Source organism: Medicago sativa, chromosome 2 (assembly GCF_051527215.1).
Source record: "Medicago sativa cultivar Bolivia chromosome 2, Bolivia_mono, whole genome shotgun sequence".
Classification (NCBI taxonomy): domain Eukaryota; kingdom Viridiplantae; phylum Streptophyta; class Magnoliopsida; order Fabales; family Fabaceae; genus Medicago; species Medicago sativa.
The window spans coordinates 79,497,146-79,569,234 of record NC_140750.1 but is presented as its reverse complement, the minus strand read 5'-3'; the positions used below and the strand labels follow the sequence as shown (position 1 = coordinate 79,569,234).

Here is a 72,089-nt window from a genome sequence, read left to right as displayed (position 1 = left end):
GAATCAATATAATTATTTGAATCAAAATATTTCCAAAAAAAAATAGTATCTTAATGCTATTGAAAGAATAAAATTTGACTTAGGATTTACTACAAAACCATTGACTTCGTGATAAAAAAAAAAAAAAAAGAAAGAAAGAAAATTCATCTTAGATTTTATGTCTCTTAATGGCTCTTAATCATTAGCCTTAATTATATATAACAGCCTAAAAAATTCAAACCTGGCAGTGGATTTTCTTATTTATACATAACAGCCCAAAAAATTCTCAATTGATCTCTCATTCAAGATATCTCTATCTCCCCCGTACGGTCTATACTCGCTCTACCTGAAATCTCTCAATTTTTCGAACTTTTTTTTTTCTTCTTCTCCTTGATAAAATGCTCAAGAGTGATCCATACACACACACACACACATTGTCATATGTATTTGTGTTTAGATTCAAGTTTTGATTGTCGATTATTTAATGCTTAGTTGAGAAGCTACTGCTTATATCAATTTATTTATTTTTAACGTGAAAGTACCGCATGAAAAGTACTCCCTTTGTCCTATAAAACTTTTTTTTACAGAAAACACAAAAAACTATACTCCAAATTCTTATGATTTAGTTTTCTTAATAAGTGTAATTTTTTTTTTCCTTATAATTTGGGATGGAGGGAGTATACACTATGATAAATATAAATCTGCCCTCGATTTCCTAATACATTATTTCGTTTACATTTTTGGTGCTTATATAAATTATTTGCTGTTCAAGAAAATTGTAAACTTTGTTTCTCTTAATTTTCAAATTTTATGGTTTGTAAAGTGATTATATAATTATAATTCATTTGAAATGAAATGATTGATAGTTTTGCTCAAATTGATGACAGATAAACAAAAAAATATGAATACTTTTTCTGAACACAAGATTGACGATAAGAAATACAAAGAAGTGTTTCTTACGATGGGCGACAAAGGAACAAAAAAATTCATTCTCCGTGATAAAGTAAGTCATGCAACTCCTTAAACCTGTGATATACTACTTGTTGTTTATTTTTAGGAAGGTATTACTGCTCATTATCTTAATGGTATGCACTACTTATGAAACAAGGTTACAATGACTCGTAATTTTATCAAACAAGATGTGCATAGTTCACCAGTTCTATCAACCGATAAAAAATGCATAAATTGTTACTATCGCCGTTTTGTCTATCTAGAAAAAACGAGTTGTGCATAATCACTAAACATTTGGTTGGTTTCATTCATAACTTCTCAATCATTAAAGTTTATATTTCTTTCCCTTCACATTAAGATCAATTGTACAATGTTTTTTTGACAGAATCAATAGTATTATGAGAGGTCTTTAGTTTTCTACCAAAAATAAAATAAATTAAAATATAATCATGTAATAATTACTACTTGTGAAGGAAAACAAAAAAAAGAAATAAAAGAAAAAATTGATGTAGAAAAGATCAATTTTTAAAAATACACTACTTCAAAGATTATATTTCTACATTTAAATCCTATAATGTTAAAACAAGTGTCATTGTGAACATAATTCGATTGGTAGAGACATTGCATGTAATATACATAGGTTGATGATGTTTGAACTTCAAATTTCTCATATTTGCAACGTATCACTTTAAACCATTCCACATCTCCTTAATTTTGCAAGAGAGACCAAACCGTACACACCTGTACACACAAACACAAACAAAATAAATAGTATTTCCTAATGGAAAAACCACACCACTACTCACTCCATGAACATTGTATGTGTTGCTTTAAAAAACCATGCAGTTTAGCCAGTAAAAAATCTAATGATAAACACTAAGGAAAAACGTTGACAACTATGATATCGAACTCCAATTTCCATATTACAGCCATCAGTACAACAAAGGAAATTATGAATATCATCAGCCATGCAAAGGTAGGAAAAGGCATCAAAATCGCCTAACCCCAGGATATTCGTATGATCTTTGGCTCATGAAATGGCTCCCTATAAGACTTGACACCAATTACTCCCCAATGTAACTTTGCACTCATTTTATCAGGTCTGAAGTACGCTATGAACTGCTGAAAAACTCCAATGCATTCCTTAAACCACTCTATGAAGTCTGAACCATGAAAATTAAAAAATGATACGAATTAACACCAATAAAATACAATGTGTGCCACAAGGTAAGTTGGTTATAATTCATATCATTTTTTAATTTTCATGGTTCATACTTCATATGGTGGTTTTAGGAATGCACTGGAGTTTTTTCAACAATTCATAGTGTGCTTATGTCCTGACAAAATGAGTGCAAAGTTTCGTTGTGAAATAGTTAGTATCACAACTACAGTGATGATATCACTAGTTCCTCTTATATGGGTCCATTTCATGAACCTATGAATATACCAATATCTTGAGGTTGTGCCATTTTGATGCTTTTTCCTATCATTGTGTGGCTGATGATATTCATAATTACCTTTGCAAAATCGATGGCTATAATATGTCAATTGAAGTTGGATATCAAAGTCATCAGCATTTTCGCCTTAACGTTAATCATTGGGTTTTTTTTATTGGATTACCTACATGAGTTTTTAGAGAAGCAACATACAATGTTCGTGGATTTTTCCAATAAGAAGTACTGTTTTTTCTTTTTTGATTTGTGTTTGTGAGTACATGTGTGTATGGTATGGTCTTGTCTCCAGAATTAGGAGGTGTGGAATGGTTTAAAAGGATAGTATGGGAAATTTGAAGTTCTAACATCATCAACCCAGATATATTACGTGCAATGACTCTATCAATCGAATTATGTTCACAATGACACTTAATTTAACATTATAAGAACTAAATGTAAAAATATAATCTTTGAAGTAGTGTATTTTTAAAAAAAAAATCCACATCAATTTTTTCATTTATTTGTTTTTTGTTTTTCTTTCATTTATTTCTTTTTTTGTTTTTCTTCCCTACTTACTATTAGCATTATCACCTAACATTATATTTTATTTTATTTTTGGTACAAAACTAAAGACCTAATATTATAATATTGATTCCGTAAAAAAAAATCATACTATTGATCTTAATGTGAAGGGAAAGAAATGATTGACAATTATAGTTAAAAAGGAAACCAACCAAATATCAGGGAAGTAAACCGGGAAACTGGAGCAAAAAGAAAATGGGGCAGATCTGTACTCCTAACTTTGAGTTGCACGTGATTTATGTTGTTTTTACATTGAGTACTTTATTTAGACATTTCTTCCCATTAACTCTTTTTTTAGGGATTCTTCCCATTAACATTGACTCTGATTTTTTTTTACCAACTGAAAATTGAATTTATTAATCTTTTTTAATGGCAATATTTTATCATTTAAACCATAATCATTACCATTAAACAATAAAAAAATTAATTAACTACTGCGTACAGATAATGTTAGATCATGATTCCAAAAAAAAAACATGCTAATTCTTGATAAAAAAAAAATCAGTCGTCATTAAAAAACGTATACATCTTAGATTATTAATTTTTTAAAGAAAATATAAGTGTTAGATTTTATTGATTGAGAATTTATTTATTTATTTTTTTACCAGAATTAATGGGGTTTGTGGCGTTTTATTATTAATTATATTATATGGCTTTTTTCTTAGAGGGTTATTAATCATGGCTCTTGCTCTAAATATATATATATATATATATATATATATATATATATATATATATATATATATGTGGCTCTTAATAATCAGCTTTAATTATATAACAGACCCAAAAATTTATCATTTTATTATTAATGGCCCGTTTTATTTTATTTTTTGAAAGAGTTAATGGCCCGTTTTATTGTTAATTATGCTTTTTTTTTTTTTTGAGCGGGACATCCTGAAATTTTCCTTATTTATAGTACATGATGATAGTAACATAGCCAAAAAAAAATAAAAATACTCATTCAACTCTCTCGATCTTATTCTCCCCATCTCCCTCCGTATGTCTACTCTCTCTATTTCCTCATGTATTGCTCACTACTTTGAGCATTTTTTTTTTTTTTTGTGTATTACGTTGTACATCTTATTGCAAGATTGGTTCCTACACACTTTGTCATATGTATTTGTGTTTAGATTCAAGTTCTGATTGTTGATTATTTTTGTTGCTGAGTTGAGAAGCTACTGTTTATAACAATTGATTTATTTTTAACATTTGTACTCGTGATCCTTTTCACTCTTAATTTTTCCAATTTTTATGGTTTGTAATTTTACTATATAATTATAATGTTCATTTGAAATGGCTGACAATTTTAGGCAAATTCAGGTAATGGAAAAAGAGACTTGGAAGACATTTATAAAGTTTTGTTCTTCAAAATTGTTTCCCACGAAGGAATATTGTGCAGAGGTGGTAATTGTTTCATGTATAATTCAAGTAGCACTGATACTTGTTGTGGGCTATGCTGCTTATCAAAAAGAGACCGTAATACCAAGCTTAGGGCAAGCCTCTTTTTTGCTCTTACCAGAAATTCTATGGAATGTTATGTTCACAGTAACCTTTGTCTATGCATTAATCTACACTGTGCCATTGGTTCAGTCATTGCCCTTTTACTTACGGGTGCTCTATATCTTAATGGTATGCACTACTTATCTATGTGGAGTATTTAAGTGGATGGTTAAAGCATCAAGGTTGGTTGTCCTCTTCAACTCATTTAGAATGAATGGTATATTGTTTGTGTCTCTTGGGGTTATTGGTGTTATGTTGTTTTCTTTGATTTTAGTCATGCTTGTGCTTTTTGCTTCATGGAGATGTCGAATCAAAGTAGAGGTGCAAGGTGAATAAGTTGTATGAGAGTTATTTATTATGACAAAAAAAAGGTGTGATATGTATCAATAAACAAGCTTTTCCTACAATTCAAGGAACCCACATTTACCAACATTGCGTTCTTTGTATCTCTAAATCTAAGTACTCTATATGTTACTAGTATGGACACCCGTGCCAAGCACGGGCTAGAATTTCATTATAGTTGAGAGAGACAATATTACGATGTATCGAGTGTCAGTTAAAGTCAAATATTGGATAAAATAGTGGAGGTTGATTAACTAATAAGTGAAGAAAAAAAAAACTATTACTTTTTTGAAAGAAGATGTAGCATCATTCTCACTTGTGTGGTTGTTCCTTCTCTAATGTGTCGATCGACACCGGTGTTGGCTCTTCCAAAAGGTCCAACTATGGTATGATATCCCAGGTCAACATTATGGGGGAGAAGTTCTTGATGGTGAAACACAAATATTGTGTCAAGTGTGAATAAAATGCTTACATTGTATGAAATAGTTTATGTTGAGAAATCTATAAGTGAGGTAACCCACATATCTAATGCCTTAAGACTTTTGGTGAAGATGTGATATCAATTTCACTTGTGTAGTGGTTTTTAGCTCAATGTGATGATACAATCCATTGGAGACTCCCATAGAAGTCTCAATATTATTATAATTTACATTGTTAGTTTTTCGGTGTCATTGAATTTTTTTAGCTTGAATTTTAGTTTTTGGATGTCCCATTCACTTTCATGCCATTTCTTTTATTCAATCTCTCTTATTTGTAATTCTTTTCACTTTTGGTCTTTGGTGAGAGCAGACAATGAAAAATATAGATGTCTTATGCTTAGTTTACAAAATACATGCTTATTAGACATTTTAAATTGATGTGGTATTTTTTAATGACTCTAATACTTTGATAGCATAATTACTCAATAATCCAAAAAATTACCTACAACTCACCCTATTTTCTATACCAACACCGATAAAACACACACTCATTAGTTTTTCCCTTATCTTTTCTTCTATGTTCAAATTCCTTTTTCATCTTCTTTCTTTTTCTAATTTACTTCATATCTTCTCATGAAAGAAACAAACAAAAACAGTCATCTATGAAACCGCCACCAACCTATATTTTTACCATGTTGTGCCTCCGACCTCATTTGACTATCTCACCATATCATATATACATATAGTCATACATTTAAGGGATAGATGTTAGTGTATCATGTGTGAGTTAAAATTATAAATTGGATGAAATAGTATATATTGAGCAACATATAAGTGAGAAGACTAATATTTCTGTTGTCTTAAGATTTTGGGTCAAGATATGGTGTCAATCTAAATTTTAGGGTTTTTTGTAGTGATGATCAACCCCATTATAGGCTCTCTCAGAACTCCAAACATTATAATGAACTTCTTTTTAGTCTTTTAATTGCATACTTTTGTATATTAAATATTAAATATAAGTTTTTGGATGTCGTTCGCTTTCATGCAATTCTTTTATCCAACCTCTATATTTCAAATACTTTCACTTTTGGTCTTTGGTGTGATCTGACAATGAAAAAACACATATGTGTTATGCTGAGTTGTAGTACATATTTATTAGAAATCTTTAATCATTGTGACATTTTTTTTATTGGTGAAATAATTACTCATAAATTTCTAACTTATACAACCAACCCAAAAAATTACCACTAACTCACTTTATCCCCAATATTTTCACGGACAAAACACACTATTTTTTTCACTTATCATTTCTCTCATGCTCAATTTATTTTTCATATTCTTTCTTTTTCTAATTTTCTTTCTCTTTTATTGAAAGATGGGAACAATCTCCATCCAAGAAATCACAGTCAACCCACCTTTTCTACAATGTTGTGCCTACGTGTGACCTTATTTGACTATGTCGCCAGATCACAAACACAAAGAGCCTCACACATAAGGAAAATATGTTAATGTGTCTCTTTTGACTTCAAGTTCCACATTAGATGCAAGAGTAGATGTTAAGAAACATATAAGTGAACGACCGATCTACCTAGTACATTAAGATTTTGGATGATGATGTGGTGTCAATTAAATTGCATGGTTGATCTTGACCTAATGTGATGACACAACTCATTGTAGCCTCCATCATAACTCTGAACATTACGATGGACTGTTTTGTTAATTTTTGAATGTCATTTATTTAATTTTAATATTAAATTGAAGTTTTTGGATTTGTTCGCTTTCATATAATATTTTTTAATCAACCCGTATTATTTTAAATTCCTTTATTTTTTGTGTTTGGATGGATTTAACTATAAAAAAATGTTGATTGTTATGTCGGAGTTAACAAAATTCGTTCTTATTAAAAGTTTTTAAATGTCATGGTGTTTTGTACTCCCTTCAATTCCTATTATAAGAAAAAAATAATTTTTAGATTCATTTAATACTTTAGGTGTATTCTCATTCTCTTTTGTTTCTAATATTTTCTAAAACACATAATCAACTATTTTTTGTCCCTCAAGTTACATGATTTGTCTTTTGTAAGTTGCTTTGTTGTTGCTTTTTCATTTGTGTTTGTGAAGTGTTTTATATATTCCTTCTTGTTGAGTAAGCACCTAGTCACGTATGACATCTGACAGAGTCAAATAAAAAAATCACCCGGCTAAAAATTGGTAAAAGACCAATGTTTATAACATTTAAGAGACTAAAATGGAATGATCAACTTTATAGAAAACCAAAATGTATAACATTTATAACTTAAGGGACCAAAATGGAATGAAAGAAAACTAAAAATAACTTCATAGAAATCATTGCGTATAACATTTATAACGTTTGTTCTCAAATATATGTTGGCTTCTTAATATTTTGATAATATAGTTGAGATGTGCAATATTTTTCTAATATTTGTGAGAGAAACTATGAATTTTTATGGGATACATTTTTATTCTTTAATGTAAATATAAATAAATTAGGTTGACAATATTAATGCTCACATAAAATCTTCACGTTTCAATTAAGTGTTTGTATTCAAGTTGTTAATTAGCTATAATTGAGAATGAATTTTTAAGATGAGCCCGAGTTTCCATTCTAGCTAGAATAATTTTTTTTTTAAGGAAGCTAGAATAATTCTTATATACACTTTAATTATCAGTCACCGAAACATCTTATTAGTGGAGTTCTCTTCCTTTGAGAACCAAAGTGTTAAAAACACTAAAATATTGTATGGGATGGGATCAATTGATACCATGGTGTCAAACTTAATTATATAACATATCATTTGATAAAAATATATGGAATTAATAAAAAATTATTTGATATGTCAATTAGATACATCAGAATCAACTTGTTTTTTAATAGTTCATAAGATGTTAATTTTGATCTATCTTTGTTGCCATGTCAAATGACGTTAGTTTTTGATCTGTCCTATATGAGCAATTTAAATTTGTGACATGTATCCTTGTTTTTAATGTCGAATTGATTATGAATGATTTTAGTGAGGATTAATTTGGTAATACTTGAGATTTGACTTTTACCTAATTTCATGTGAAATAAAGATGACCGATTTGATGAGGTTATCTATTAAGACCGAGTTGATGGGGCTGCATAAATATAATAGAGGTGTTCACCAAATGATAAAAGCATATGTTTGAAAGAAAAATTGTCATGTGTACTCTACAATATAAAGGTTTGATTTGTTTATATGGTATATAAAGATTTCCAAGACAAAGACAAAATAAGAAATGATTATTGTTTTTATCAATTAAATATAGTCAACCAACTTTCTTAAAGGGTGCACATTTTATTTTGTTGCTTAAATATGATATCAGAGGGAGTATCAATTAGAATTAATTGCATTTATGTTAATTACATTGACTACAGACAATTTTAAAAATGAAGGTTTGTTGGAGATAATTTCCATTTAGTTTTAAAATATTAAAATGAAACAATTACATTAAATTGTATTTACGTTCCATCAAGAAAATTAAACGAATAGTATTAAAAATGGATCATTTTACCAAAAAATATGGATTGTATTGAAATGGAAAGATTGAAATAGCAACATTAAAACTACAAACTAAAAGAATCAAATTTCTGAGAATGACCACATAAAAAAAAAAAAATCTGGCCTCGGCAATTACATCAAAATATAACATTCTTTAAAATAAAAATCAAGATTTAAATAAATTAAACTTGATTTCTTATATTTCAAAAAGATAGTAAATTATAATAAAAGAGTATTGCTTGTGTTCCCATTAAATTGGAGAATACCACATATTCTTGATGATCATTCTCTACTTCTAAGGAGTTATCTATTAAGAGGTTCATACACCAATCTTCTCATTACTTTTGCCACAAAGCGTGATGTATGTTGATGTATTCAGTTGGTCGATCAAGATTGTATTTTCTGGTATGTGAAGTATTAGTAGAAAGAATGCTATGTAACCTATAGCATAATGCACTAATATCAGAGAGATGAGGATGCTCATTAAGGAAATAAATTTGAAATACATGTTATAAGACATTTTTTCAAATTTCATCAAAATCATTAACCCATCACCATCAAGTTTAATTCAAATCATTCTTTTCTTAACACCTTTTCCTTTATAATACTCTTGCATAGAACTCCATTAAGCATTTCCATAACATTTGAAAATAAAATGTAACAAATGATTAAATCAAAGCAATACTATCAAATTACACAAATCAAACTCAATGTTTGAAAATTTATGTATACTGATAAATCAAAAAGATATAAATAAATATAGATATAGTATTTATAAGTAAAAAATTTCTATAATAATAATATAAATATTACAAATGCATAAAAATGCATGTCCTTATCATGAACAAATACATCAAGAATAAACCAAATGTGAACAATACAAACCACACTCCAAGAATCTTTCATAGGATTAATCTCATAAATTAAACCAGTTTTGGTTTTGGAGCTTTTGAAAAAAATGAGAACAATGAAAATTAAAGTTGTTGAAAAACACGAAGAAGAAAAAAATTGAAAGAACTGTGAAGTCTTTGACATAATGGTAAAATGGGAACCAACATTTATAGAAAAAAAATTCAAGCAAATCACCACTATTAATGTAAAGATGTGAAATTTTCAGCATAATTTATATAATTTTTTTACATCATGTACAAAATAAAAAAATGGTTAAGTAATGACAACATTATAAGAAAGTATATGAATAAATTAAAAATATATGAGTAATTAAGAATGAATTTTTTTTCCCTAAAAAAAATTTCATTCTCATTGTAACCAAAAAAAAGTTCATTCTTATCACTTCATTCGGAAAAAAAATAAAATCATTCCGATCACAATTGTTTTAACCTTTTTTGTGATAAATAATATGAACTTTTTTGAAGCATCAAATAAATTTTTTTTGACCAATTGAAGCACTAAATAATATGAACTTTTTTTTTTTAGGGAAAATAATAATATGAACTTAATTAGTTCCTTTTATGCGCCATTAAATCATTCTTTATACCACCACAAAAAAAATCATTCTTTATACCACCACAAAAAAAAAATCATTCCTTATATATAAAAAAAAGGTCTTGTTTTGACCAATATGTATAAATGATAGTGTAAATTGAAGATACTGCAAATCAGATATGCATACATGATGCATTTCATTGAAAATAATTAATGCTAATTCGCAAATAAACATGCCACGTGTACTATAAGCTTTAGATGTATGCTTTTGTATTATATAAAGATTTGTGGTCTCTGTATCTTTCAGCTCAAATAGTAAGTTCGATGCTTTAAATTTTCGGTCTTGGATTTAAATATAATTAACTATGATTAAGGGGCTCTTGAAGACTGAATTAATTAAATAAGTCAACGACGTTTCACTATTTACTTTTGAATTTTAGTTTTTGAAAAGAGAAAAAAATACGGAGAATAAGGGGTTTTATGCATTAAGAGTTTAATATCAACGCTCTTAATATATCGTTTGTATAAAATGATTTTATATCAACATTCATTTTTTTTTTTTATATAGCATGTAAGATCAATTTGTAATCACAATATTAAAAAAAAAAAAACACAAATTAAGGATTTGAGGATAACACAGAAGATATATTAGTCTAAATTTAAATAACCCCATTTAACGTGGTTTTTTCCCCCTTTTCAAATTGTCCTCATAAAGATTATTGATTGAGCACTCATTATACGACCAAAACTTCTCCCATATTTACACCCTCGCATAATATTTTAAATTTTGAATTATTTTAAAATTTAACATGGGAAATGATTCGTTTTTTTAAAGAAAAAAAAATGAAATGCGTATGAGAGTGGTACATAGGATTGGGGTGCTATGAAATGTGTATAAAAGTGTGAATAAATGGTATGTGTAGTGGTCTATCTGAGATTAACTCAATTGTGAAAGATAATTTATTATATATGCAGGGATAAGAGTTCGAACATCAAACACCTCATTTAATCACATTAAAAAAAAATGAATTTCTATCTATTATGCTACATGACAAAAAATATATGACCCGTAGTAATGAATTCAAACGTTAAACCTCGTTGTTGTGTGTGTATACGTTTTAGATGATATTTGTCACTTCAGCTACGTGAAAAGGTGAAAATAAATGAAATGTCTATATGCAATAATTATTTACGTTTTTTATTGTTTGTTGTTTAATTTTTGTTGGTTATGATTATGGTTTTAATGATAAAAAAATTGCCATCGAAAAAAAAAATTCAATTTTTCAGAGTTACGAAGGTTAACGGGTAAGAGCTGCTTGAAGAAGTCAATTGTTGGTAATGTTTGTTGTTTGATCAGTCATTGCATGCATGCATGCTTATGTCTACCAGGGTCAGTTTGGCTACCCCCATTTTTTCTAATTTATTTAATTTTTATAATATTTAACTAAAATATTGATTTAGCTATCTCAAATAAATTTATATGTAAAAAATTAGTAGAAATAGAAAAGGAGTAAATATATTGGATAAAAACTAATTTTCATACCACACTATATATTAAACCATTAATATATAAAACATGTGCAGTAATTGTAACCTTCCCCTTCGTTCTTTCGTGTGCTCATACATTTGCAGCCAAACTAGGCTTTCCCTTTAAACCATTCCACACCTCGCTAAATTTGAAGCAGAGACCAAACCGTACACACATGTACACACTGATACCAATTAAAATAGAAAAAATAGTACTTCCTAATGGAAAGACCACACCACCACTCACTCCATTAACATTGTATGTCGCTGCTTTAAAAAACCATGCAGTTAAGCCAATAAAAAATCCAATGATAAACACCAAAGCAACAACCCTGACAACTTTGATATCAAACTCCAATTGACATACTACAGCCATCAATACAACAAAAGAAATTGTGAACATTATCAGCCATGCAAAAGTAGGAAAGAAAAAGCATCAAAATGGCCCAACCCCAAGATATTGGTATGATCTTGGGCTCAGGAAATGGACCCCCTATAAGAGCAACTAGTGATGCCATTATTGTGGCCTTGATTGATACCAAGTAATCCCCAACGAAACTTTGAACTCATCTTGTCTGGACCGAAGAACATAATGAATTGTTTAAAAAACTCCAATGCATTCCTAAAACCACCCTATGAAGTATGAACCATGAAAATTAAAAAATGATATGAATTAGCACCAATAAAACACAAAGTGTGCCACAATGCAATATAATACAACAATCAAGAGATTACACAGAGAATGTCTCATTGTTAATAAAACACCATTGTCACAAATACAATCATAGATCAAATAAAATATAACTAATTAATCTGTACTGTCACTTACATTGTGGCCTGACGGGGTGGAAGTAATTTGCTCAATATCACTCATTGATAATCAATAGAAATTAAACAATAAAACTTAGAGAGTATTTGATATCCTTGATGAAGAAATTAGAAAGTTATACAATAATAAGACTAGCTAGTGTAATCAGTTTTAAAAGTTTGACTAACTAAGTAACTCGCAATCATATGTGTTAACACTAATACTAATAAAAAATAAAAAAGATTTGGTCACTATCATAAGGAATTTGTTTGAGAGTAACGGTTTTAATAAAAAAGATTTTACCGGCCTCATCATCCAATTATTTTTAATTGGAAATTTGTTTGAGAGTTTGGAATTGTATGTGTTTACTCAAGTTTTGAATTGCATTTGTTTATAAGTTTCATTGAATTTTACGGATTTCTTCCTCAAAATTCAGAAACGGTAAAGAGTAAGGGATGGAGAGAGAAGATTTCATGGAATACACAGATTCTTTTTTTAAATGTTTTTATACACTTAAAATTAAATATATTAAAAAGTTGTTGATCGACGATTACAAATTGTGGGATTTGTAAGCGTCGAGCGTTATATTGGATACGAGACATGTTATAATTCTACAATGAATCTGGTATTCTGGTGTCTCCAAAATACTATGAGCATTTTAAGGTGAAAAGACCGAGTACATGTATAAACTATTTAAATTATAGTATATATATATATAAAAAAAAGATATTGATCCTAAAGTTAGTGGGAAGAAATGTCTAAATAAGTCAAAGTAAATGAAGATATAAATGTTTTATATTTTGGGAAATGTTAGGCACATGTTAATATATAAAGATATACTCCCTCCGGTCACTATTATAAGCAAAAGTTGACTTTTTAGGTTCATTCAATAAAAGATGTATGTAGTCTATATAGACTACATAAATCATTTATTGAATGAATCTAAAAAGTGAATTTTTGCTTATAATAGTGATCGGAGGGAGTAAATTATTAAAAATTGTGGAATTAAAATCTGTTTCTCAAAATTATAAAATTATTTTTCTTAATAAATATTACTAGATTGTGGAATTCATAACATATACTCCCTCCGTTTCGAAATGAGTGTCGCTTTAGGCTTTGACACACAGATTAAGAAATAGAATGAAATAATCATTGGATATAACGCTTTTACTAAACTGCCCTTACTTTATAAGAAAAAGACAAAATTAAAGTTGCATTCAAAATTGTGTAAGAGAAAAGTTGGAGTATTTATTGAGGGTAAAGTTGGAAGAAAAAAATTAAAGTTGTATTGGAAATGTAAAGTGACATTCATTTTGAAACAAATTTTTTTGGCTAAAGTGACATTCATTTTGAAACGGAGGGAGTACACGTTAGTGTTGGGTTTTGATTGTCAAATTTCTTAAATAAAGGAGGTTAAAAATATAGGAAATGCTAACCGGTGCACCCGAGGCACCATATAAGAAATTATAAAAGGAAATCTTTTATTGGACGAAATTGTGTATTCTAATTTTTAAAAGTTAAACAATTGCTTTTTTCAATGCAAATCATGTCTTTTCTTTCTACTTTTAATTTCTTAACCAGTGCCCCGGGACACCGGTTAGCAAGACTATAAAAATATTATCTATTGGAGAAGTCTCACATCGCTTAATGTGGTGAAGCAAGGGAAAGACCAATGTTATATGCTGGAGCTATGTTCTTTGTTTTTAGATGCACCCGTCAGTAGCACTATAAGCTTTAGTTTAAATATTTGCTTTGTGAGAGTGTGGTTGTATTGGGGCATTAGGGTGAGAGTGAGAGAAGTATATGTGTTGTAAAATAATTCGCATGGCAATAATTCTTTGCTTGTCGGTTTAAACAACGATCATGGTTTTTTCTTCCATTTTTGGAGTTTCCACGTTATATTCTTGCGTTGTGATTGACATAGAGAAGTTTGATGGAAGAATCGACTTTGGCTTGTGGAAAGTACAAGTCAATGATGTGTTGATACAATTAAGATTACACAAGGCGCTGAAGTGTGAAATGTCTGTGCATTTAAAGAGAAATTGTCCAGGAGGAGCAGTATCTAAAAAAGACTCTTGAGGCAAGTGCTAACAATGTCTCCCTTGTTTTTGAAAGATGATGGTGATCTTATCTAGAAGATAAAGTGTGTCCTTATGGTATTTTCGCTATATATACCATGCAAAAGGACAAGTTATTGCTAGCGAATTCAGAATAACACACGGGCATTGGTTGGCATTGATGCAAGGTGTGTGGTGAGATGTGTCGATGGCTGAAGAACTTCCTGAAAGCCAACATGAGAGTTGCACCATAATCTTTCAGCAAAGTTTTGACGTAAAGAAATTCTTGGAATGATTCAGTTTCAAGTGAAGTAATCTCTTTATGATGGAGTATGATTGTCGGTATAGACAATGGAAGCGGAATGTGAAAACATATATAGTTGATTTGGTAGAATATAAGTGTTGTGTTCTCTTCATTCTTTTGAGTTTTCAAAGAGGGCTGTAAATCTCTACACTAAGTATAATAGACTTTAATACCAACATTTTGAGTAAACTTTCAAGAATATAATTTAAACCCAACATTATGATGATACCACATATTTAGGGAGAATGTAATGCAATGTAACATTTGTTTAAAAGTAAATAAATTTGTCGTATGAATTGAATTTATCTTGTTTAAAATGTATTGATAACGATTGAATGTGATAAATCAAATTAAAATGCACCAAAAGATGTCCAAAATGCAAACGAAATAAGAAAGGAATGGACCGGTAGTTAACTACCGCTGGATTTAGCGATAGTTAACTGCTGCCGGTTTGTGTCAGCGGTAGTTAACTATCGTTGGGGGTAGTTGTGTAATTTCCATGTGATTTTAGGAAGTTTTTGATGTCAAAAAAGCAATTTTCACTAACGACAAAAATATCTTCCTCTTCCAAATATCCATTCTTCAATTCATTCATTCATTGCGCTAAAGCGGAAGAAGCAGAACGAAATTTATCATCATGCAAGGTTTATCATCTTCACTAGTGTAGTGACCCGTGCCAAGCACGGGGAAATAAAAAACTTTTTTGATCAAATGTATAGATTTTATATTATGTTATCTTAAAGTTATAAGTGTGGTTATAATTTAAATTTGATATGGAAAAAATATCATCTTAATTTTGTATATATTTTGAAATATCTAAACATTGCACATAATGATTAAAGTATTGGGATTTATAATTATAAAATATAGTTGTAGTTTAAGGGTTGTTCATTGTTAAACTTAGCATATGTAATATTTTTGCAAAAAATACGCCGACGTACTATATATTATTATTTGTTGACATAATGTATTATATTAATCATAAAAACTAAAATATTTGTATTTTTTTTTATAAAATAGTCAGTGTCAGATGTAGAGATCCAGTATGTGAATGCAAATGTTAAATTTTTTTTACGGGTATGTATAAACATAGTTTGCGCTACACAAATGTTGATTGTTCTTTGTTTTTATTTTTTACAAAAACAATGGTCTAATGTAAATATTGTATTTTAGGGTAACAACGATGTAAAATAAAAAGTCCAATGGTTGTTATACTTGAAAAATGCATCATTTAAAAGTCAATTGCAGGAGGATCTGCTTATATAGAAATTGCATGTCCTGTAATGACCAGTACGCCTTACAACGAAATAAAAAGAAAATACGACTTACAAACAATACGCAACTTTAGTTTTCTCAATTATAGCAACAACAATTCTAAAACATAATCAATGATCATAGTTTTTGAAAAACTTCACGATACACAACATTTGTGGTCCCCTTGCAAACATTATTATCTTCGTCCAATATGAGCAGCTTAAAACCTTTTCTAGAAGTAACTCGAGAGACAACGACATAGAGGTGTCCATGCGTGATCACGGGCCTAAGAAGATAAACTCCCACTCGAGATAAAGATTGACCCTGACTTTTATTTATCGTCACTGCAAAACAAAGCGTCAATGGAAATTGTCTGCATCTGGATTTGAAGGGTAGTCCTGGATCACTCGGAATAAGATTCATCTTGGGAATGGATATCCTGGTACCTGCCCTTTTTCATGTAATGACGGTAGCAACTATCGTGCTCTTCCCTAGATGAGTAACTGTCAGCCTCGTACCATTACATAGTCCATTGGCCTGATCAATGTTTCTCATCAGCATAACAGGACATCCTACCCTTAGTTTCAACCGGTGATTTGGAATTCCAGGGCTCTTAATACCATTAAGAAATTCCGTTGTGAACCACTCGCTCTGGACATCAGAATTTTCGCTCGATCGACAAACAGAATCAGAGCTTAAATACTATTTCTCTTCACTTGGAATCAGTGACATCATATATTAGTTAACATGCTCAACTGAATCAAGCGTTGGTGCGAGTATTCCCCTTTCTTGGAAAAAGAGTGGGTCACCAATTTTATCATTCAAATCGGGATATACAAAGTCTATTAGTGACATCAACGAATTTGTTGTGTCGGATATGAGCAAATCTTTGGGAATTTCTTCCTTCATTTCACCATTCTCATCCAAAGCGTCATTGTCGTCTCCAATTGAGAGTATCCACTTGCCAAAATTAGCAATTTCTTCCTGCTCTGCAGGTACCGAAGATGCACCCAATCTCATATTAACAGTGAGCCTCAACACATTACAATAAGCACATATCTTTGATGAATTGATTGATGCATCAACAATATCCTGCATCAATCCTTTTCGGACAATAGGCAAAGTTTGCCTGAAATCACCACCTAAAACTACCGTCATTCCACCAAAAGGTCTAAACTCGTTAACGGGATCATTCTTGGACATGATCTCACGTATCGATTGGTCAACTGCATCAAAACACCGTCGGTGCATCATTAGCAGCACGCACCGGGTCTGCCCTAGGATTATTCTTATCCATGGTCAGAGATGACGCCTCATTAATCTCAACAGGGACTGTCAGCGTTGAGTGTGCGGTTCTTCCACCTGGTAATAGAAGAGCCGCTATACCGCTGGATGCAACATTCAAAACAATTAACCCATTCGATCTAACAACAGTCGACAATGTTTTCCATATAAAGGTTTTTCCAGTACCATCGTAACCATATAAGAAAAAGAAACCACCGTCGTCAGAACCAACGGAGTCCATGATCTTGTCATGCACACATCTTTGTTCATCAGTCAGCATCAATAACATGTCAGCGTGTGTCTTTGCCAGTTCATCATTGTTGTAATTTAGCTCATCAACGATAAGCTTGTTTGTGAAGGTTGGCATGTCTGCTGCATTTGGACTTGGCATAGATTTGAATTCAGTAAGCGACCGTCCATTTTCCTGAAGCAACATTTCAATTTGAATCAAACACAGGTTCTTTAAGTCATCTTCACTGATACATAGATCTGCATATTAAATGTAAAGTTACAAAATTAATATTAACATCTTTGCATGCATTTGTGTGCATGTTGAAGAGAAAGAAAAATATTAGCTTTATATGAGAATCCTTTATATTTAAACGTATCATTATATGTTGAAACATTCCTATTTTCCCTTCTGTCTTTGACATAAAAACTAAAAATGATAGGGTAAATTGTAGCCTCTTGTGGGTAGACAGCATAAGTTCTTAAAATTATATGCAATGCAATGAAAAAAATGATATTGAAGTTACAACTCAACTCTTAATCGATAAAAGCTTCTTTCAGCTTAACTCAAACTAAAAAAAATAAGCTTATTTGTAAAGGATTTCCCAAGTCATTAGTTACTAAATGTACAGAAGAAATAGATATATGAACTTCTACAAAATGATGTCATGAGTGGAAAGCTATATACCTACTTTCTTAGGTAGCCTGAAATTTATCTCTGTTTTACTTAAGCTTATGTTTTCTTACGTGCATACACTCGTATTTAACTTCTTTCTTTCTATTCTATATATATATATATATATATATATATATAGTTGTATAAACTTATTCTCATCAAATCAAATATATTTAATAGTGTATTTGTTTATTTTTTTTGAAAGACTATTGGGTTTGTTTATTATTACTACTTATATAGATAAATATATTTATGGAGATAGGCATACAATACTTTGAGCATGAGTATGTTGACCATTTTTCTAAACTGTGTCTTTTTAGCCCGAGAAAAAAATGCAAAAATCAGATCTTACACAAAACAAAATGGTACATATATTTCGAAATAAATATTAACCGGGACATTCAGATGCCTCCTACATTCAAATAAGATAGCATCGGACAGCAACTGCCATGTCACATCCCATACAATATTAAGGCTCATCATTGTGCTAGTGGTTAAGAGATGCACAAACAACCAACGTAGTTGTTGACCCGAACCTAACTCACCATTTTCCGTTATACAATCTATAAACTTTCTGTCGTCATCAGGTAATCCCAAAGCAGAGTATGCTTCCTAGAACGTGTCATAGGTATGTTCATTAACTGTTTTTATGCAACTATATCCCATGCAACCCTTCTGAATGGTTAACATTATCCTCATGTAGTACAGCTCCCCTATACCAGGCGGCGTGCAATGAAGCCTTCCAATGCAAGCCGTATAAACACTCTAAAAACTCTCCTTACATGACCATTTGGATCCCTTCTTAAAATCTTTTCTCCTAATGGTATATCCTGCACTAAGTATTATAAATCCTCCCAAAACTTTACTCTAAGGTTTTCTTCTAACCCTACACGAGGTGCATAAGCACTAATGCACTTAAAGGTATCTTATTCCACTACAAAATTTAGGCCTATGATCCTATCTCCCAACCTTTTTATATCAATATCCTTATTCCACTCTTTACCCACAATAATGCTTTCCCAATTTCTCGTTCCAACTTTGCAGTATACCAAAAGTTAAATTCTGAAATATCTAATTTGTTCTCCTTTCCACACACCCATATATTTTTATGTAGACACATAAAATTATTCATCCTCCTAGCGAGCGTGCACTATTTTCATAATTTTTTTTGTTAAGAGTTTCTATATTCCACGTTTCAAAATGAGAATCCTACTCTCATGAACTAACTTCTGTACCCATGTTCGTTCACGAGGATTTGGCTAAAGAAGTTAGTTCGCGATTATTCTAAAAAATAAATAAAATTTAATTAACATAAATTATAAGGAAATGTTAAAGTGTGCCCTTAGGACATTGGTCAAGAAGATAAAAATAGAAATATTGCATTGGAAAATGAGTTAAAATATTATTCTTTTAAAAAAAAGTTAAAAAATTGTTGAATCCAATGCAAACCTACTGCATAACACTACGTGCCTAGATATTTTGAATGAAGATATAATATTAATCTCACTTGGGAGGTTTCTCATATAGTCTAATACGATGATACAGCCCAATGTAAGCTCCATGAGAAGTACCAACATTATAATGATTTATTTTGTTATTTTTTGAATGTCATTTGTTTAACTTTTTTTATCTTAAATTTTATATTTTTGATTTATTCACTTTCGTGCAATTTTTTTATCATGACAATATTTTTTTTTAACATCTATTATTTCAAATTTCTTCGCCTTTTTTAGAGTATGAGCAAAGAAGAAAGTTAGTTATCAAATTTCTTCGTACAATTTATTATATTCTTCTTCCCAAAAAATTTCGTACTATTTCTTATTATGTGCTTGTATGACACTTCAATAACTGAAAATGAAGACAAACATGTGTACTAATCGAATACACGGTGACAATAGATGTCTAGTAAAAATAGATGCTTAGAGCATCCCCAACGGTGAGATCTTCACCATTTAAGATCCGGTAACTAATAGGTATCCCATGGGGAATTTTTTTTAGGGTATTCTAATACCGAGAGTCTCACTTGAGACCCCCAATTCATAAGTGGACCCGACAATACTTTTTATTAAAATAATATGTTAGTGTTGAAATATAAATGATGAAGAGTTATTGGTCGGAACCATTTATACTTTTTGTTAGAGGATCTCCATTGGAGTGATTGAGTACTTATTATGTACTTTTACTAAAAAATTATAAAAGAATGATGTGTACATGTGGGACCCGTTTAAAAACTCAAAATTGGGGTTCTCCATTAGGGATGCTCTTATAATTTGATACATCAAAATCAAGCAAAAGACGAACAACTAAACTCTGAGATTAATGGTTTCGGACCCACTAAAAAATGAGAGTAGTATTTTTTATTTTTTTTTACAAATAGTGATTATTGTTTTTTGAAATAACAATACTCACTATTTGTAAAAAATAGTGAGTATTGTTGAAAACTAAAAAATACAATAAAATTGAAAAGAATTTTGAATTCTTTGGGTCAATATCGGAATTGTGTGAAGAAATGGTGAAATTAGAATCAATATCTAGAAAAAATTCAAGAAAATCACTACATTAACATATGGATCCAAAATTTACTGCAAAAATAATTAATAATATATTTTATAAAAAAATTACATCATGTGAAAATTAAAAAAAAAAGTAATAAGTTGTTTTTAAAAACATTTGAGTAGATAAAAAAGTATGAGTAATTTATTTTTATATCATCACAAATGTTTTTATTTTTTTCATAAATAATATGAACTTAAATAATGTTTTTTATGTACCATTAATTCAATCATTCCTTATATATAAAGAAAAAAACGTTTTTCTTTGACCCTTCGTATCACCCTTGTTTTTTATTTTCTTGCTTCTACAAATAATATGAACTTTTTTATGGAAAGAAATAATATGAACTTAATCAATGCTTTTTATACACCACCAAATCATTCCTTATAGAGAAAAACAAAAATGTTTTGCTTTGAATGATGTTTCCTATGTGAAATATAGACATTGATTCTACTAATTTTTGCTCCCTTATTAAATTATAGCTACTATGTTGGTACATGTAATCCTTCAAAAAAAAATAGTTGGTACATGTTATATTTGTTTTTTTATCTCTTTTGTGCCTAGTTTAGATGCTATCAATATTTTTTTATTTTAATTTTTTTATTTTATAGAGAGAAAAAACATTAATTTTCGCACATAAATTTTACAAATCACATGAAAAAATACAAATGAAATTTCATATCAATTCTAATGATGCAAAACAAAAAATATGTAAACTATAATTAGTTATGATAGTGCTACGTATAATAAATTTTTATACTGAGTTGAAAAATGTCAATAAAGTTTAAGGCATTATTGCATACATATAAATTTCATCACAAATTAATTTCATTTCATGTCCATTAAGTGTAAAGTTAATTTGATTAAATGCCATGATATTTTTAAATGAAATTTAAGGTGACAGTAAAGATAATTGGGACAAAGACAATCATTGAAATTAATGGAAAAGATTATGCTGCCTCTTTCTTTGAATTCGGTTTATGTCCATAATTGTTAATTTGGCTAGGTTTATGTCCTTTAATTTTTTTATTTTTCATTTTTTTCTTAATAAATTTTTAGCCTAAAAAGCTCGTTAAAAAATATGCTTAAAATATCTATAATTTGCTATTTTTTTTTTACAAATATAATTTGCTATTTTAAATACAAAAACTATCTTGAATACTATTTACAAATGAAAGACATAATATTTTATTCATTATCATAGTTGAAAAGTGATATCTTTAATATACTGAATTGATAAAAAAAAATCATATAAAACAAATGATTTTTTTAATGACAAATGTTAGTAATTAGTTGCAAAAAGAAACCATTAATTACATTAATTGGAACATTCCTTTAGAGTTAGAAGTCGCGATTATGTGTCTCGAGAAACCATGTCTATTGGTCAATGGCTGATTGAAGCTTTTGATACATTCTATTGAAGAAACTGTGATAAATGAAAAGCTGTCATAGTAAATCATGATGAAGTTAAAATGTGTTCTTATTATAAAAGGTTTGTCCAAATTAGATGATCTGAACCAATTGCATGCAACCATTAGTATGATGTGTAACAAATCGGGAGATGTGTTAAGAATTTATCAAATAAGAGTTCATGTGTAATACAAACTCTAAGCTAAATATTTATAAAATAAGAGTTCATACAAGATAAATATTTATAAAATAGTTATAGATAAAAGCTAAATCAATATTTTTTTAAGGGAAAGCTAAATCAATCTATTGAGATTAGTTTTTTGACAGATAAATACATTAAGTAATATTCAACCAACATAACGTATCTAAACTCTAACATCTTGATTTTATATCAAATACAAAACATTGCTTCGACTTAAAATTATATTGCTGGTTTTGAACGCCTTGAAGTCGAAGAATGGAGATACATGCTCTCCAATGGGACCCTGAGAAAGTAGAATTAGCAATTAACAATTAGATACAAATAAAAATTAAAATCAACCCCATAATCTGCAACAAAGTGATTCAACATTCATGCTTTTTTTTTTGACAAAAACTTCCATGCGTTAAAAACATAGAAAAAAAAATTTTTTATGAATTTTTTTATGGGGGGAAGAAATGGGGGAATAGACATATGAAAATAATGGAAAAAAATTATCTATATATAGGGAAAAAATCATGGAATGATCAATTTTGATTGGTCTATGAAAACTAAATGCGTCATGATTCATTTTGATTGACTAATAAAAAATAAATGAGTCATGATTCAATTTGATTGGATTATAAGAAAGCATTAAATGAGATGAAGAATGTGATTTACATTTTTTTTAGGGAAGGTTTAACATTTATTTTAGCAAGTCCTTAAATACAATCATAAGTTTTCATATTTTTGATATTCTTTGCCAATCATCCATTTATGTGCGGTTGTCCATATTTAAAAATAAACATATCTAAATTTTTTCTTTTACCGATACTTAAATATGAATTTGAAAAGAAAAAAAAAAGTATTTGTTTTTGGATAAAAATAGTTATTTAATAATTTTAGTTTTATTTTGAATTTTTAGTTTTTAACTGGGATATTTCGAAAATCGTCTGTATTTTTCATTATAACTTTTAACTCGGTTCAAACAAAATAGAGGTATATGTTTCTTTATTTTTTTATTACATTTTCTAACTCGGTTTTTAAAAAATAAATAAACATAGGTCATGTAAAAAAACGATATCATGTTAAAATTATTTAAATGCATAATTCTTTGACCAAATCATATCAATAATATTTTAATCAATATGAAATATATATTGCCATTTTCGGTTCATGTCATATTAATAATAGTATTATTTTTGGAAAAACAATGCATCAATTTAGAATATTTCATAAAAAATAAACATAAAATAATAGCAATAAATATCAAATGCATAAGAATGCTTGGTTTAGTTTATGGTGCCACGTGTCATAACCATACTTTGAGGGGTTCATTAGTTTATGATGCCACATGTCATAACCAAAAGAAAAGAAAATAACTTCCATAATGGGACATGAAATAGGTCCTAAATTTATATTATATAGATATGAAATATATATTGCCATTTTCGGTTCATGTCATATTAATAATAGTATTATTTTTGGAAAAACAATGCATCAATTTAGAATATTTCATAAAAAATAAACATAAAATAATAGCAATAAATATCAAATGCATAAGAATGCTTGGTTTAGTTTATGGAGCCACGTGTCATAACCATACTTTGAGGGGTTCATTAGTTTATGATGCCACATGTCATAACCAAAAGAAAAGAAAATAACTTCCATAATGGGACATGAAATAGGTCCTAAATTTATATTATATAGATTACCATGGTCAATAACGTTATCTTCATCCAAATTTAAACCAGTAGTAAAAGCTTCATGGGACATACAACAAAGACTCCCTTACAACCGCAACGCTCCTAGAAAACTCACTCTCAATCACTAAAACCATAATCTCCTCTAAATTTATCATCATGAGAACATTGCTATTTATCTAGAGAATTTTTATCAAGAATTTATCAAAAAAATATCTCAACCAATTAAATTTGTTATTTGACGGAAATCAAGAAAATGAATGTCAATTGAATTCTTTTCTTTCTAGCACAACCCATCGTGAGACGTGATTGATAATGAAGGAAAATCAAGGACTAAAATCAAGGAATTGTGTATTTGCAAGTTAAAGGCTCCACGTGAAAACTGGGTAAAGATTCAATTCAATTTTGACCAAAGCATCAATTAACTAATATAGAATAAAAATCATCAATGATCTATTAATGAATATAACTTACCAAATGATTATTTAAAAAATATATAATTAATATAATGAATATAGCTTACCAAATGATTATTTAAAAAAATATAATTAATAGAATAAAATTAAAAATTGATACTCAGAATATATGATGTCATAATTTCCGTGTATACTCCCGATAAAATAATTTCTTAAACAAATAATTGATAAATCGAGAAAACTTTTGTAGATCCCATGTATAAAATATTGGAGGGTTACACATTTCATCTTCATCTATGTGTTTAAGTTCATCATGAGTTAAATGGCGCCGTTTCCGGTAGGAGACTTAAATAGGTCTCCTGCGGTAGGAGACATTGTAAAAAACTGATTTTTATTTTTGTACAACAAAAATGAACTGTATCACCATTAGATTGATGAAGAGCACCAATCTTAACATAATCCCTCCACACTATAATTTTCATTCACACTTTTTTCAACAACTCAACCAAAACAACCCAGAAAAACAAAACACGCTTTCTTTCTTTACTCTCTTCCGCCGCCGGCAACATCTCCTTCCCACCCTCTGTCACTTTCTTCCACCTTTCCCTCACCGTCGTCCCCACCACCATGTTTCCATCCTCGGCCTCAGATCTCACCCCCACCTCCGTCGCTCGCTCCCCAGTCCACGACCACCATCGTTCCCGTCACCGTCATCCTCAACCCCGTCGAAATTTGAAGAAATCCGTCATCCTGTCCAAATCTTAGATTCACCATCGTAATCATTCTTCGTTTTGGGTAGATCTGAGAGCGAGAGAAAGAGGTTGAGGGAGGCAAAGACGACGAGGAACGGCGGCAGTAGAGGACGGCAAGGATTTAATATCAAGGATTTAATATGCCCCAACAACACCAAATATTTTTTTATTTCGTTCTCTTTCCCGTTCTCTCTCTTCTCATCTGAAACCTTCTTTCTCACCCAACAGTTCAAATCTACAGCAACCACAGAAAACACCCATATATGCTATCCTTAATCATGTTGTGATTTTTATGTCCAAGATTACAATATTATTTTAGCACACTTTGTCTCACTTTCACCCATTCTACAGGATTATGAAAGAAGAATTTTGGACAGTTTAATTATATTGATTGAAAATTAAATAAAAACATAGCGTGATTCAAGCTCATTTCAACCTTTTTTGGTGAGCAATTAAAGATTAAATTCAACATCATAAAAAACGTTTGACTGAAATTTATTTTGGATTTAATGTTAGCATTAAAAAGGGTTTTCATGAAATCAGACCCAAAAGCTTAAAACACAATGTCAATGTTGTGCAGGTGTGATGGCTTTATAATGTGTGACTATTTTTCTTTAGCAAAAGTGCGTGATTGAAATTGCTAAGGATTTAAATCTCTTTCAGATTGTCTTGGACGCTCCCAAGGATTTAAATAGGTAATTGATGGTATTGATTGGTTGAATTTCTAGTCTAAACATTACATTTGAGAGGTTGGTGGTGGTGGTGATGATGGTGGGCAAGTAAGCTGAAACATGGAGGGGAAGAGAGAAGGATGAATGTAAATAATCTAGTGTTAAAGAGAGTATGATAATACAAAGGTCTTCAAAAAAAAATTCAAATACATCTAATGGTTGATATCTATTTTGCAAAATCAAAAAAAAAAAAAAAAGTCAAGTCTCTTACGGTAGGAGACCTATTTAGGTCTCCTACCGTAGCCTTTGCCTGAGTTAAACCCCTTATTGTGGTTTAGACATGATGAGACTATGATATTTTTCGCTTAAGATTTATAAAGCCATAGTTTTGTGCTTCTTTCAAACAAACCGTTTTAACTCAAAATATTTTAAAGTAAAACTTGTCACTAATATGAAAGCTCCTTTAAAAGTAATCGGAGTAAGAAACACAACTACAAGTGTTTCACTTATTTCTTCAAATTGATTCAAATCTTCATTTCCTTAGAAGCCTTGAGGTTTACATCATTCTCTCCCTCTAAAATGAAATTTGTCCTCAAATTTAGTCTTGAGGCAACCTACACAAAGACAAGAAAAGCAAGTCAAGGATGACACTGATAAAAAAAACTCTCCCGGGATCAAATTAAAATTTATATAAAATATCAAATGTAATAAGTAGGTGAATATTCCAACACATACATAACCAAGGTAAAGAATTTGAAAGTTCACATTTATTTCATATTTCATCATTGTTAAATTGCGCTTAGTGACAAAAAAATAAATGTTCTTTTATGATTAAAGGTTTCAACAAAAGTGGAGCACCTTCATTGTTTTTTTATCGTGATAAAAAATTGAAAGATCAATTTGAAATAAAAATTCCCTTTTCAATATGCATATCAAATTTTCCATGAACCACGTTAACATCAAAACATACATTTCTCATCCAGAAGAAGTCATTCAACTTGTGGTTCATTAGCAAAGAACAATCAAGGAGTATAAGGAAAGCATTTCCACAAGCATTTTTTCAAAGTAAATAAATACAATTCTATAACCAAAATTCAAAAAATTAAAATAAAAATACATACAAAGACTCAAGAGACCTATGTGAAATTGATACAAACAAACAACTTAACTTCCACATAAGCAATTATGCCTAAAAAATATGCACGGATAAGTATGGAGATAGAATTAGAGAACAATGTAATTATAAATAACTTTCACCTTATTCCGAGCTACATTACTCCTCTATTTGGCTTTGACGTCTCCACGAAGAAAAATCACAAGCACAATAGCACCAAGACAAAGCAACATAACTCCAAGAACCCTGATAGACACAAACAAGACGCCATTCATTCTATATGAGTAGCAGAGGACACTGAATATCGATGCTACAGTCACCCACTTAAAAAGGCCATATAGAAAATTAAGACATAGCATTAAGATATCGAGCACGCGAAATTCCCAAGACTGAATCAATTTCACTATGGAGATGAATGCAGCGACAAAGGTCATTACAAACAAGACATTCCATAAAATTGGCGCTAAGAGATGAAAACAGGCCTGCCCAAAGCTTAGTAGTATGGTCGCCTTTTGATGAGGACGACCCAAAACAAACATAAATACTACTTGAGCCATCGATGATAAAATAGCCCCTGCCAACCAATCTTCCTTATTGCCAAACATTTCCGACGAGTCTTGTGTTGATTCCATTTCATCATGGAGAATGGATTTTTCTTCCTTGTCGCCCATTGTGACAGACAAAGTAGTCATTACCCTTTCATGAATTTGAGTAAAATTGTCTGTCATTTCATTTCAAATGAATTATCATTAGAGAATCACTTTACAAAGTTCATTTCTTCAAAAAAAAAAAAGAGAAAAAGTTCATAAAAAAATTGAATTGCGAATAATTTACACAAAATGTACACGGTTTGAAACTATTTTTTTTAAGGAACACGGTTTGAAACTATAGCAGTGAGTTCATAACAGCTTACAAAACAAATTGAGGGAGAAAGAGAGCTATCCATAGAGTGAGTGAGAGATAGATAGAGAAATATTTGGGTGTGTTATGAATAAATAAGGAAATCCACTGCAGATTTTGAAATTTTAGGCTGTTATATATCATTAAGGCTGCGATTAAGAGCCATTAAGAGACATAAAAATAAAGGCTAAAGTGCAACTTTGGCCCCCTATCTTTCAAAAAGTTGCGATTTTGGCCCCCTAAGTTTGAAAACTACAATTTTGGTCCCTATGTTTTAGCCCCTTTGCATATTTGGTCCTTTTGGTCAATTTTGACCGGTCAACGCCGATGTGGCATGCCACATGGGTAATTATTAAATTAAAAATAAATAAAAAATCATTTTTTAATTAAATAAATGAAAAATCTAATTAAAAACATTTAAAAAATCAGGAAAATTGAAAAATTAATAAAAAAATTGAAAAAAATTCTGAAAATATTAAAAAATTCTGGAAAAATGAAAAATTAATAAAAAAATTAAAAAAATATAAAAAAATTATGGAAAATTGAAAATTAATAAAAATGAAAAAATATGGAAATAATTTAAAAATTCTAGAAAAATAAAAAAATGTGAAAAAATACGGAAAAAATTTAAAAATTCTCGAAAAATTAATAAAAATAAAAAATGATTAAAAAATAAAATAATCTAATAAAATGAAAAATTCTGAAAAAAATAAAAAAGATTAAAAAAATTTGGAAAAATGAAAAATTAATAAAAAAATTGAAAAAAATATTAAAAAATTTCAAAATTTTCGAAAAAATTAAAAAGATTAATCATGTGTATTTATAAACCGAGCTTAGGTTTTTTCAGTGTATTTATTTCCAAAAAAATTTCAGTGTATTTTTGTGTATTTATAAACCGAGAATAAGGGAAAAAATATGTGTATTTATAAACCGAGCTTAGGTTTTTTGTGTATTTTTCGAAATTTCGAAATTTTCATTAGTATTTTTTCCGGGAATTTATGTGTATTTATAAACCCGGAATTTTTGTGTATTTATACACTGAAAAAACCTAAGCTCGACATATATACTAATGAAAATTTCGAAATTTCAAAAAATCTAATGAAAAATTTTAATTAGAATTTTAATTAGAATTTCGAAATTTCCATTAAAATTTTAATTAGAATTTTCTTTAGTATTTTTCGAAATTTCGAAATTTTCATTAGTATATATGTCGAGCTTAGGTTTTTTCAATGTATAAATACACAAAAATTCCGGGTTTATAAATACACAAAAATTCCAGGAAAAAATACTAATGAAAATTTCAAAATTTCGAAAAATACACAAAAAACCTAAGCTCGGTTTATAAATACACATATTTTTTCCCTTATTCTCGGTTTATAAATACACAAAAATACAGTGAATTTTTTTTGGAAATAAATACACTGAAAAAACCTAAGCTCGGTTTATAAATACACATGATTAATCTTTTTAATTTTTTTGAAATTTTTGAAATTTTTTTATTAATTTTTCATTTTTCCAAAATTTTTTATTTTCTTCAGAATTTTTCATTATTTTTCATTTTATTAAATTATTTTATTTTTTAATCATTTTTTATTTTTATTAATTTTTCGAGAATTTTTAAATTTTTTCCGTATTTTTTCAGATTTTTTTTTATTTTTCTAGAATTTTTAAATTTTTTCCATATTTTTTCATTTTTATTAATTTTCAATTTTCCAGAATTTTTTTATATTTTTATTAATTTTTCATTTTTCCAGAATTTTTTAATATTTTCTGAATTTTTTTCAATTTTTTATTAATTTTTCAATTTTCCTGATTTTTTAAATGTTTTTAATTAGATTTTTCATTTATTTAATTAAAAAATGATTTTTTTTTATTTATTTTTAATTTAATAATTACCCATGTGACATGCCACATGGGCGTTGACCGGTCAAAATTGACCAAAATGACCAAATATGCAAAGGGGCTAAAACATAGGGGACCAAAATTGTAGTTTTCAAATTTAGGGGGCCAAAATCGCAACTTTTTGAAAGATAGGGGGCCAAAGTTGCACTTTAGCCAAAAATAAAACGCTCAAATTCTCCATGAAATTCTAATAAACAAAGTTCTCAATCGTATATTTTCCTAAGTTGCATTTTTTTATATCACGAAGTTAATGGGTGGGGGACAATATTAGTAACACCTAATTAAATTCTTCAAAAAAAAAAAAAAGTAACACCTAATTAATATGGACCGCAAAATATGGTCTAAATACGGATCATAATCAATTTTAGTCTTGTAAAATTATATTTTTTTTTTATAAAATATTATTTGTAAGAGGGTTTTTAATAAAATATCATTGCTTAGTAAAATAAAAAGTCAAATATCATTTTATTTTATTAAAATGATAACAAAAACATACATAGTTCCAAATTCCAATTTTTTTAATTATTTATTATTTATATGAGGTGATTGAGAAGGATTGACCGAACTTGAACAATGTTCCGTCAAGATTAATATTGGGAGGTGATATCTACAAATATTCCGACGCTCAAGTTAATAAGAGAGTAAAGAGTTAGAGGTTTTAGATGGAAAAATTGTGTACCTCTCATTCTAGTGAAAAGTTTTTATAGGCACCAAAAAGGAACCGTCGGTAAGTCATTGAGGGGAAGTTATGGACGGCGTTCATTAATGCCCAGATCCAGTGACCGTTGGACACAATGAAGATACAATATCCAAGTTTTTTTTTAAACAACAAACTAAATCATATATAATCAAATGAGAGAAATACAATTAGAACTTTTTTTTTAATATATAATCAAATGAGAGAAATACAATTAGCACTTTTTTTAAGGAAGAAATACAATTAGTACTTAACCACCTAATACGAGAAGTACAAAAGATACTCGACCCAACGAGATAAAAAAAACACCTAAAAAAGAAGGCAAAGTAACGGATTTGATAACCACTCAAAATACACCACCCTTTTCTCATAGCTAGAAGCCACCTCCAAGAGATATATTTTATATATATCACCGACTATTTTGTCAAAATCCAAACATTAGCCCTTTATGATGGTTGAAATTAGAGGAGTAGGAATAATCAAAGAGAGAGTCTTAATGGTTTCAGATAAAATCACACCCGTACTCATCCACTTGAAAATATGATACCAAACCAATCTGACGAAACCAAAAAGATATCTTTCTTTCTATCACTCCCACACAACAAACACAATCCGACGATCCCTCATTTCGGGTAATAGTTTTGTATAGAGAGATTTGACTGAGAAAATGTCCGATTGATCAATTGACTAAAAGCACTTATCTTCTCCATCACTAATTTGGCACACACCTACCTATAACATCCAAGTGTGGTATTTGTGTGTGTTCCAATAGCATTTGTGTTAAAGGAAATAGGTGATTGTGTGTGAATAGCACTTTGAGTTATCAACATGATAAGTAACGAAGTAATTCTGATTAGGTGTCCTGTTTCTTTGATAAATAATTTTTTTTTTATAGGACTGCCTCACAACCTAATTATAATAAGTTGTACTATCTTTGGTTCCATGGATAAATTTAAAATTAGGCTAATTAAATTGCATTACGGCCAACGCAGTACTTCATATGTGTCTGTCTCTCTGCATGTTTCCATTTCAATGCAAAAAATAGGCTCACAGGGTTTGGACCACACTAAATCTCCAGGTGGGGAAAAAATATGCTATAAGTTATAATAATAGTGAAAAGGAAAAGGCAATTGAAATATATGAAAATGGAAACAAGGTGAAAGCAATTGTCCCATGTACATACCATGCATGTGAGAAAATGTGAGAAAGACTATTGACTTGTATTTATTTCCCTTTTGAATTTCTTCTTCAATATTACTCCAAGTTCTGTTGAAAAAAATTATGACTCTGTTGCTGGTTTATGTAATTATTTGAATCTAATGCATATTATATTGATCAATATTGGTAGTACGTAGTTGAAGGATTTACTTGTTGGTTATATTGAATTGATTTTTGAAGCTGAAGATGTTGTTATTGTGTCCTTCATCAGTTTCGTTTTCTACAAGCTTTTGGGAAACAAATTTTTTAATCTTAGTGTTCACCGTGAAAGAAGAATATCATAAACCAGAATAAAATGTTTGCTTCAATCACTTATAGTCCAGTGTTAAAACAAAAACAATGGTTGCTTCAATTTTTCATATTAAAAGAGTCTTGTAGGTTGCAAATAAAATCGAGGTAGAAGTTTTTTTTTATCAGTCCATCCACAATTTTCCAAGCTAAATATATTATTAGGATAGCTAATTATAAATATACTAACCAATTCAAATAAAAGTAAAATAAACTTGGGGTAGCCTAAGCTATATCATAAAAACTCATAGCTTCGCATTTGAGTACATGTTAGAAATGTTTTCATTTAACTTTGTGATACCAACGAGTATCCAAAGATATCTACTTATGTGATCCAAGAATGATTCATTATACAAGGATCTTTTGCCTTATTGACAATGTCTTGAATCAAAGAGGAAAATGAAGGAAAATATCTACGAAAATCTAAAAATAAGAAGAAAACATATAAGATGGAATGAGATTAGAAATGTGAAGAACGATTGTCTCATTCTTTAAAGAATGATAAGATTTTAGGAAGAACCGCCACAAGAGTAAGGATACTCTAGATAAAGATCTAGAAGTGGTTCATGGAAGATTTTGAGAAGCAACACTAGCTCTCACTTCAATCAAAGATTGAATTTCTAATTTCATTCAAAGCAGATAATGTACTACAAAAAAGTCTTGTATAGGCTTCAACAAAGTCAAGGCTAATAAGAAACATGCTCATGAAAGCTCATGAAAAGCTAAAAGTCAAAGGGGATTAGAAACATGCTCCAAAATAAACCTACACAACTACAAGTGTTTCACCTATTTACTAACAAATTTGAAACAAACAGAAAACATAAAACTCTATATTTCCTCATATTGTATCAAATCTTCATTCCTTGAGAAGTCTTGAGGTTCACATCATTCCCTCCCTCTTAAAAGAAATTTCTCCTCAAATTTAATGTGGAGGCAACCTACATGAAGACAACAGAGTAAGTCAAGGATGACACTAATAAAAAAAAAACCTCCACAGGATCAAATGGAAATTGAGATAAGACATCAAATATAACAAGTAGATGGACCGATGATCTCCTTTTATCAACAATATTCTAACACATTCATAACCAAGGTAAATAATTTGAAAGTTCACATGTATTTCTATATTCATCATTGTAAAACAGGGCTTAGGGACAAGATAAATGTTTTTTACGATGAAAGGTTCCAACAAAAGTGGAGTACCTTCATTTTTTTCATCGTGATAACCAATTGAAAGATAACTTTGAAATAAAATTCCCTTTTCAACATGCATATCAAATTTTCTATGAACCACATTAGCATCAAAACATACATTACATATGCCAAAGAAGTCATTCAACTTGTGGTTCACAAAGACAGAACAATCATGAGAGTATAAGGAAAACATTTTTTCCAAGTTAAAATTGAGCCCCCTGATAATAGATAGGGGGATTGATTCTCATGATTAGTCGGTCTTTGAACCGAATACCGAATTTCGAAAAAAAGAAAGACAAGCATTTTTGCAAATATAACAGGGATAGGAGTAGACTTAGAATTTTGGACACAGCAAAAAATAAAATTACAAGAGTTAATAAAAAAGATAATAACGAAATGTTATATTTTGAAAAAGAAAATCGATACAATTTTTATAACGGAATTTAAAAAAAAAAAAAAAAATCTCAGTGCACATACAAAGACTTATGAGACCTGTGTAAAAGAAGAAAAACTTAAAAGGTCTATTTGACACAAACAAATAACTTAAATTTTACATTTGCAATTTTGCATATAAAATATGCATAGATAAGTATGGAGATAGAATTAGAGAACAATGTAATAATAAATAACTTTCACCTCTTTCTGAGTCACATTACTCCTCCATTATTGTCTCTGACTTCTCCAGCAAGAAAAAGCACAAGCATGACTAAAATAAGATAACCAGCCCAGAGAGACATAAACAAGGCACCATTGATGCTAAAGGAGTAGTATATGACATTGACCATTGATGCTTTAATCAGCCACTTGAATAAGCCATAGGCAAAATTAAGACATAATATTCCGAGAATGGGCACAAGAATGGCCCAAGACTTAATCAATTGAACTATGGAGACCATAGTAGTTAATAGCGGATAGCGGCGCGTAGCGGCCGACCCCAAAAATGCTATAGCGGGATAGCGCCTAGCGCTATGACCGCTATTTCATATAACTTTTTGGACAAATTATATAAATAATACTATAAACTTCTATCAAAAAAAAATAAATACTACTATAAATTATAAACAAACATATATCACTTGTAACTTCTGAGTTGTCCCAACTGAGTTGTAACCAAGTCTGCCACTTCATTACATTCACAAAGTGTCTCAATGCATTTATGCAAACCTCTCAGCAATTTGGGATCTGTCTCAGTTTCTGGTTTGCTATAAAAGTATTTAGGATTGATTGAACACCAGAAGCTGGGATCCTTCCAGTGATTAAATTGCCAAACAATGTCGAGATTATCACCGGTCCACTTATGTCTTTGAGCACATGAGTCAACAGACACAGAGTTTGATTGAACACCAGAAGCGGAAGCTGCCATGACTGTGTTGTCCACAAAAACAACAAAAATAAGGAAACAGAGAGCAGAATAGAGGATGAACAAAACAGAGGATGCTTTTTAGGGTACAGATCTGATGCTTTTGAGAGAAGATTTAATGAAGAGAGGAAGTTTTTTGAGAGAGCAGATGCGTACAGATCTGAAAGGCGCCGTAAAGAATGAAAGAAGGAAGAGAGAAACTGAAGTTATTAATTAGGGTTTGACGAAAATGACAAAAAATACCCTTGTTTTTTATTTAAAACCAAGGAGAATCTTGTATTTTCACGTAAAATGAAATAGCGGTGCAAGAGTGCAAAACCGCTATGCAGTGTTGCGGCGCTATTGCGCCGCTATCTCATAACGCTACGCCATGGCTTATTGCATAGCGGTCCTAGACCGCACCGCACCGCGCGGCCGCTATTGGCCGCTATAGCGCCGCTATTAACTACTATGATGGAGACAATTGCGTAGACAAAGGTCACTAGGAACAAGACATTCCACAAAATTGCCGGTAAGAGCTGAAAACAGGCCTCCCCAAAGCTTAATACTACAGTCTCTTTTTGATAAGGATGATGCAAAACATACATCAGTGTAAATTGAGCGAGGGATGAATAAATTGCCGCCGCCTGCCAAAGTTCCTTGCTGTGCCACATTTTTGGTTTCTCTGAACATTTTAGAGAAACGTCATATTAGTTGTATATTTTATTTGTAGGCATTATTACAAAATGGAAAAATGTATCAACATTAGATAAAAACAATCACGAATGAATAAATTATTTCTTCTTTGACCTACCATATCTTATACCTAAAAAATAAGCAACAAGTAGCATATCACAAGTTCTTAAAAGCAGGAGTTCTCTTTGAGGGATACAAGTTGAGCAGCAGTATAGGCAATTTTGTACAGATTAGAATGCATTTCAATTATAGAGGGTATTTCATATATTTGTTTCATAGGGAAGAGAGAATCTTATTGGAGATGGAAATCTCAAGGAGATGTGAATTATGCAGGGTAAGAAAATCATCTTACAAAATACGACCATATGAATGAAAAAGTGTGGGATAAATGGTACTAGATTTTCACTTTTAATTATAGTCAACTGGTATATGTGCTCAAATAGACAAATAAACTCAAGTAATGAATGTCCTATGGATTATTACAAGTTAACATTTAAATAGACTAATACACAACTGGTGTATGTGCTCAAATACACCTGTTTACCGAGCCAAATAGTTAAATGGATTCCAAAATCATTCATAAAAAGGGCATGGGGACTTGGCCATCAACCCTTTGGATTCATCTACAACTTTTAAAGTCACAACTACGCAATTATTGAATATGCGATCCTTCTTGGATTTCCAAATCACTCAAATTACCGAAAGTCAAAATTAATTTCAATCCATCACTCAGCTTCTTACTGCTGCCAGACCCATATAAAAAAGCAAAAGACACAATGGCGGGGTGACAAAGATCACACCAGGACACCGCACACCAAATGACGGATGCAAAAACTCAGTGTTAAAATAGATGGACAGAATTTTCTAGTACCCATCCACACAGAATGCAGTCCAACATATCTGATTGAGGGATAACCCCGCTGTTGGACAGATTCATCATGTTTGGAATGCGATCAAGAAGTAAATGCCAAGAGAACGCACAGACTTTTGAAGGTTCCTTGCTCTTCCATAACTGATTGAAAATATATGCTTCCGAAGCCAACCTCTCTGACAGGATGAAATGGATTTTAGCTGGGAAAGTATGAGTTGATTTGACCAAAAACACACCACCATTTTATGGCACCCAACCCCAACTGTCTTCTTCCTCCAAAACAAAGAATTCCCTACGCCAAACCAAAGGTCAATGCCTTTGGCTTGCCTACCCTCTCATCTCGAACCACACTATCCTTTCGCTCCCATATACTAAACAAACGAGGAAACCGCACACAAAGTGGTTTATTTTCTAACCAAGTATCCTTCCTAAAACTAGTCAACCTTCCAATATTCCAAACAAAAATAATGCTTGAAATGCATCACCGTTAACCTAGTCGACCCTTCCATCCGCCCATTTTCGCAGCTTAGAGCCTTGATCAAATTGATCTTCTCCTATGCTTAACACAAGCATGAAAATACCCTGTATTCACATCCCCTTTCCTTCAACCATTTATGTTTCTTCTTATATGAAAGCATTATCCTAAATGAAGTGTAGCTATGGAAGTTTTTACTAACTTTTTTATAGTTCTTAAAATTATTATATTCAATGAAGGTTACTTCAATTGGTAAAGAGTTGGCTCATACTCCACAAGGACTTTTGGGTTCAACTCTCGCTGTCGACATAAGGACCTCTTTAAGGTCTCGTTCCTCGTGAGCCCATAAACAAACAATGTAAAAACATCAAAACATGTATCAGCAACAATCCTTTACTAAACAGAAGGAAAAAAAAAACCTAAGTATGCCCTAATTAGAAAATTGGTTTTCAAAAATCAAAAGAAGAACACCAACTTTGAATTAATAACATTTGGTAATGTTTAACAAATCAAATGACAATGTAAATTCGGAAAGTATGGTACCTTATGTTGTCGCACGAGATAGCGTCATAGCGATGCGAGAGGTCACTGACACTGAAGCATGAGTGTTAGGAGTAGGATCTTGGAGCGAGAGGGACAGTGAGAGAATATGAGAGCATAAACCGCTTTTATATTTTGGAAAATGATTTAATTTTAAATAAAATTAGTTAATAAATCAAAAGTAATTAATATTTTGTGTGAGGACTATAACACAACAATCGACAATAACATCGTTCTCAAACAAACAAAAAGACAAAAAAGACGGTGGTAATAATAGAAATATCTTATTTATAAAAGTTCTTAAGTTTCTTAGACAACTTTTTGGAGCCAAAAAAGTTGTTGCACATTTCCTTCCTAATTTTTTGGAGTTTCTTTATATTTTTAGAAAATGATCGCCTATCTTATTAATAATCTTATTTATCTTATTTATAAAAGGTCTTAAGTCTCTTAGACAACTTTTTGGAGCCAAAATTTGAGGTTAATATTGTCATTTTAATATTGACATCTCATTATTATTATTATTTAATATATATTTAAGTAATTGAAGAAACTTTCGCTAAATTTAATATTGACATCTCATTATTATTATTATTTAATATATATTTAAGCAATTGAACAAACTTTTGCTAAATTTGTGCCATAAACTACTAAATACGTTTTTTTTTCTTCCATAATCTTAGTTTGTTTTTTTTTTGTTTTTTATTTCTTTCATAATTTTATTTTGTTTTTCTTTCACATAATTATTTAACAATATATATTTAAGCAATTGAACAAACTTTTGTTAAATTTGTGCCATACACCACTAAGTACGTTTTTTTTTCTTCCATAATCTTAGTTTGTTATTTTTGTTTTTTTTCCTTTCATAATCTTATTTTATTTTTTGTTTGATGGACATCATAGTTTGTTTTCTATTTTCTCTATTTTTTTGGTAGTGCTGTTTTTTGTTTTCTATTTTTCTTTCCACTAAGTACGTTTTTTTTTCTTCCATAATCTTAGTTTGTTATTTTTGTTTTTTTTCCTTTCACAATCTTATTTTGTTTTTTGTTTGATGGACATCATAGTTTGTTTTCTATTTTCTCTATTTTTTTGGTAGTGCTGTTTTCTCTATTTATTTGGCAATATAAACACCAATCCCATATGTTTTTTTTGTTTTTGTTAACTATATTCTTTAAATTATAGACCTATTATATTCTTTATACTTTACAGTGCATTTTCCGTTCTCTTATTTTTTTAGCACATGTTTGTATTTTTAAATTATTGAATGGAAAACATTATTGATGTGTTCTATTTCAATTATACAGTGATATACACAATTGAGTTTCAGAAACGTGGATTGCCTCATGCACACATCTTAATTTTCCTACATCCTCAATTTAAACATCCAAATCCTGATGGCATTGACAAGATAATATATGTTGAACTACCTGATGAACAAGTTGAACCTGAGCTATTTAAAATTGTTTCCAGTTTTATGATCCATGGTCCTTGCGGAATACAAAACAAGAATTCTCCATGTATTGATGATAATGGGAAGTGCACGAAATTTTTTCCGAATTTGTTTTGCGATAAAACCACAGTCGATGCAGATGGATATCCTGTGTATAGAAGGAGGGATGATGGCAGGGTTATTAAAAAAGGTAATGCTTTCGTTCATAATTGATTCGTTGTCCCATACAATAAACATCTTTTGATGAAATACAATGCTCACATAAATGTTGAGTGGTGTAACCAATCCCGTTCCATAAAATACCTGTTCAAGTATATCAACAAAGGACATGACCGTATAACAGCTTCATTCTATAAAGGATCTCCTGATCAAGAACATAATGGGTTGGTTGACGAAATCAATTTATATTATGATTGCAGATATTTGTCATCGTGTGAGGCATCATGGATATTATTTGCTTTTCACATTAGTTACAGAGAACCATCAGTTGAAAGATTGCCTTTCCATTTGGAAAATGAACATTATGTTACCTTTTATGATCATGAGAGAATTGATAATGTTCTAGATAAAGAAAACTCAAAAAATTCCAAATTTTTGGCATGGATGGATGCCAATAAAAAATATCCTATGGCAAGAGAACTTACATATAATGAATTTCCTTCCAAATTTGTATGGAATGAAAAGAAAAAACATTGGAACCCAAGAAAAAGAGGATTTAAAATAGGAAGAATATATTTTGTTCATCCTGGTAGTGGTCAATTATATTACTTGAGGACTTTGTTGAATTATTGTAAAGGTCCTACTTCTTTTGAAGATATAAAGACCGTTAACAATGTTGTCCTGAAGTCATTTAAGGATGCTTGCTATGCAAGGGGCTTATAAATGATGACAAAGATCATGTTGATGTAATTAAAGAAGCAGCTCAGTGGGGCACAGGTAGTTGATGTTTGCTAGAGGTATTTAAGTGATGACATTTTATATAGGCAACGAAGGCACCTGAAAATTCCAGGTATATTCAATTCTCATTATTTCTTTTGCTTCATTATTTATAATATTGAATTTTACTATTATCATATTTAACTTATGTTTTCACTCTATATAACATATTTGGTTTTGACTGAAGATGAATTGAAAAATTTAACTTTGGTGGAGATAGAAAAATTGTTGCGGAGAAGGAACAAAAGTCTAAAAAAAATTGAAACCATGCCTCAAGTGAAAATGCCTTTGAATCCTGAATCTTACAATCAACTTATTTCTCACAAGCTTAATTATAATCATTGTGATCTAATTCTGGAGCACAAAAAATTAACTTCCACAATGACTGAAGAACAAAGGAGCATATACGACACAATCATGAGTTCTGTGGATGCGAACAGCGGTGGTTTTTTCTTCATTGATGGGTATGGCGGAACCGGTAAAACCTTCATTTGGAAAGTGATATCTGCAGAAATTAGATCGAGAGGAGAAATTGTTTTGACGATAGCATCAAGTGGGATAGCAGCATTACTTATTCCAGGTGGCAGGACAGCACATTCTAGATTTGGCATACCCATACAAATATTCGAGAATTCAACTTGCCCTATCAAGCCAGAGGATCCTTTAGCGCAACTAATCGTTGAGTCAAAACTTATTATTTGGGATGAAGCTCTGATGCTTCATAGGCATTGCTTTGAAGCAGTTGATAAGACTTTTAGGGATATACTTCGTGTCTCTGATCCTAGAAGTGCGGATATTCCTTTTGGAGGAAAAGTGATCGTCTTGGGTGGTGATTTCAGGCAAATTCTTCCGGTCATTCCAAGAGCACCAAGACATGATGTTGTTGATGCTAGCATTAATTCATCGCGCCTTTGGAAACATTGTCGAGTCTTAAAATTGACCAAAAACATGAGGCTTCAAACTGGATCTTCATGTTCTGATGTCAATGAACTCAAAGAGTTCTCTGACTGGATTTTAAATGTTGGAGATGGAAACATTGGAGACAACAATGATGGGGAAGCTGAAATTGAAATACCAGATGACATGTTGATCAAGAACTCAGGTGACCCAATTTCTTCAATTGTTAATAGCACATATCCATCACTTTTGGAGAATATGAGTGATATTTCATTTTTTCAAGATAGGGCAATTTTAGCACCTACCAATGATATTGTTGATTTACTGAACAATTACATTTTATCGATGATTCCTGGTGAGAAAAGAACATACTTAAGTGTTGATAGTCCGTCTACACAGGATGAAAATATTAATGGTCCTGATCAGATTCGCACTCCAAAAATTTTGAACACCGTCAAATCTTCATGTTTGCCAAACCATGAGTTAAATCTCAAGGTTGGAGTTCTAATTATGTTATTGAGAAATATTGATCAACCGTTAGGATTATGCAATGGTACGCGCCTTATAATTACGCAAATGGGGAATTTCGTACTTGAGGCAAAGATAATATCAGGAAACAGTATTGGACAAAAGGTATATATCCCAAGATTGACTTTGTCTCCATCTCCATCTGATACTAAACTTTCTTTCACGTTTCAACGTAAACAGTTTCCTATTATGGTCTCATTTGCAATGAATGACTATCAATAAGAGTCAAGGACAGTCTCTTAAAAATGTTGGAATATATCTTCCAAAACTCATATTTTCACACGGACAGTTATATGTTGCTCTTTCACGCGTTACTTCAGGTGCTGGGCTGAAGATGTTGATTTGCGATGACGAAGGACGCGTCTCCAACAAAACTAATAATGTTGTCTACAAAGAAGTCTTTCAGAATTTAAGATAGGTAATTTACACATATACATATTCGTATATATTTTCTATTTGTTTATTGTTGCGTGCATCTAGCTATGTTTTTCAAAGCACTTTTATTTAATAATGCCTTTCTTTCGAACTATATATATATATATATATATATATATATATATGTGTGTGTGTGTGTGTGTGTGTGTGTGTGTGTGTGTGTGTGTGTGTGTGTGTGTGTGTGTGTGTGTAAGAAATAATATTTAGAATTTTGTTGTTGACAAAAAAGTCAAAACTTATCAACTAAATTTGTTTCACAAATTAACAATATGTTATGCATTTTTCTTAAACTTTTTTATATGGTTATGTAATTTGTATTTCTCTTTATACCTTATGCCATTTAAAATAATCGTGTATAATCATACAAATTTATTTTATTTCATGCTAGGTTGATCATCATCTTTATGATGAATTTTTAATTTGGAATCAGCAAAAGTCATGGACACTAAACTGAGTTTTACCGATTCAATTGTTGAGAATTGATACGACTTTATTATCCACAAATTTGTATATTATTACTCAAGACAAACTTATATTAGTAGTTGCATTTGGTTATTTTTATTTGTTTATCCAATGTGATAACGAGAATTCTAAATTACTTCAAGTTTTTATTGGTTTTATTTTGGACACGTTAATTCATGCTCACTTACAACTATTATTGTTTCATTTACTATTACTTTATTTATTAATCAATGTCATATCTAACTTCCCGTGCATCGCACGGGTCTAAATACTAGTAAATGTAAGTAATATTGATAATATTATATAAGTTCCATTTTTGATTGTTCAAAAAAAAGTAATATTGATAATAAAGAAAGCGACAATTAGTCAATTAGATATATGATATATCCTAAATAGAAAACATCATTACATATACTAAAATTCTGACTATTACTTAGTTAAAGTTTAACTCCATCCATTTCTATTATTCCCCTTTTTAATTTCTGCTTCAATATTACTCCAAAATTCTGACTATATTGCTTGTTTATGTATTTATTTGGATTTAATGCTTGTTATATTAATCAATATTAGTAGTGCTCGTGCGCTTAGCTCAGTTAGTAGTAGTTAAGGATTTACTTGTTGATTATGTTAAATTCATTGTTGAAGCTGCAGCTGTTGTTATTGTGTCCTTCATAAGTTTCTTAATCTTTTTGCTTACAAACTATTGGGAACGGATTTTAATCTTGGTGTTCACAGGGTTTTAATGAAATGCCGTTTCTGCCCTTTGTTCTCAAGTGGATTTAGAATTTACTGCGCCCTTTGTTCTCAAGTGGATTTAGAATTTACTGCGCCCTTTGTGTAAAACCGGATTTTAAATATGGAAAATGCTAGATATCAACAATGGATTTTCTTGATGGATTCAAGAATGACATGGTAGAATAATCACCCTTAGATTTCAATCTTATTTATTAAAGTTTCATAAAAAAAAAATACATAACACCCACCACCCCAATGATTTCAATCTTATTTATTAAAATTTCAGGACAATTTCTTGATAAAATCTTTCTTGATATATAGTATTGCTCTTTAAATATTTATCAACCCTTTGGTAAAAGAAGAATATTATGAACCAGAATAAAATATTTGCTTGAACTACTTATGTTCCGGTAGGAAAAAAAATAATGTTTGCTTCAATTTTTCATTCTAAATGAGTCTTTTCTAGCTAGCAAATGAAATGGAGTCAATATATCACTCCTCTTATAAAAAAATATAAGAGCCTATTCAAATAAAAAGAATCAAAATTGGGGTAGCCTAACTGCCTAAGCTATATCATACAAACTCATAGATTCCCATTTGAGTATATGTTAGAAATCTTTTCTTTTAACTTTGTGATACCAAGAGTATCCAAAGATATCTACTTATGTGATCCAAGAAGGATTCATTATACAAGGATTTTTCACCTTATTGTAAATGTGATCAGAGGCTAATAATGCTCAAACCTACAGGGGTAATATACATGCTCCAAAATAAACCTGCACAACTACAAGTGTTTCACCTATTTACTAACAAATTTGAAACAAACAGAAATCTTAAAATTCTATATTTCCTCATATTGATTCAAATCTTCAGTCCTTGAGAAGCCTTGAGGTTCACATCATTCCCTCCCTCTTAAAAGAAATTTTTCCTCAAATTTAGTGTGGAGGCAACCTACATGAAGACAACAGAGTAAGTCAAGGATGACACTAATTAAACAAAAAAACTCCACAGGATCAAGTGGAAATTGAGATAAAACACCAAATGTAACAAGTAGGTGGATCAATGATCTCCTTTTTATCAACAATGTTTTAACACATACATACATAAGCAAGGTAAGGAATTTGAAAGTTCACCTGTATTTCTTTCTATATTCATCGTTGTTAAACTGGGATTAGTGACAAGATAAATGATCTTTTATGATGAAAGGTTCCAACAAAAGTGGAGTGCCTTCATTTTTTTTTCATCGTGATAACCAATCAAAAGATCACTTTGAAATAAAATTACCTTTTCAACACGCATATCAAATTTTCTATGAACCGCATTAGCATCAAAGCATACATTACTTATTCTGAAGAAGTCATTCAACTTGTGGTTCACAAGGACATAACAATCAAGAGAGTATAAGGAAAGCATTTCGACAAACATTTTTTTCAAGCTATAATTGAGCCCCCCCGCTAATGGACGGTGGGATTGATCCTCCGCATTAGTCGGTCTTTGGGAATTTAAATATAACAGAATTGATACAAAGACAATTGATATTTAAATATAACAGAATTTAAATATAACAGAATTGATACTTTGAAAAAGAAAATTGATACAATTTTTATAACAGAATTTAAATATAAAAAAAAAAAACTCAGTGCACGTACAAAGACTCATGAGAGCTGTGTGAAAGAAGAAAAATAACTTAAGATCTATTTGACTCAAACAAATAACTTAAGTTCTACATATGCAATTTTGCATATAAAATATGCATAGATATGTAAGGAGATAGAATTAGAGAACAATGTAATAATAAATAACTTTCACCTCATTCTGAGTCACATTACTCCTCGTCTACTTTCTCTTTGACATATCCTCCAAGAAAAAGCACAAGCATGTACAAAATAAGATAACCAAGAACCCAGAGAGACATAAACAAGGCACCATTGATTCTAACGGAGTAGCATAGGACATTGAACATTGTTGCATTAATCAGCCACTTGAATAAGCCATAGACAAAATTAAGACATAGCATTCCAAGAATGGGCACACGAAAGGCCCAAGACTGAGTCGATCGAACTATGGAGACAAATGCGTAGACAAAGGACACTACGAACATGACATTCCACAAAATTTCCGGTAAGAACTGAAAACAGGCCCGCTCAAAGCTTAGTAGTACAGTCTCTTTTTGGTAAAGATGACCCAAAATGGACATCAGTTGTACTTGACCTATAGGGTAAACAATTGCCCTCGCCAGCCAATATTCCTTGGTTTGCCGCATTTTTTGTTTGCCTGTACATTTTAGAGAAATGTCATATTATTTGTATTTTTTATTTGTCAACATCATTATAGAATGGAAAAATGTATCAAGATTAGATAATTAAAGAATGGAAAAATGAATCTAAGATTAGATAAAAAAAGAATCACAAAAGAATCAACATTATTATATACCTAAAAAATAAGCAACAAGTAGTAGATCATAGGTTCGTAAAAGCAATCATTCTCTCTGAGGGATAAAAGTTAAGCAACAGTATAGGAAATTTTGTACAGATTAGAATACATTTCAATTATAGAGGTCATAGGTAAGAGAGGAACATAACGGAGATAGAAATTTCAAGGAGATATGAAGTATGCAGGGTAAAAAAATCATCGTACAAAATATGACCATATGAATGAAAAGGAGTGGGATAAATGGTACTAGATTTTCACTTTTAATCATAGTCAAGTAGTATATGTGCTCAAATAGACAAATACACACAAGCAATGAATGTCGTATTGATTATTAGTACATGTTAACATGGTAATTGGTATTTCCGGACATTTGAAACATTGCACAGATCCTTTAATATAATCTTGAACTTAATTATTAATGTTTCCTCTTATTTTTTTGGAAATGGAATCTTTTATAGAATAATCGCCAAGCCCAACACAAGTTGAATCCAGTTTGGGTCCAAAATATACAGGAGACCAGCAGTAGCAGAGGGGTGAAACAAAACACAAGGTAAAACAACACATCCGAAAACCTTACACCTCAAATAAAAAAAGGAGCCTAAAAAGCAAAAACTATTGCTGTCCTGTTACAACAAAACTGTGCCAACAGTACACATAGTGCTGCTCCAAACACAGACCCGAACACCCTTGAAAGACAGGGTACTGGCTCAAAACTGTGATGAAAAAATTGCTGTTGCACTGCAGCATTGCCTTCACACCAAAGCACCTGGTGACCGAGCCAAACAGTTAAATGGTCCCAAAAACCATTCATACAAAGGGAAAGGGGTCTTGGCCATCCTCACTAAATACCAACGCCACACCAACCCATTAGATTCATCTACGACTTCTAAAGCTGAAACTACGTGATTATTGAAAATGTTTTCCTTCTTGACCTTCCAAATCACCTAAATTACTACCGAATGGCAAACAAATTTCAATCCTTCCCTCACCTTCTTACTGCTGCCAGACCCAGATAAAAACCCAAAAGAAACAAACAAGTCTGTCGGGGTGACAATGACGACACCTAGCCACCAAATGACGGATGCAAAAACTCAAGTCTAAAAATAGATAGACAGAACTTTCTGGTACCCATCCATACAGAAAGCAGTCCAACAAATCTAATTGAGGGATAATCCCTCTGCGGGACAGATTCATCCTTGTTGGTATGCGATCAAGAAGCAACTGTCAAGAGAACGCACAGACTTTTGAAGGTGCCATGCTCTTCCATAACTGATTTGACCGAAAACACACCACCTTTTTTCTGGCACCCAACTATCTTCTTACTGTTTCCACCCTAACCTACTCTGACCCTTCTACTCACCCTATTTTCGCACCTTAGGCCTTTGATCGAATTGAACTTCCCCTATTCTTAACGAAAACACACTTCCTTGAAACATTTATGTTTGTTTCTTATATCCTCAATGAAATGTAGCTATGGAAGTTTAACTGGTGAGCCCCAGAACCAAATTCGAATCGCCTACACTAACATTAGACTCCTTGAATCAAAATCAGATTGAAAAAAAATATGAAAATCAATTTTACATGCACAGTTACACATGTATCGGCAACAATTCTTTACTAGGTTTTCAATTTTCAAATTGGAAAATAGCACAGCAACTTACAATTTAACAACATAAAGAAACATAGCGACGCGAGAGGAGCGAGAGGGAAACTGTGTCTGTGTCTGTGTCTGTCAAAGAGTATATAAAAAGGTTTTATAAAAATTTAAACTAATCATTATTTAAAATTTATTAATTTAAATTTATTAATTGAATGAAGGTAAAATTTAGATTTTTGCTTATAATAGTGATTGGAGGGTGTTTTTTTTTAGGTAAAACGTAACATTTGTTGTTATGTAAACGTGAGCATATATTTATTATCAGCCTTTAAAATCTGAACTTTAATTAAACGTAACATGTTTTTCTTAAAAGTAGTTATTTATTATAAGGATAAAAATGAATTTTAGTTAAAGTAATGAGGGTAAAAATGAGACAAAAGATGAAAAGCTATAAACTCAAACGCTACTTGAAATAACGCTTAAAATAATAACTTAAAAGTTAATAAAATAAGTTATAAGCTCATGATGATATGTCAGTTACCAAAGAAAACTTTTTTAGTCGTATGAGCTTTTAAGCTATAAACTATAAGTTCGTTTTTTAGTCTTACCACAGAGACTCTAAATATGTTTCATAATTCTTAATTCTTCGGCACTTTAATTGTCCCAAAAAAAAAAATCCTTCATCACTTTTGATTACGTTTGTTGTCATGTGATGTGATTAATATTTCGAATAGCATCCACCAATACTCTTTTCTCACCTCTTAGAATCGTCATTCATTTTCCTCAAAAAAAAAATCGCCATTCATTTATAACACACTCCTTCAACACACTCCAATTATAATCAGCCACATCATCCACTTTTTAAATTCTTTAACTGGCTACCGGTTTGATTGATAGTGTAACCATTTATTTTATTTACTCCTTATTATTATTAAATTAAAGGCTTAATAGCAGTTTTAGCCCCCTAACTTTTCCAAAGTTGCAATTTTGGCCCCCTAAGAAAAGAAAACTACAAAACCTCCCCCAAAGTTTTGCATCTGTGGCAGTTTTGTCCTCAAGGCCAATTTTGACTCGACCTACGCTGACGTGGCACCCTAAGTGAGGTGCCACGTGTTATTTTTTTATTTTTTATTTTGTCTTGGGGGGCCAAAACTGCTACAGTTGCAAAACTTAGGGGACGGTTTTGTAGTTTTTTTTCTTAGGGGGCCAAAATCGCAGCTTCGTGAAAGTTAGGGGGCGAAAACTGCTATTAAGCCTAAATTAAATGGTCTTTAACTTTTGCTATTCTTGTGCAATTTCAAGCGCCCAACATCCATAATGTCTTCAGCTTTGATTTGAGGATTTAACAGTCCAACAAACTCTAACCCAAAACAAAATTTGGTTAAGAAATCTAAACACGTTCCAGAACATATTGTTTTACTCTGGATTCAAAAATTGTAGTGAATAAAAAATTGAATTCAGAACATTGTAGAAAAAGGGATTAAACAACATAAAACAGAATTCCACAAGTGAAGCAATTGTTGATGAAAGCTTTCCTTCATCATACCCAGATTAAAAAAAAAAAAAAACCTCATTTACACAATAGAATCTAAATCAAAAAGAATTTAGAATTCCGATTCAAACAAGCAACACGAGTGTTATTGGGAGAGGCAATGCCAGATGATAGTAACAGATAAGAAGCAGACATCGAGTTTGTGAATAGAGCTCAACCCACAATATTCCAGATTAAGAGATGTTGGTTTACTTTTTAAAGAATGTTGCACTTAAATTAAAAAAATGGGGAATTAGTCACTTTAATCCCTGAATGGGAAATGAGTAGTCAATTTAGTCTCTGAATGCAAACAAATTGCAAAATAGTCCCTGAACGTAGACTTTGTTGGTCAATTTCAGGGACTAAAGTGACTAAAGGAGTCTACATTCAGGGACTAAATTGACTAACAGAGTCTACATCCAGGGACTATTTTGCAATTTATCTGTATTCATGGACTAAAGTGACGACTCATTTCCTATTCCGAGACTAAAGTGACTAATCTCCCTTAAAAAAATAAAATAAAAATTGTTTCTCAACCTATAGAACCGGTCATTAGGTAAAAGAATGGAAATAGTGGATGATGTGGCTAATTATCATTGGAGTGTGTTATATGAGTGTGTTAGGGAGCGTGTCCTTAGCATTTCTTATATTAGTTGTGGAATTAAGTTAGTGAATGGTAAGGAACATAGGGACCAAAGCTTATTCTTCGTCTGATTATTTTCTTCTGTATCCCATTTTGGGAACATTGTTGTATATGATAACACGGTTGTTTTTAAGGTGGAGTGATAAAATGGAGAAATTTTTCATATTTTTTAAAAGAGGAATTTTGTTGAGATTGATAAATTAATGTTTATGATAAATATATTTTTTTATTTAAAAACATTATAAAAATATATTGAATGTGACAAGTTCTATAAACACTTTGAAACCTTCTAAAATCATCATCCAATATAATGTTTAAGTTCTAAATTAACATGATTTATATTATGAAGAAAAATGAGTTGTCAAAGCTCTTATGTCCCCTTTTAAAGTATGTCCTCTTTCAAAGTCTTCTTTTTCTTCTTTTTTTGAGAGACGGTCTTCTATTTCTTAGACCCACTCCTTCCTTCTTTTTTTTTTTCCAAAGTCCTCCCTAACTTTCCATCTCGCAAACAAAATCTTAGATGAATCATTTTTGTTATCTTGAAATCAATTTTTTTACCTTAAATACCAACAAAAATGCAAAATAAATCCATGATAAAATCGATCTTGTGCTCAATTTCATGGAACCACACCAAACTAGTTTTAGACAAAAATGTTGAACTACAAAAAAAGTAATAATATGTATGAACTTTTTCCCCATGAATAAGAAAGATTCTAAAAAGATAAAAAGCAATACATTCACCTTACGGACTCCTGTATTTTTCTTCGACATCTCCATGAAGCAAAAATCATAAGCATGATCACACCATGGTAAAGCAAGATAAAACCAAGAACTCCAAGAGACGCAAACAAGATACCATTCAATCTAAAAGAGTAGCAGAGGACATTGAACCTTGATTCTTCAACCACCCACTTCAATAAACCATATATATGATTTAGACATAGCATTGAGATGATAGGCACGCGAAAGACCCAAGACTGAACCGATGACATTATATAGACAAGTGCATAGACAAAATTCACAATGAACACGGAGTTCCACAGAATTGGCGGAAAAAGTAGAGTAAAGGCTTGCCCAGAACTTAGTGGTACAGTCTCAAAGTTTCGAAAAGCATGATCCTCAAAAAGCACCATTCTTACTTGATATAAACATGAAAAAATTGCCAATTCCAAACAATATTTCTTGGGAAAAATTTCTGATGAAAAAAACTTGATAATTTCTTCCACGGGGAAACACTTTCGCAAAGTCCTTTCGCTCCAATCATGCCACATTCCTGGTTTGCCTATACATTTTAGAGAAACTTATATATTGAAAATCACTTATTAAGCATATTAGTTGGCTAAAAACAATATGAAAGACAAGTGACCAATGTGATTTTTTATGGTTGGCTAAAATCACTTATATATTATAAAGAAATATGTTAAAACTGGTGTTATTATGGTTGATGTGATTTTTTACAATTAAAAGTCAATGTAATGAGACTAAAATTGCATGATTTCTTAAATGATCCTAATTCATATAGGGACCTTGTAAACCCCATTTATATAATCCTTACTACTTTAGTCAATACTTATGACAAATTCACCTAAATTTTATATAAAACTAGTACATTACATACTTTGTGATAAAATATAAAAATTCTAAACAAAGCAAAAGAAACCAAGTTGCATGACTTACTTTGCTAGAGTCTTTTGTTGATTCCTTTTCATTGAGGAGAATGAATTTTTCCTCCTCGTAACCCATTGTGACCCACTCTTCTTTGTCTTTCTCATCATCATATATGTCGATCTTATGGCAATATGAAGTATCCATTTTTATTTATTTTTTACCTGACAAAGATTTGCATAAAATTAGCAGCCATTCCATTTCAATTGGATTAAAATTATAAAATCACTTTACAAACCATAAAACAGAAAACTAGATCAGGACAAAGGGGTTAAGCCCATAATCCCTAATCATGAACCTTTAATCTATTGATGAACCGAATTGGATTTCCTGCCAAAACAACATGACGTTGTAAATTGTATTAGATTAGGACCATCCATTCTTAAATCAGTGAGATCATTTTACTGCATATAACTGTGTTTAAAATCTACTCATCCGATCTTGAATCAACGGTTGAGATTCATTACAGGGTAAAACTTTGTCGGTTCATCAATGAACATATATGTGTAAGATAAATAGGTATAGTCCATTAGGTTTAATATATTCTCTTGTAATCTTTTGTAAACTAATGTCATTGTTATCGTATTGGAACCCTAGCCATCTCCTCTGTCATTCTATTAAAACCCTAGCGTAGAAACTACAAACAGAAAATAAAAAAAAAATTAAAAAAAAAAGGATTACATGAAAACCAGGTAACTACACCAATAAAAGAACGTGTACCGATTCTGCCAAAAAGAAAGCAACGCCTCTGTGAAGTTTGTTTAGGAATATGGTGTACCGACTCTGCAAACGTTTTTCTCTATGCTTTTGAAGTCTCTTACTTATAACGACGATGTGTTTTTTAATAGAAATAATGCAGTTTCAATTATGGAAACAATTTTTCTACATAATCACTCATTAATGGAGTATTGATTAGCCCTTTCAAAAAAAAAAATTGAGTATTGATTAGGGTAAACTCTAAAATTTTATGGTGAAGGTTATGGAACAATGTCTAAAAAGTTATAATATAGGGTTATAACAATGTCTAAAGAATCTCAAATTAGATGGTTATAATATATGTTTTTATTTTACATATCATTTTTCAGACTTCGAGCATATTACAAGGTCAATTGGAATAACTAACCCATTTGAAAATTTTCGATTCCACCTAAGGTGCAACATTTCCTTTGGATTTACATGCACAATGCGATTCCAACTAACAAACTTCGACATCAACGGAACTTAACAACTTCTTTTATCTAAAGGAGTACTTCGCTGCTTTAGGAATTGTACTCCATCAAACGAAGTTTGGTAGCAAATACGTAGTGTTAATTATTCACATTTCTTCAACTTCACAACCTTGAAAACGTGGTTAAAAACTATGTCTATTGGATATAGGCAATGGAAAACCCAAAATGTCCTTTATTTTATATACATCATAACTTCTATTGAATATCCATGAAAGTAGTGATATTTCTAGTGACATTGGTATAAGTGGTCTGCTTTATGAAAACAAAAGATATTGGATAACTATTTAACTTCAACTCATTATTTGCAAGACTATAATTCATTCTGAAGCATTTTAACAAACACCTGTTGGGTTCTTCTGAATGCTTTCAAATACTCTGAACCATCTTAAATTCCATTTCTTCTAGTTTCTGTGATTATTACATTCTTCATGGCGTTTCGATTTTTGCAATTCGTGCTTCACTTCTCAAAACCCAAACACCCTCTTCCCAAATTACATCAACGTTTCTCATCGCTACAAAATTCTTCAAACCTTGATGAACGCCTCATTCTCCATCAAATCTCTCAACTTTTACCAATTCCCACTTCCAAAACCTCAGAATCACAATCAGAATCCAAATCCGTTGATGGGTTTTTGTCCCCTGAAGATAAACTACGTGGTATCTTTCTTCAAAAACTAAAGGGTAAGGCTGCAATTGAACAAGCTTTATCCAATGTGTGTATTGATGTAAATGTTGATATTATTGGTAAAGTATTGAACTTTGGGAATTTGGGTGGTGAAGCAATGGTTATGTTTTTTAATTGGGCACTTAAACAACCAATGGTGCCTAGGGATGTTGGTAGTTACCATGTCATTGTTAAGGCACTAGGAAGAAGGAAATTTTTCATTTTTATGATGCAGGTTTTAGATGAGATGAGATTGAATGGTGTGAAAGCTGATTTGTTAATGTTATCTATTGTTATTGATAGTTTTGTCAATGCCGGTCATGTGTCAAAAGCAATTCAGTTGTTTGGGAATTTGGATGATCTCGGGTTGTGTCGTGATACCGACGCTTTGAATGTGCTTTTGTCGTGCCTTTGTCAACGTTGTCATGTCGGTGCTGCAGCTTCGGTTTTTAATTCAATGAAAGGGAAGGTGAGTTTTAATGTTGACACATATAATGTTGTTGTTGGTGGTTGGTCTAAGTTGGGTAGGGTGAATGAGATTGAGAAAGTTATGAAGGAAATGGAAGTTGAGGGGCTTTCTCATGATTTCAATACGATGGCTTTCTTTCTTGAGGGTTTGGGTAGAGCAGGTAGAATGAATGAGGCTGTTGAGGTTTTCGGTAGTATGAAGGAGAAAGACACTGCTATCTATAATGCAATGATTTTTAATTTCATTTCGATTGGAGATTTTGATGGGTGTATGAAGTATTATAATGGGATGTTGAGTGATAATTGTGAACCTAACATTCATACATATTCTAGAATGATTACTGCTTTTCTCAGGACCAGGAAAGTGGCCGATGCACTTTTGATGTTTGATGAGATGTTAAGGCAAGGAGTTGTGCCTCCTACTGGGACTATAACCTCCTTCATCAAACAGTTATGCAGCTATGGTCCACCATATGCAGCTATGATGATCTACAAGAAGACAAGAAAATTGGAGTGTAAGATATCAATGGAAGCTTATAAGATATTGCTTATGCGTCTTTCTAAGTTTGGTAAATGTGGAACATTGTTAAGTGTATGGCAGGAGATGCAAGAATGTGGGTATAGTTCAGATGTTGAAGTTTACGAGTACATCATAAGTGGCCTTTACAACATAGGACAACTTGAAAATGCTGTTCTTGTCATGGAGGAGGCTTTGCGCAAAGGGTTCTGTCCCAGCAGGCTTGTATACAGTAAACTGAGTAACAAGCTGCTTGCTTCAAACCTAACAGAGAGGGCTTACAGGCTGTTTTTGAAGATTAAACATACCCGTTCACTAAAAAACGCGAGAAGTTATTGGCGCGATAAAGGTTGGCACTTTTGAGCAGACATCATAACTGGTAGCTCTTGAAGTAGATCATGCCATTTGATTTTCACATATCTGGTCTTTAGCTACTTCCTCGCAACATTACGGATCTAGTATGTCCTTACACTGAATTTTTTAACTATATAAGTTAACTTAAATTATTTACCGTTCCTTTTCTAGATTTGCGATTTGGCTTTCTATGAATTTCAGTTTTTAATATAGCTGTCTTTTGGGTGAATAAATGTTATAGTGTAGTCTTGGACATTTTTTCTTTACATTTTAATTGTATCCATACGAAATTGGTAACGTATTTCTATTTGCAATATGGGAATCCTTCTTAGGAGTTAGGACATGGGAGCAAGCAACATAAACTTATTACAGAGGACTTCGCCTCCGCAAATGTCACATGACTTCATTAACCAAAGTACTTTGGCTATTTTTCCAAGTCATGCCTTTGTAAATATTCTTTAATGCCTTTCTTAGTTACAAGAAGCTTGTAGAAATTTAAAGTTGGTTTTTCTGTGGATTTAGGAAGGAAACTTCAAATTTCACTGAACTTTTGTTTTTTGTTTTTTTTTTTAAAGAACTTAACTTTTGTTGAATAGGTAGGTTTGAAGATATTTTTGCACTCAAAAGTTTTTCTATTTTTTATTTTATTTATATAAATAAATTTCTGCTATCTTCTTTGTAAAGGCTATCATCACTATTAAATAACTTGGTGTTGGATAACTTTATTCTGCTGCTGTGGTCCATTATGTTAATGTAAAGGTGCCACTTCTGTGTTTCTTTTCCTATCTTTTTGCACTTCCGGGCTAGTTATTATCTTTCTGGGTTTAGCATACCTGTTTATTGAAAGTTGAAACACATAGGTAGGTTGCCATGGAAGTACCGTCTGTTATAGGATTATAGGATTAAGTGATTAACCCTAATTGCGCGTTGCAGCTTGAGTTTTGAGACAGTGATTTTTTGGTACTAAATGTCTATAAGTATCCATAAATATCTATTATCTGCATATGCATGGTATTTGCATATTACTGGATTTCAAATGGAGTCCCTTAGGGATCACGGCATATATCCTGTTCTTGACACCCTTTTCCAGTTTATTGACTATTTAATTATCTATTTTCATTTTGACTAAAGAAATGAGTACCAATATGTCATACATAGTTCTACTGACTATAATTAATTGGAGATTTAGTGTTGCTTGCTGGTTGGATTTTTTTTTGTTGCTGAGTTGAGATTCGACTGCTAAACTGAGTTTGTTTAATTTTTTGCTGGTGTGTTGGGGATGGCGAGCCTTGCTCATTTAAATTAATTTTAACATTCAAGTATTTCATGAAAAGTTGTTGCAGCTTCAGAGTATATACTGATCAATTTTGATACATATTAATGATCTTTGTCTCTCTTGATGTTTTATTATATAATTATAATTCATTTGAAACAGAATGGCAGCTAATTTTAGGCAAATTCATGACAGGATTCCAACAAGATGGATACCATGCAAGCTTCCATAAGCAAGATTTCTGACATGATCTCAAATCTTCAGCACAAAAACATTGAAACCGTAACAGATCTTGGATCAGCAGTCAAGAAGAACGACACACTTACAAACTCGGATCGAGATTCAGATGATGATCAAGAACAGACCCGTTCTTGGATGAAAAAGCTGGTTTTACACCTACCTTCAAAGGCACGGATCCAATAGGGTTGCTGGCTCTCACTGACAAATTATTCGCTGTGCAGAAAGTCGAACCTTCAAAGCTGAAGGCTGGCTGACGCGGAGGAAGAAACACTGTAAGAATTAGAGCAAGCTGACGACGGAAAAGAAGAAATCACAGGTGGGATTTTTTGTTGTCAAAAATTATGAAACTTTAGTAGATTGCAACCTTGAGGACAAGATTGTTTTGAGGAGGGGTGTTTTGTTAGGACTTAGAATAAAAGGAGTTTGTTAGAATTAGAGTTAAGAGGTTAGTATAGCTGTTGAGTTTGTTAGGCTTTCTGTTTGTATTTCAGTTGTTAGACCTAGGATTATTAATATGATGGACTGGTCTTAGGGGAGGGGCAATCATTTTATGAAAGTTGTAAACTAGAGAATGCTCTAGTGATCTAGTGAAGGGAGAGTGCTCCCTTGGGGTAACTTGAATGCAAGGTTATCATCATGTTCATTCCTATTATTTCCAAAGTTCCATTCCAGGTCACAAAGTCAGTCATGCAACTTGATCTGTTTTGTTTGCTTATTTGGAAAGAAAAGTTATCATAACTCCTTATTTTAAGAAACAAAATACAGATGGCATATATTCTGGAAAATAACTTGATATATTAAATTAAAGTTATTGGCTTATATGACCTTATGAAATCGCACTGCAATGAGCTTGTTTCTACCATTGTGGATTTTTATTGATGCTTAAAATCTGCTGCTACACGATTTTGCGTTTTTTAAATGTTAATGGGTCATCAACATCGGATGCAATTATGGATTTTCTCTGCTTGAAGCAAATATAGCTTATTCACTGTATCTGGTCACCATTGTGAGAAACTATTTCTCTGTCGTTATAAATTTTACCATCATTTAGTTTACTGTGGCTTTGATCTACAAAGACTCCTTAGTTTGGTGAGTTGTGAGGAAGGTATCATGGAGTCTACACTATATATGGAAGGAATGGTTTAGTGCATGCTGATGGAAGAACCATTGTGGTAAACTGCTCAGATTTAGGCTTATAATGTCTGACACTAGAATTTGAATATTTTTTAATGCTGAATTTAGAATTAGTAATTTCAAATGGGATACTTGGGGTAATAGTTAGACTGTTGGTCGTGAGATTAGGAGGTCATAAGTTTGAAATGGGTTGTAGAATCAGCCTCTTGCATATTATAAGGTAGGGTTACCAACAATAGACTCGCAATGGGTTCAACTCTTTCCTGAACTCTGCCACAGCAGGATTTTTTTAGCACCAAATCGTTCTCAATGTCAGTCATTGTAGTACATGATTTCTTTATAGCTTAATTTTGGAACTATAATCACAGAATTGTAATGCACTCAGTCTGGAGAGAAGCTATCTTGTCGTTTTGAGAGAATTGCGGCCTTGGGACAGGGGGTTGCACTTGCAGATCCTCTAAGATTTGCCATCTATTCTGTAATCAGGGGCCTTCACTAGATACTCTAATGGAATACATGTTCCTATCAACTGGTATTAGAGCTCCGATCTTGGAGCGGTGAGATTGCATCTTGAAAATGATTAAGTTTACAACATTTATCAGAAAGGAGGCATTTTGGTGGCTTATCAATGATATCAATATTGTGAGACCATCAGAGTACTTGAAGAGAAGCAGTCATAGGTTGTGATGGCACTAAGAGGGGTAGGTCTCAGATGGTGGTTTTCTTTAAGAAAGTGATGCTCAAGTAGTTTCAGCGGGAATTTGATCCACATATTCTAGTCTGGGTTGAATATGAGGACTTCTAAGTGGAGCATGAAGGGGGCTTGCTTTAATGTGGTGTCATTTTGCTATATATGATGTGTTTGATGTTAAAACGATTTGTTTGTCAAGTTACACAGAACTTAAGAATAGAATTTGAGTTCAATGGTTGTGCGACTTTTTCAATTGCTACCAACCACTGAGGGTAGTGCAAAGCTTAGAGATGAAACTGTGGTTCGAAGATCCCTATTTATTTGCTGACTGCAGAAGTTGCAAACCATGAACATGTGACTGGTAGAAGTTTCTTTCCACCAGTGCAAGACAATGATCCAACTTATCACCTTGAAGACAAGGTGAAACTTCGGGGAGGGAGAGGGGAGGGTTATTAGGAAAAACATTGGGGTTAGTGTCAAAACACAGACTCTATTTAGTAGATCATTTAAAGGTCATAAATGCAAATCTGTAACAAAAGTGGATGGGATGGTGAATGAATGTTTGTCCAATGGTATAAACATTTTTAATGATAAAGGACCAAGTTGACACAAAAAATATAAAAGACTACATTTGATACAAGATATTAAGCTTAGAGTTTGATATGATATACTTGTATTGATTAGGTCAAGAAAATGCGCCAAATGATCCTGATGCAACAAAGAAATTGAAGGAATGTGGTGAAACTGAAATTTGATTGAAGAAGCAATTTCTGTATCAGGACCTTAAGCGTCCAATAGCCGAATCCTTAGATTTCCGTTCAATAGGGACTATTTTAAATATGTTACTTATGCTATCTTTGTTTTATCAATTTTGTGCTGTATTATTATTATTATTATCTCATGATGCAGTCATGATATGTCTTGACTAATTGTATATTTTGGATCTGTTTGTGTATAAGGTTTTATTATCAATGTTTTTCTTTTATTATTTCAAAATTTGGTACAAGGTTTCCTGTTATGAGGGTCTTTTGATGTTGAGTTACCTTTCTTTCATATACAGTAGAAACTCTTTAAATTAATACTCGATAAATTAATAAACTCTCTAAAATAATAAATTTGTCCGGTCCCGACTTGGGCCAATGTAAAAAATTGAAAAACTCGATAAAATAATAAGATAATAATTTTTCGGGAGATCCCTTTATAATTTTCGGTCCCAAGAAAATCATAAATTAATAATCCATAGAAACTGAAAAAAAAATATATTAAGAATACATTGAACACATTTGTTCCTCTTGTTTACATTTGTTGTACTTCAAAAGTCATTATTGATTTCCAATGCATATGAACACAGTAGTTACTAATTTACATTGAGTCTCAAGGTTCGCTACAACGTAATTCTAAGAGGCATAGACTAATTTGCCTTTTTGTTTGGTATGTACAGTATAATTACTTAAAAACTCTTTAAATTAATAATTATTAATTTATCGATAAATTAATAACTCTCTAAATTAATAAATTTCTCCGGTCCTGACATTATTAATTTATAGAGTTTTAACTGTAGATGCATATTTTCAAGGACCCTGGTATATTTAATTTGAAAAATGAAGCAATTATGTTTATTGCCATTTCAACTTTATAATGAAGTTGTGGATGCAACATTCGGGAGTTCATTCAAAGAAATCTCTAATGTTTCGACAATTGAAAAAAATATTAGGGAGTTCATTGAAATAAGTTGAAATCAACTTATGCACATGTGTTTAAGGCCGGAGCGCATGACATCATGAGGCGTACTTACCTCACCTTACGTGACCTTAGAAGAATCCTAGACCCTCTCTTTTCCTCCCCTTGTGCTTATTCCATTGTTATCGGACATAAAGAGCCATCATCGTCAACGTGGAACACATCCAAGCCATAATCACTGCTGACGAAGTTCTCCTCAGAGACCCTTCTTTGTTCAGGAACTTCAAGCAAGGGTCCGTAAACCACTACGCAACCACCACTCCGTTTGAATTCACAGTGCTTGAGACATGTCTTGAGGCGGCTTGCAGCGTGTTGGAGAACGAAGCAAAGATGTTAGAACAAGAGGCACATACTCCTTCTCTAGATGAACTGAAATCAAAGACCAGCACTGAACTATTGAACAATTTGGAAGGTCTTTATAAATTAAATAGTGAAAGAGGGATTGGAACGTTTTCTGTTTGATGAATCAAATATGGCTACCTCCTCCACTGCCAACGAGAAGGTTGTCGTTAAGGAGCTGAAGATGCTCTTGGAACTTGGAAGCATACTACTTTCAGATTCTCATCAGTACTCTCAACAAACTCTCCAAGGTACCTTTTCTAGTTCCTTTTCCATTTGCTATTAGCAGCTACAAATAGTTACAATTTTGTGTGTTCTTTTTTAGGAGCAATGAAGTTTATACAAATCTTATTAATGTTCTATATGGTTATTATCATCGATCATAGCTTAACATAATCTAATTTATTAAAGAATTGACTTCTCTGTTGCTGGCTTTCTTTTTTGTTGGTTGTCATGTTCAAGCTGAGGAGTTATGTTGATCACACCGAGGACAACATCAACATTGTGCTGCAAAACATACCGGACACAATCGCCTACAATTTACAGCCACATTATCCACAATCGCCTACAATGTACAACAATTTACGCTTTGGATGGAACGAGAGAGTTTCTATGCACTATTGGTGGCCGCATTGTTGGGGCCGTATATTCTTGTTTGTGGTTGCCGATGCATGGTCTTCTTTCGACATTGGTTTATTCTATATAACGCTTTCCTCCTATTTGTTTTTTTTAAAGGCTTCTAGTTCTTGTTATTTACTCAAACATTCTATTCCGAGATTCACTATTTTCTTAAATGCATATTAAATTCTTTTTGATAATTTATTATGGTGGTTGTGGAAGACACAAATGAGAGATAAATAATTTAATTCCTGTAGCTCTAACATAATTGTGATTTCTCAGTCTGTATGGGCTTATTCTATTTACATGTTAACTAATAATTTGACTAGCTCAATTCATATGAGATGAGAAGCAAATTTATGTACTAGTACATTGGTACAAAATTATATCATAAACATAAGTGCATGATCGGATTAGCAGCAAGTTTAATAAAATCACATTGTGCCAGCACAATTTTTTCTCAAGATAACAAAATCATGATGTTATCGTGATTTTACAAAACTCATTGTCAATCTAAACATATGACGATACAATAGACACGACTTGCTTCAATGTTGTCTATAGTTGCAGTAAGACATTGCAAACAACATCTTTATCATGGAATCATAATTGTTACAGTTGTATTTTATCACTGATCATCACTACAACCCAAGAACATAGTTTTATAGCTGTAACACAATTTAAAATGATATCCAAATTAAGAGTGAATATTCTAATGGATCCATTTTTATAATGGCAGCACTATATTCAAGAACAGTGGTCACAAAATTTGTGAATCCTGAAAGCTAATGATAGTGATGAACCACTAACAAGATTTCAATGAATTTTGAAACAGAATTCAACACCTGAAATGATAAGGGATGATCCCAGTAGAAGTAGGGTGGTTCGACTTTGGCATTCACTTCTTATATTGGATCCATTTTTGGCACGAAAATGAAATGCTTGAGTAAGTCATAAAACACTCTTATCTTTGATCATGAATTTGTTAAAATGCATCTTAATCGATCTGCACGAAACTCACACTCATATCTAGTCTCTTACCAAAAAACCATATGGAACGGTGATTACAGTTTCGTACCCTTCTCTGTTAGTGGTTTATTTGAAAGTCGTTTGCTCACCATCCCTAAGGATCCTTAATATCGATTGGTTGACAAAGGACCGTCGTGAAGTTATTGGCTCCTGCAATGGATTGATCAGTTTATGGAACCTCACCACCAGGACAGTATTCGATAAATTAGGATATTTCCGTGATGATATGTATCAATTGACATTTTGGAAGTTATGTTTAGTTATGATAATTCATGTGACACTTATAAGGCTGTGGCATTACAGAGTGATAGTAACAAGACAAAAGAGGTGCAAGTTCTTATTTTCGGCAATAATATTTAAGGAAATATTCAAAGTTTCTCTTGTAGGCCTATTGAGTCGTTATTTTCCAATACCGATACCAGGGAGCATGGTGGTGTACATTCGAATTGCACCATTAATAGGTTGGCCATTATTAGTATTAGTAATAGTAATCTTGCTTTTGCGATTATTTCACTTAATCTAGGTACAGAGACACACACACAATTGCTGCTCCCTCCATGTTCTCAAAAGAAGTCACTTGTAAGTCAGGTGTTTGTGTGTTGATGAATTCACTTTGTTTTTATCACGATTTTGAGGGAACCGATTTTGTTATATGGAAGATGATGGAATTTGGAGATACAAAGTCTTGAACTCAATTACATAAATTTTGCTTTCACATCTCAAGAAGAACTTTTAACGTGGTCCGTGTTTCAATCTATATGAGAATGGTGATACACAAGTGCTAATGTGATATGTATCCAAATACGCTGTAAAGTAAGCAAACTCTTCCAAATGCATCCTAAAAATCAAATTGACAGTTACTATACAAAACAACAGTGGTCAGCATGTACCAAATCTTCTCTAGCCAAATATTTCCCTTGTGCTTAAAACTTTTCAAAACAGCATCAATCATTGGCAGCTCTTCTGGACTTCTAGTCAGCTTATATATGTATTGATTATGAGAACAATCGGTTGAAGTTGTTTGCATAAGCCATTGGCTTAACATCAGGGTGTGGCTGCAAATTCAATAAAGTGAACCAATCCAAGAAGAAAGTATGTCAACACCAGACATAACCTCACAAATTGAATGAAGATATGTATGATTTAATCACAGTGCAACAGAATGATTGTAACATGAAATGAAGAGTTATATACTTTTGTTAATTATTTTCAGTGTTATCAATTGCAGTGGCAGACGAGGGCCAGAAGCCAAGAATTCGACATTCTAAGCCACCATATCCACCATAAAACGCTTTGGCGCCACCATCATTCACAAATTGGCAATATGACACTACACTAGTGAAAGAATCTGCCACCACAATCCGCCATATGGTGTTTCAATAGCCCATATTTAACAACACTGATTCTTTTCCTTTTTCATTTTTTATTATAATGACTATACATAATATAACATGACAGATTTCAAATTATGAAAGATAATATAAGATGACAGACTTCAAATTATGAAAGATACTAACCACTGCTTCAAATGTAATAATGTTAGGTTTCAAATCAGGTGCTTCAAATCGAATAAAGGCACCTTTGTTACCCTTCTGCATAAAACAATGGAAAATCAGGATATGTATACTTCATGGGAGTATAAGTGATTACTTACATACATTAATATCATAAGCGTGTGGCACGGTCACAACTCAATAATTTTCCTGCACATGCCGTAAAATTATTCAAGAAAGAAGGTTGTAACAAAAGAGACATGGTTACCTGATCACAGTAATTTGGAGCAGAAAATACAGTTATGAGTTTACCGTCATGTTGAATCTCATAACCCTTGTGCTTTGATTTATGAGATCTCACAACTAAATCTGTAAAATGATAATTCATATCAAGTCACCAGTGAAATAAGAAATTAAGTATCAAACCAATGGAAAACATACCTAAATTATTATCCTTCAAGAACCTTTTTGTAACATCCTCACCAAAACAAAAGCACCCATCGCCACGCTTGCTTGGTCCTCTTCCAGGGAGAGATTGTGGATCACTCCATAGCAAGTCATGCATCAACCCTACACATACCAAACATAGATACATAAACAAAACTACAATACAAAGAAGTATTAAGGATTATGATGAATAGCAAGAAAAAAAAAAAAATTATGTGTCTTACCTTCATCAGGAGGCTCACAAAACCGATTAATTGATCGGATTTGAGAGAGTTTGACCCCATCAACACTAAAAAGGCCTCCATGGACGACGAAAACTTTCTTGTTTATCACATGAGCCAAAGGTAAACAGTTGAATACTTCCGCAAACATTTTGACAAATTTGTCATTCAACTTTGAGCGCACCTCACCCTCAAAACCAAATATCTTGTTCATGCTCTTGCTCTCATGATTTCCTCTAGCTATATACATGGCTGAAAATAATATAGAAGCAAAACAAGTTACAACATCCCAGCTAACTAAGTGAAGTGAAAAGAGGAGTATAATATTTACGAAAATCCAACCACACAAAATAAGCATTATTGATTATACAATTCAATTGAAAAATAAGTTAATAAATTAAGCATCTAATCAGGTGATAGGAGATGATAAATTAAATAATCCATAATATATCAAAAATAATATAATGAAACCTAAGAAGAGGTTGTTTGGTCACGAGGGGAGTTAATTTAGAGAATTATCCGCATTGCCCAAAAGCAATTACACAAGTGAGTTACAGCACATTTTTACGTAAAACCGTAAGTCATATAGTTTATAGATCCTCTCATTTATATGTTGCTCAATGTCCTTTTTTCCAAATAATTAATACGGGACTTCTAACTCATCTCACACTTGCACAACACATTCTTTGGTAAAAAGAAAACCTAACAGGCTAATAAAGAAAGAGCTAGGGTTTACCAGATGGAGACATGCACTTAAATGCAAACAAAGTGAATGCGACTTCCACTGAAAATGATCCTCTATCTACAAAGTCACCATTAAATAGATATGGATTTTCTTCTGAAGGAAGCCCATTGAGCTCAAAAATATTCAAAAGATCATAGAACTGCATGCAGGAGTCATGAAAAATAAAATTGAAAGGGTTGGTAGTTAAATAAAGTTAGCCAAACATGTATAATCAGAATAAATGGAAATAAATTCAACAAGGAAGTTAAATCCTCCGTACACATGAGGCAAAAATAATCTAAATGTCCTCTTAGAAAATGTATAAATATGGACCTTTACCATTTTTAGTAAAAATAAATTTTATAATGATAAAAAATAGCGTATGCATATAATATTTTATTAAAATTTGTCAGGAATAGAAGGATTCACCTTGTCTTCGTGAGTCTAGCTCAGTTGAAAGGAAGAATGTATAATATATGCAGGGGCCGGGCCGGAGTTCGAATTCCGGACACTCGACTTCACCGCATTTAAAATGTATGAGTTCCAGCAACACTAGGATACTTGACCAAAAAAATGATCTACCTTTAGATCTGACCCTTTTTTTTTTTAGTCAAGTAGCCTAGCGGCTAGAGAAATTTACCTTTAAAGGTGAATATGTGGGGTGTCAGGGTTCGAACCCCGGCCCCTGCATAAATTATGCATTATCCCTTACCAAGTGAGCTAAGCTCACAGCGACAGATCTGACCCATATTAGATAGCCCCATATAAAATATTAACTAACAAGCTCATCAACAAAAAATATAGCTCCCTCCCCTAAAAAAATAGCTCCCCAATCCCTCCACATAAATGGTCAAAGAAATTTACTTTATGAACATAACAGAAAGAGAGACACACGCTCGTCTATTTAAATCTTTTATTATATTGTTAGTTTAAAGTTTGTTATAGAATAGCAAGATAATAGGTATTTAGTTTTGAAGTTTCCTGTGATCAAAGTGTAAATAAAATTTAAATTCAAATTTGAAAAAGATTGAGTCAATAAAAGTTATATAAGAAAAAATCAATGATGGTGTGAGAACAACCCTATCCTCCAAATATCTACGTAACAAAGAACCACCTTGAAGTTACTAGCAACAATTGTTTTCGCAAATAATAAACCAAGGGAGCAATTGTCATATACCAATTACCTGACCATGCACATCGCCACAAACAGTAACATGTTTTCCATTAGGAACAGTTATGTCAACAAGAGAAGGCAAAGCTTTCAAAACCTTTTTTGTTTGCAACAAAATCTTGGATGCATACCTAAAACAATGAACCAGGACAAATGCAAATACATTTCAACAACACTTCAATAAAAGTACAAACGGTTTCACAAAAAAAAAAAATCTTATTACTTCAATACCCTCTATCCAAGCACTTCTGTTCCTTGAAATCATTCATCATTTTCTTTACGAAATCCAAAGTAATAGTATCTCCTTCTATTCTTGATCCCGAATATCGTGGCTCGACATCTATTAGCGAAATAAAAAAACCAAAATATTTTCATGTCATGTGAAATCAAATGCATATATACGCAACAATCTTCTAAATGGGGCATAGTTTTTGGATGCCAATCAAGGCAGTAATTGAAAATCACAAGAAAAAATCCAAACAAGGTTGCAAGCAGCTGAAAATAATAAGAGATACATACAAGTGCTGGAGTTGGGCTGTTCTTGGCTTGTTGTCTTTTCCATGTTGCTTTTTGTCTTTGCTTTTGGTTGTTTTATTTTTGTTTTGTGATGGTCTTGGACCTCGATACTTCTTGTACTTGTACTCCTTGTACGTTTCTTCCCTTTCTTATCTAATTTCATATTTGTCATTCAAAAAAATAAAAAATAAAATAAGCAATTCACACAACATATATTTTCTTTATTTGTTCGCGGAATGCGTAGATGGTTTATACTACAAGTAAACTAAAAAGTACATAGCATCCACTATTTCCTAATGCATTACTGATAATGATTCCACTTGACTTGTTTCAAAAATCTCAAATGAATTAGGATCAATCATCCTAAGATTAATTGGTTTTAGGTCTTGTTTGATAAGCTTATACCATGCCTAATGGAGCAACAACTAGCAAACCAACCACAATTGTAGCTACTATATAATGATGCAAGAGTGATAATTTATAGTGAAGTATGCAAACATCAAAAAACCAACATGCATAAAATTTCTCTACTCTCAAGTACTTATGGAAAGGTTTGTGAGGAAAAAAACTTGACGATTAAGGTATTTTATGGAACATGAGAGTACTTCCTATTGGGCATATACATTAAAATTTGAACTTCGTAGGTAATTAATTACCTTTAATCCAGCGTGAATGAGCAATAGCCAATGCCAATGACAACACTCCAGATCCTATTACAACCATCACTATGTGTGCACCCACAATTAACAACGTTCCTTCATGCTCATTCAATTATTTATCAATGTTAAAATAACAACATTATAACATGTGAAAATAAAAATAAAAACAAAATTTTTAATTGACTTGGTGTATTTGGTCACACAAGACACAAACCTGTTCGATTTATGCGACCATCATCATCATATTTCGCATCATCTATTGAGAATCTACACTGCAGTGTCAATAGTCTCTCTCTTTCTTTGAAAACTGTTACGAAATTGAGGCAACACGCATATAAATATTACTCCCTTATGAAAAACATAATAGTTATGGAAACCAACGAGAGAGAGAAAGGAGCATATACATATACACAAAGATAAATTATCAACGCCTCAATGAAAGAAGAAAAAAAAAATTATAAAAAATAACATACCGATTTCGCAAATGTTTACTTTCTCTTGTTCTCCTTCCCATAAACAATGTCTAGTCTCTTATTTATAATTTAATTAGGCTAAATCCAAATCATATATTTTTATTTTAGAAACATATCTTAAAGGAATCAAATATCTCCATTTAAAGGTTAAATATCTTAATGGAATCATATATCTCCATTTAAAGGTTAAAAATATTTTTTTGTTAAAATCTTTTTTAATTTAATATGAACACCGTTAAAATAATAAGGAGCTCAATATGCAGACACAGCAAAACAAACATGCTTAAATCCCAAACAAACGAGCCCAATGTGCACCAAGCCTCCAAGGCTTTAGATAAAGAGTGTTAATACGGGGCTTCACCAAAAACCTAATAAGAGTGTTTTTTTTTTTTTTGAACCAGCCAATATTATTAATGCAACGACTGCACAAGAAGCGCAAGACTTGCTAAAAATACAAGAAAAACGATAGAGCGGACGACTTACAAAGGCAGTGCACCCCCCCCCACATAACTAAAAAAAACAGCAAACACACACCAGCTGCCAAAAACTAAGTGGGCTTTACAAAATACCCAGCACACACCTAGAAAAAAACTGCCAAAAAACAAATGGGCGTAAAAAACAGCAGCCAGCACTACAGGAAACAGATGCTACCAGCACCCAGGAGCCCAGAAAAACAAACACAGCAGAAGCAAAAAACAGCAGTCTGCACTGCAGACCAGCTTGACAGCATCCACCTCCATACCTATAACAAAACCGATGGCCCTTCCTAACGGCGAAGGCAATCATTCGGGTTCCAACACCATTCGTAGAACATACAAGTAGGAATCTTAAGTCTAGTTAGACTCCATCTCCATGAGAGCACTTTGATCTTCTCCACAATTTCCTCAATTCCACAAACCTCATCCTTGAAAATTTTGTTATTTCTTACTTGCCATACCACCCACACAGTAGTATGCCAAATAAGCCATAATCCCTTAAGAGCTTTCTTATTCCTTCCCTCCATACCCCAACAATCCCAATGAATCAACAAATTAGGAGGAGTGATAAAAGAAAATTCCATCCAATTCATTACCTTTTGCCATATCAAGCTAGTGACCTCGCAATGAAGGAAAAGATGTTTACTTGATTCTTCCTTCCTCTCGACCAATCCTTAAGGGTGCGTTTGTTTCAAGGGATAAATTGCATTTAAATCTAATATTTATGTTGAAACTAACTTAGATGATAGTGATTATTATATTTTGTTTGTTGAAAATGATTGTGATTTTATCAACACTAAAAAAATTTCAACCCAATAATTAATTTGTAAACTATTTTGATTATATAAATGTATATCTAAGTTGACTACAAAAAAATTCTAAGACTAATTCTGCTCGTTTTGCAGCCAATTTCCAACTGTAAATACAACATCAAACAGGTCGGAAATTCGAAGGAATAACTAATTCGACGCATATGCAAGTATAAAATCAATTTACAAGATTACCATAAACTAATTAAGGAAAAAAAAATAACATTTCCAAGATGAAAACAGAAACAAATTTTCATAAACTAGTACTAGTACTTAGCTAGTTATCCTTTGATTGAGATTTGCTCACCTTTGAAACAAGGTTTAGGTAGCTGCGATGCAGGAATATTGCACGAGTTAAACAACAAGGCTTGAGCAAACATCTTGGAAACCTTTGATTGTGATGCAACGGTGGCCTGCACAAAACTGCGAGTTGAGACAGAGTTTGGTGTAGATGCGACCAAGCAAGGCCAAGGGCAGAGGAATTGTGTTGCCGGAGAAGACATAGCAACTTTGAAAATCTAAAACACCGCAACAACAATCTGTAACAAGATGCCAACCCAAACGGATCAAAATCGCCCCTCATATCAGCTTCTTTTTTCTTCGACAAAATCGCCATATTTTTGTCATAACAACCAAAAATTAAACTATTTGCAAAAAAAAAGAAGGTTAAATTAAAATTAAATATTTAAATAGATAATAAAGTAGATTGGGTAAAAATGGGAGAACTCATCGATAAGCGGCTATGAAAACTTTATATTAATATCATGGTAAATAAATAAAAATTATCAAATTAAATATTCATCAATCAACTTTGTTGTGAAGAAAAATATATTAAATTTAGTTTTTTTTAAATGATATTGAACTTTGCTTTCCTTTTATGTTTATGTTTCAATATTTGAATTTTGATTTATGTGTTTAATTTTATTTTAGTTTAAATGCACTTTTAATTCCACTCTGTTAAAAAATTTAAAGTTTTATTCTCTTTATTTTAAAAATTAACTTTTTTATCCCTTATTTCAATCTTTTTGACGAAATTACTCCTCCACCTCAATTTGACGGTGCTTTTGAAATGAAGAATGTTAAGTTATACCATTGTTGCATTATTAAGTATTGCATGTATTTTTCACATTGCTTAAGAAAAATTGTCAGTATAATTAATATGTCTATTTTATGCGTTAATATTATCTAATTGTTCTTTGTTTGTATGTGTACTAGTTTGAAACCCATGCAACAACTTGTGTTGATTTTTTTTTATATGTTTTAATTTATGTTGATAATATTTGTTATAAAAAAGAAGTACAATACATGTTAAAATGTACGTATATCTTATACTAGTATGGACACCCGTGCCAAGCACGGGCTAGAATTTTGTCGTGAGATGTATTATTCTCATTTATGTGGTTGCTCTATATCTAATGAGTAGATTAACACCAATGCTGGCTCTTTCCATAAGGTCCAATGATGATATTATAACTCGGTTCGACTTTGCGAATGAAGCATGGGTGAATCCCAGTGACAAATGTCGGCTGCGGAGAGTCTTATACTTAAGTGAGATATGTTGATGTGTTGACTGTGAGCTAAAGTTTCACATTGGATGTGAGAGTAGATGTTGAGCAACATATAAGTGATATGATCCATATACATAATTTCTTAAGGTTTAGGTTAAGATGTGGTGTCAAACTCACGTGTGTGGATTATCTTTGTATGTTGAGATGATCAAACTCAATGTAGGATTATGCGAAAATCACAATATTGTTATCAACCGGTTTTTTAGTTTTTGGATGTCATTTGTTTATTTTCATCTTAAAGTTTAGTTTTTATATGGCATTCTCTTCCATATGTTTTTTTTTTCATTCAACGTTTATTATTTCAATTTATTCACTTTTGGACTTTTGTGGCAGGTGAAAATGGTAAATTGTCGATGTGTTATGTTGAGTTGACAAAAATATATATTCATTAGACAATTTAAAATCATGTAACGTTTTCCTTAAAAAAATCACGTGACGTTTGTTTAATTGAATCTAATTTTTTGGTGAAATAATTACCCAAAAATCTCGGACTCCTTCGAACAACCCATAAAATAACCAACAACTCGCACTATTCTCTATACTCTCACAAAAAAAAAATGCACAATACTTATTTTCTTTCGCCTATCTTCCCTTGTGTTTTAATTCCTTTTTTGATTTTTTTTTTTGCTTTTAATTTTCTTTATTTCTTCTCATGGAAGAAAGAAACATAAACCCCTCTCCATGAAACCACCGCCAACCAAATTTTTTGAACATTTTGTGATTTCAATTGACCATATTTAAATACGTCATGTAATTACCGAGGTGGATAGTTGAATGATAATTTATCAAGTGTGTATTAAAGTTCTGTATTGGATGGAATAATAGATTTTGAACATCATATAAGTGAGATGACTCCTGATGCCTAAAAGTTTTAGACGAAGATATGATATCAATCTCACTTGTGAGGTTTCTCTTAATCTAAGATGGTGATCAAACTCTATGAATAATCCCCTAGAAGTCCCAAAATCACAATGAACTGTTTTGTTAGTTTTTATATGTCATTTGTTTAACTTTTTTATCTTAAATTTTAGTTATTGAATTTCATTCACGTTCATTGTTTTTTTATTCAGCATTCCTTATTTCAAATTCTTTGACTTTGGTCTTTTGTGAATTCTGATAATGAAAAAAGATAAATGTATTATTTTGAGTTTACAAAAATATATACCTATTAGAAATTTTAAAATGATGTGACGTTTTTTAATTGAGTCTATTTTTTCGTAAAGTAATTACCCCAAAATCTCCTAATCCTTCAACATACCTACAAAATTGCAAGCAACTCAATCCATTTGCTATACTTTAAAGGTTAAATCACACACCCCTTACTTGTTTTCCTTACCATCTATCTCATGTAAAAAAATCCTTTTTCATGTTAGGTCTCAGTTTGTCCTTATAATTTGGATATGTCACCATATTACACATGCAAAAAGTCTCACATTTAAGAGAGATGTTAATGTGTCATATGTGAGTTAAAATATAAGTGAGATAACTTATGTACATAATGTCTTAAGATTTTAGATGAAGATGTGGTGTGAATCTTACTTTTGTGGTTGATCTTAGCCTAAACTGATTATATAAAAAAAAAGGCTCCCTCAGAAGACGCAATATTATGATGAATTATTTAGTTAGTTTTGGATATCATTTATTAAATTTTTTCATCTTAAAATTTATAGTTTAGGGATGTCATTTGCTTTGATGCTGTTTTTTTTATTCAATATCTTTTATTTCAAACTATTTTACTTTTAGTCTTTGGTGGGATCTAAGAATTGAAAAATGTAGAAGTGTTATGTTGAGTTGAAAAAAATACATGCTCATAAGCTCATTAGATATTTTAAGTCGATATGTGGTGTCAATCTCCATTGTGTGATTGTTCTTTGCATAATATGAGGATCAAACACAATATAGGCTCCCTGTGTCGTCCCAACATTAAGATGAACTATTTTGCTGGTTTTTAGATGTCATTTGTTTATTTATTTTTTAACTTAAATATAGTTTTTGGATGTCATTCGCTATCATGCCATTTTTTATTCAACCTTTATCATTTAAAATTACTTTACATTTGGTCTTTAGTGGGATGTTACAATGGAAAAATGCAGATGTGTTATGTTAGTTGACAAAGCACATGCTTATTAGACATTTGAAAATGACGTGACACTTTGTTAATTAAGTCTAATTTTTTTGTAAAATAATTACCCAAAAATTAATCTTCAACCCCTTCAACAAACCCATATAATTACCGGCAACTCAGTTTATTCCCAATAATTTTCGGATAAAGCATGCTACATATATTTTTTTCCCTAATCATTTTTATCATGTTCAAATTCTTTTTTCGTATTCTATTTTTTCTTTTTAATTTCCTTTCTCTATTATCATGAAATAAATAAACATAAATTTGCCTCCATGAAATCACTATCAAACTACCTCTTTGAACATGATGTGCCTACGATTGACCTTATTTGACTATGTCACATATTTACGGATGTGGATAGTCACACACTTGATTAACATATGTTAATGTATCAAGTGTGAGTTGACGTTCTACATTGGATAAAATAGTAGATTTTGAACAACATATAAGTGAGATGACACATATACTTAATGACTTAAGATTTTTTGTGAAGATGTGGTGTGGCAATCTCACTTATATGGTTGCTTTTGACCTAATATGGTGATCTAACTCAA

General features: G+C 31.5%; 2 protein-coding genes, 3 long non-coding RNA genes and 1 pseudogene across 7 annotated transcripts; 3 read left to right on the top strand and 3 right to left on the bottom strand.

Annotated features, from left to right (window-relative positions):
- Positions 1-32,733: 32,733 nt before the first annotated feature.
- On the bottom strand, positions 32,734-34,220 carry LOC146951189 (uncharacterized). Its single transcript, XR_015027819.1, has 2 exons — positions 33,964-34,220; positions 32,734-33,071 (listed from the first exon to the last, which is right to left on the bottom strand). It is a non-coding gene; the product is annotated as an uncharacterized LOC146951189 (long non-coding RNA).
- A 3,985-nt stretch (positions 34,221-38,205) lies between these two features.
- On the top strand, positions 38,206-41,474 carry LOC146951188 (uncharacterized; annotated as a pseudogene).
- A 1,810-nt stretch (positions 41,475-43,284) lies between these two features.
- LOC146951187 (uncharacterized) lies at positions 43,285-46,429 on the bottom strand. Its single transcript, XR_015027818.1, has 3 exons — positions 46,415-46,429; positions 44,498-44,962; positions 43,285-43,639 (listed from the first exon to the last, which is right to left on the bottom strand). It is a non-coding gene; the product is annotated as an uncharacterized LOC146951187 (long non-coding RNA).
- Positions 46,430-51,884: 5,455 nt separating this feature from the next.
- Positions 51,885-55,949, top strand: LOC146951186 (pentatricopeptide repeat-containing protein At5g15010, mitochondrial-like). Of its 2 annotated transcripts, none has more exons than XM_085747154.1 (2): positions 51,885-53,893; positions 55,258-55,949. In XM_085747154.1, the coding sequence occupies exon 1, from the start codon at positions 52,215-52,217 to the stop codon at positions 53,796-53,798; it is 1,584 nt and encodes a 527-aa protein (XP_085603280.1). In that variant the 5' UTR covers positions 51,885-52,214; the 3' UTR covers positions 53,799-53,893; positions 55,258-55,949. The 2 variants fall into 2 exon arrangements, with proteins under 2 accessions (XP_085603280.1, XP_085603281.1); XM_085747155.1 differs by having other exon boundaries at positions 52,043-53,893; positions 55,225-55,949.
- Positions 55,950-58,688: 2,739 nt separating this feature from the next.
- Positions 58,689-60,092, top strand: LOC146951185 (uncharacterized). Its single transcript, XR_015027817.1, has 2 exons — positions 58,689-59,457; positions 59,669-60,092. It is a non-coding gene; the product is annotated as an uncharacterized LOC146951185 (long non-coding RNA).
- A 1,429-nt stretch (positions 60,093-61,521) lies between these two features.
- On the bottom strand, positions 61,522-68,493 carry LOC146951184 (serine/threonine-protein phosphatase 5-like). 2 transcript variants are annotated; one of them, XM_085747152.1, is made up of 12 exons: positions 68,150-68,493; positions 66,299-66,391; positions 66,082-66,180; positions 65,429-65,578; positions 65,141-65,249; positions 64,923-65,040; positions 63,751-63,898; positions 63,018-63,266; positions 62,788-62,916; positions 62,615-62,715; positions 62,371-62,445; positions 61,522-61,908 (listed from the first exon to the last, which is right to left on the bottom strand). In XM_085747152.1, the coding sequence occupies exons 1-12, from the start codon at positions 68,343-68,345 to the stop codon at positions 61,849-61,851; spliced, it is 1,527 nt and encodes a 508-aa protein (XP_085603278.1). In that variant the 5' UTR covers positions 68,346-68,493; the 3' UTR covers positions 61,522-61,848. The 2 variants fall into 2 exon arrangements, with proteins under 2 accessions (XP_085603278.1, XP_085603279.1); XM_085747153.1 differs by having other exon boundaries at positions 66,082-66,150.
- Between the last annotated feature and the right edge of the window lie 3,596 nt (positions 68,494-72,089).

Excerpts from the sequence above, each read along its gene's own strand:
- LOC146951186 (XM_085747154.1), top strand. The coding sequence starts at position 52,215 with ATGGCGTTTCGATTTTTGCAATTCGTGCTTCACTTCTCAAAACCCAAA.
- LOC146951184 (XM_085747152.1), bottom strand. The coding sequence starts at position 68,345 with ATGTCTTCTCCGGCAACACAATTCCTCTGCCCTTGGCCTTGCTTGGTC. Across the intron at positions 65,041-65,140 it reads CAGAAGTGCTTGGATAGAGG|GTATGCATCCAAGATTTTGT; the intron begins GTATTGAAGTAA and ends TCATTGTTTTAG. Across the intron at positions 61,909-62,370 it reads TTATTACATTTGAAGCAGTG|CCACACCCTGATGTTAAGCC; the intron begins GTTAGTATCTTT and ends TTGAATTTGCAG.